This window comes from Pelophylax lessonae, assembly GCF_965119305.1.
Source record: "Pelophylax lessonae genome assembly, chromosome: 10".
NCBI lineage: Eukaryota > Metazoa > Chordata > Amphibia > Anura > Ranidae > Pelophylax > Pelophylax lessonae.
The window spans coordinates 157,030,480-157,102,568 of record NC_138777.1 but is presented as its reverse complement, the minus strand read 5'-3'; the positions used below and the strand labels follow the sequence as shown (position 1 = coordinate 157,102,568).

General features: G+C 44.6%; 1 protein-coding gene across 1 annotated transcript; it reads left to right on the top strand.

Annotated features, from left to right (window-relative positions):
• Window positions 1–44,787: 44,787 nt before the first annotated feature.
• On the top strand, window positions 44,788–61,657 carry ZDHHC24 (zDHHC palmitoyltransferase 24). Its single transcript, XM_082270177.1, has 4 exons — window positions 44,788–44,919; window positions 44,998–45,239; window positions 57,339–57,616; window positions 61,281–61,657. Exons 2-4 carry the CDS (start codon window positions 44,998–45,000, stop codon window positions 61,592–61,594), a joined length of 834 nt encoding a protein of 277 aa, XP_082126303.1. The 5' UTR covers window positions 44,788–44,919; the 3' UTR covers window positions 61,595–61,657.
• The last annotated feature ends 10,432 nt before the right edge of the window (window positions 61,658–72,089 follow it).

Sequence of the window (72,089 nt, the reverse complement as noted above, 5' to 3'; positions counted from 1 at the left end):
TCTGGTGTGGCTTGAGGTACAGGCAGTATTTTAGAGAAAACCATCTTGGAGGTCCTATTTCTCAATCTATTCCATAAGTCTCTGAAATCGTTCTTTAGGATCCTCCAACTTCCTCTTACTTGGTCATTGGTGCCCACATGCCCCATGACCGTTGGGTCCTCCCCAGCCCCACCCAATAATCTGTCTACCCGATCCCCCGAACTCGAGCGCCCCGTAAACAACATACTGTTCGGCTACCACAATCGTTTTGACAGATAGCCCTCTCTGTCCTCTTGATAATTGAGTCCCCCACTACCACAACCTGTCTAACCTTTCCTAAGTCTCGGCCCCCCTCCTTCTTGGAGCCGCCACTCCCCTGGAAGCTGGGGGAGGGCACCTACTCCAGCACTGCCACCCCTGAGCTGATAGCCCCATCGTCATGCAACTTGGCATATTCGTTGGGGTGTGCCAACTCAGAACTGGCCTCCCTAGCGCTCTTCCCTCTTCCCTCTTCCCCTCCTTCTAACTGTCACCCAACTGCCTACCTCTGTTGCCTGCATCTCCACTCCTTCTCCCTCCTCTATGCCGGTCACTGCCAGCACCTGCAGGGTAATGTCCAAGCTCCTTTCAAAGTTGTTGATGCTGCGCAGTGTTACCACTTTGTTTTCTAGATCCAGGATCTCAGCTTCCAGAGAAACAAGTCGCTCTCATCTTGCACAGCAGTATTCGCCCTCGATTGGTTCATCAAGGAACGCATACATGCAGCAAGAAGTGCACTGAGTGGCATCCCCAATCCTATCAGACATTATTACCCTCTATTCTATGGGGAAATATAGAATACAACCTGCTATTCGATACCTACACTACCTCTATCTCCCCTGATACTAAACCTGGGGTACTCACCAGTCGCTAAGGTACTCAACATTTGCTAAGGTACTCACAAGTCCCAATGTCACAATGTATTCCCCGTTGCTAAATGTTACTCCCAGTCGCTTACTCCCAGTCGCTAAAGGTAACTCCCAGTCGCTTACTCCCCAGTTACTCACTAGATATTGGAACCTCACAGCATAAAAGAGGTCAAAATGCATTTGTACAATTAGTGTAGCTGAAATACAGGGATCCTGGATCCTGGATTCTCCTCATCTAAAAACAGTAGAACACTCCTGGTCACAATTCATAAAAAGAAAGGAAGCTCCATTGGTATATTACCTTTTTGTTAAAACTATAACAGCAAAATCACTATTCATAAACAGTGGGCTTTAAATCAAAAAGTATAATCAAAAATAAAAATATATATTATATTAAAACAGAAATATGTGACGGGGTGGATGTATTACTCTGATGAGATCTCGGATGAACACACTCCTAATATTAGCGGCTGAACTCTAGGACTCCTACCTGGTCTTCTCCAGCCTGGGGCCCGCGCCCCCTGCCCGGACCTCCCTTTCCCTACCTGTTTTATCCTTCATGTTTGTCTTTTCCCCTATACTATCTCTCCCCCCCCTTTTTTTTTTTTTTTCTTGTCTCTCTCTCTTTCCCACCGTTTTTTTTTTTTCTTTCTGAGGCCAGTAGTCGATTCTGCGGCTGTATAAACTGTAACACGGACGTTAATGTGTACAGATGCTGGAACTGTGTGTGGTGTCTGTCGGGCTCTCCGGCCTCCTCTGCGGGGATCCCTTTTTTGGGCGGCACTGACAGACACAGCGCATCCTGGGGGTCCATAATTGTATTTGCTGTTTGGCCGATATTGGCACACGCTTTCACAATGACTGATTAATTGACCCCTATGGACTTTTTTTGTTTCACTAATGATGTCCGGACTGAACATAATGCCGATTGTGCCTTTTCTGTGTTCTTTTTCTCCTACATGCACTTATGCACTTCTTTGCTATTTTATATTTCTGTATGTTGTTTTGACTTTGTTAAATAAAGATTATTTAAAAAAAAAAAAAAACAGAAATATGTGTACATGTAAGTATTAGGGATGATCGAACTTTTCAAAAGTTCGGTTCGGCCAGAACATCCGAACTTCCCGAAAGTTCGGCCCGGATTTCAGAACCCCATTGAAATCAATGGGACCCGAACTTCGGTAATCAAAAAACACAATTTTGAAGCCCTAAAACCCAATAAATGCCCCTAAAAAGTGCCTAGGGTTCTGGGTCATGCCCCAGGGACTAATAATCACACAAAAAAAAGTTCTTAAAAATTGTAATTTTTGATAGAGAGACAATTATTGAAAAAAAAAAATAATAAAAAAAAAAAAAATTTCTTTGGATGTAGTGTCTGGGGGGTCTAAAAAGTGTACCTGTGAAGTTTCAGCTCTGTAGCATGTCCAGAACCATAAAAAAAAAATATTGTTTGTATTAGGTCACTTATAGAACAGGGATATGGCCCCGCTATTTTCACACCTTGCCGGTTTAATAGCAAGCGTTTTTTTGGGCATTTTTGGGGGGACTTTGGAGGCAGGTAAAACATCTGAACTTCTGTGTAGGGTTATATATACATACACACATGTCTGTATATACACACATACACATATATAGGTGTGAAAATAGCAGAAATCTATGCTTGCGCTAATTCACACTAATATGGCTTCTCTCCTATAACACCTATATATGTGTATGTGTAAAATACATATAAGTGTGTGTGTATATATAACCCTATACAGAAGTTCAGATGTTTTGCCTGCCTCCAAAGACCCCATAAAAATGCCCAAAAAAAACGCCTGCAAGAACACACCTGGGCATTTTTTTTTGGCGCAGGCATTTTTTTGGGTCTTTGGAGGCAGGCAAAACATCTGAACTTCTGTACAGGGTTATATATATATATATATATATATATACACACACACTTGTATATATTTATACACATACACACATATAGGTGTTATAGGAGAGGAGCCATATGCCTGTTAATTATTTAATTAGCGCAAGCATATGTTTCTTTCACACCTATATATGTGTATGTGTATATATACAGACATGGGTGTTTGTATATATATATATACCCCTACACAGAAGTTCAGATGTTTTGCCTGCCTCCAAAGACCCAAAAAAATGCCTGCGCCAAAAAAAAATGCCCAGGTGTGTTGTTGCGGGCGTTTTTTTTTTGGGCGTCTTTGGAGGCAGGCATAACATCTGAACTTCTGTGTAAGGGTATATACACCCATGTATGTATATATACACATACACATATATAGGTGTGAAAATAGCAGAAATCTATGCTTGCGCTAATTCACACTAATATGGCTCCGCTCCTATAACACCTATATGTGTGTATGTGTATAAATATATACAAGTGTGTGTGTATATATAACCCTATACAGAAGTTCAGATGTTTAGCCTCCCTCCAAAGACCCCCAAAAAATGCCCAAAAAAAACGCCTGCAAGAACACACCTGGGCATTTTTTTTTGGCGCAGGCATTTTTTTGGGCATTTTTTTGGGTCTTTGGAGGCAGGCAAAACATCTGAACTTCTGTATAGGGTTATATATATATACACACACACACTTGTATATATTTATACACATACACACATATAGGTGTTATAGGAGCGGAGCCATATTAATGTGAATTAGCGCAAGCATAGATTTCTGCTATTTTCACACCTATATATGTGTATGTGTATATATACATACATGGGTGTATATACCTCTACACAGAAGTTCAGATGTTATGCCTGCCTCCAAAGACGCCCAAAAAATGCCCAAAAAAAATGCCAGCTACAAAAACGCCCAGGTGTGTTTTTGCAGCTGGCTTTTTTTTTTGGGCATTTTTTTGGGGTCTTTGGAGGCAGGCAAAACATCTGAACTTCTGTGTAGGGGTATATACACCCATGTATGTATATATATATATATATATATATATACACATACACATATATAGGTGTGAAAATAGCAGAAATCTATGCTTGCGCTAATTCACACTAATATGGCTCCGCTCCTATAACACCTATATGTGTGTATGTGTATAAATATATACAAGTGTGTGTGTATATATAACCCTATACAGAAGTTCAGATGTTTAGTAGTGATGTCGCAAACCTAAAATTTGCCGTTCGCGAACGGCGAACGCGAACCTCCGCGAATGTTCGCGAACGGGCGAACCGGGCGAACCGCCATAGACTTCAATAGGCAGGCAAATTTTAAAATCCACAGGGACTCTTTCTGGCCACAATTGTGATGGAAAAGTTGTTTCAAGGGGACTAAGACCTGGACTGTGGCATGCCGGAGGGGGATCCATGGCAAAACTCCCATGGAAAATTACGTAGTTGACGCAGAGTCGGGTTTTATTCCATAAAGGGCATAAATCACCTAACATTCCTATATTGTTTGGAATAACGTGCTTTAAAACATCCAGTGTGTGTATACGATCAGGTATGATGTTGTATCAATCAGGTAATGTAAGGGTTACGCCCGCTTCACAGTGACAGACCAAACTCTGACAGACCAAACTCCCCGTTTAACAGTCAGTCAGTCAGTCAGCCCACTTGCACAACCGCAAACTCCCCATTTGCACAAGCTTGGATACCAAGCTAGCCATGTCCCGTTCCTTGTCCTCACTGACATCATTGAAGGTCTCTTCCTCCACCCAGCCACGTACAACACCAAGGGTCCCCGAAAGGTGACAACAAGCCCCCTGGGACGCCTGCTGTGGTTGGTCTTCCACCTCCTCAAAGCCACCTTCCTCCTCTGACTTCTCTTCTTCAGACTCCTCTCTCTGTGTTGCCACAGGTCCAGCAATCGACAACGACAAGGCTGCTTCTTGTGGTGATGGGGACCACAACTCTTCCTCTTCATGCTCATCTACGGCCTGACCCAGCACTCTTCGCAGGGCACGCTCCAGAAAAAATGCATATGGGATGAGGTTGATGATGTTGATCATAAAGAAAATTAATGTTTTTTCTATGAAAAATTATCCAGCGGATCGCTTTTGGTCTGTTCACAATGAAGCGACCTTATCATCTGGGGTGTGCCAACATTGCCAACACACTCCTAGAGGTGATTGCTTCATTGTGATATGCAAGCCCATTCACCACAACAAGGTAACGATCACGAAGGGGAATTGACACATGTATGTGCCTTTTTTTTGTGTTTTGTTTTTTGCAGCCACAGTGTAGCACCAGAGGCCAGAAAAATTAGGCATGTACACATGCCTGAAAAAGTTGGTATTGTTGCAGCCGCTGCTGTAGCAGCGGCCGGAAAAATTGAGGTTTTCCAGGCAGAAAGTGCACTAAAACATTGCGGCTTGAACCGTAGTTGGTGGCGGAGAAGTCACGTAAGTCATCCGGCATGCAGAGAATAAATACAGCAGCGTGTGGACCATTTTTAGCCGAAGGCATCTCATCAGGCCTTTTTTAGTCAAATGCATCCCCCACTGTCAGTCCCTTCGGGATCCATGCCTCATTCATCTTAATAAAGGTGAGGTAATCTAGACTTTTTTGACCTAGGCGACTTCTGACTTCTCTTCTCAGTGACAATACCTCCTGCTACGCTGAAGGTCCTTTCTGATAGGACACTTGAAGCGGGGCAGGCCAGGCCAGAAGTTCTATCGCAAATTGGGATAGCTCAGGCCACAGGTCAAGCCTGCACACCCAGTAGTCAAGGGGTTCATCGCTCCTCAGAGTGTCGATATCTGCAGTTAAGGCAAGGTAGTCTGCTACCTGTCGGTCGAGTCATTCTCTGAGGGTGGACCCCGAAGGGCTGTGGCGATGCGTAGGACTTAAAAAGCTCTGCATGTCCTCCATCAACAACACGTCTGTAAAGCGTCCTGTCCTTGCCGGCGTGGTTGTAGTAGGAGGAGAATTACTTTCACCTCTTCCCCTGTTAGATTCCCGTTGTGCTGTGACATCACCCTTATACGCTGTGTAAAGCATACTTTTTAACTTGTTTTGTAACTGCTGCATCCTTTGCGACTGCCGGTAATTCGGTAACCTAGCAGACACTTTCTCCTTATACCGGGGGTCTAGTAGCGTGGCCACCCAGTACAGGTCGTTCTCCTTCAGCCTTTTTATACGAGGGTCCCTAAACAGGCATGACAGCATGAAAGACCCCATTTGCACAAGGTTGGATGCCGAGCTACTCATGTCCAATTCCTCGTCCTCACTGATGTCATTGAAGGTGTGTTCTTCCCCCCAGCCACGTACAACACCACAGGTACCAGATAGGTGACAACGAGCACCCTGGGATGCCTGCTGTTGTTGGTGTTCCTCCTCCTCAAAGACACATTCCTCCTCTGACACCTCTTCCTCAGACTCCTCTTCCAGCGTTGCCGCAGGTCCAGCAACCGATGATAAGGCTGTTTCTGGTGGTGATGGTGACCACAACTCTTCCTCTTCACGCTCATCTATGGCCTGATCCAGCCCTCTTCGCAGGGCACGCTCCAGGAAGAAAACATATGGGATGATGTCGCTGATGGTGCATTCGGTGCGACTGACTAGGTTTGTTACCTCCTCAAAAGGACGCATGAGCCTACAGGCATTGCGCATGAGCGTCCAGTAACGTGGCAAAAAAATACCCAGCTCCGCAGAGGCTGTCCTAGCCCCCCGGTCATACAAATACTCGTTGACGGCTTTTTCTTGTTGGAGCAGGCGGTCGAACATTAGGAGTGTTGAATTCCAACGTGTCGGGCTGTCGCAAATCAAGCGCCTCACTGGCATGTTGTTTCGCCGATGAATATTTGAAAAGTGCGCCATGGCCGTGTAGGAACGCCTGAAATGGCCACACACCTTCCTGGCCTGCTTGAGGACGTCCTGTAAGCCTGGGTACTTATGCACAAAGCGTTGTACAATCAGATTCCACACATGTGCCATGCACGGCACATGTGTCAACTTGCCCAAATTCAATGCCGCCAACAAATTGCTTCCATTGTCACACACCACTTTGCCGATCTCCAGTTGGTGCGGGGTCAGCCACTGATCCACCTGTGCGTTCAGGGCGGACAGTAGTGCTGGTCTGGTGTGACTCTCTGCTTTCAGGCAAGTCAACCCCAAGACAGCGTGACACTGTCGTATCGGGCATGTGGAATAGCCCCTGGGGAGCTGAGGGGGTGCAGTTGATGTGGAGCAAGACGCAACTGCAGAAGAGGACTCAGCTGAGGAGGTTAGCAAAGAGGATGGAGTAGGAGGAGTAGAGGAGGTGGCAGCAGGCCTGCCTGCAAGTCGTGGCAGTGTCACCAACTCCTCTGCAGATTCCATGCTTGGCAGCCGCCAGCAGGTTTACCCAATGCGCAGTGTAAGTGATATACCTGCCCTGACCGTCCTTTGCAGACCAGCTATCAGTGGTCAGATGGACCCTTGCCCCAACACTGTGTGCCAGACATGACATGACTTCCTTTTCCACAATAGAGTACAGGCTGGGGATTTTCTTTTGTGAAAAAAAATTTCGGCCGGGTACCTTCCACTGTGGTGTCCCAATAGAGACAAATTTTTTGAAGGCCTCAGACTCCACCAGCTTGTATGGTAAAAGCTGGCGGGCTAAGAGTTTCGACAAGCCAGCTGTCAGACGCCAGGCAAGGGGGTGACTCTGTGACATTGGCTTCTTACGCTCAAACATTTTCTTGACAGACACCTGACTGTGGGCAGATGAGCAGGAACTGCTGAAGGTGAGAGGCGGAGTGGCGGGTTGTTGATAGGGGGCAAGGAGGACAGCAGTGGTTGACGTGGCTGAAGATGCTGGACCAGGAGGAGGATAGTGGCTTTGAGTTTGTGTGCTACTTTTACTCATGTGTTGATCCCATAGGCATTTGTGATGTGAGATCATGTGCCTTCGCAAAGCAGTTGTACCTAGGTGGGTGTTGGACTTCCCATGACTCAGTTTCTTTTGGCACAGGTTGCAAATGGCATCGCTGCTATCAGAGGCAGACACACAAAAAAAATGCCACACTGCTTAGCTTTGCAATGACGGCATTCTGGTGGTGGCAACAGCTTGCGTTGATTGGCGTGCTGTCTGGCTGACCCCGGGTGCCGATACATGCTGTCTGACTGTGCCACTAGCTCCTTGCGATGACCTCCCCCTGCTTCCAACTCGTCTCCCCCTCATCTCTGTCTCCCCATCTGAACTTTCCCCCTCTTCTTCTGCTCTTCGAGCAGGCACCCAGGTGACATCCACGGACACATCGTCATCATCAGCCGCTTCACTTCACAACTCAGCAAAGGCAGCATCAGCAGGTACAACATCATCATCATCACAATGTACGTCCATGTGTATAATGCTGCCTGACTGAGACATATCCCCGTTATCTACATCCTCTGGCACTAATGGTTGCGCATCACTTATTTCTTCCAACTGATGTGTAAATAACTCCTCTGACAGATCAAGTGAAGCGGCTGTGGTGCTAGTGTTGGTGGTGGTGCCGGCGGGCGGGCGAGTGGTAAATTGAGAGGTGCCCGAAGCTGAGCTGGAGGAGGATGGTGCATTAAGGTTTCCGAGCGGAAGCTGTAGAAGATTGGGTGTCCCGTGTAAGCCAGTCCACTATGTTCTCAGAATTTTTTGAGTTCAGGGTACGTGGCTTCTGAACACTGGGCATTATTCTAGACTCAAAGGAAATCACAGCACCACGACGGCCCCTGTGGGGTGGCCTGCCTCTGCCTGTCATTTTTTTTTAGATTTGTGGTACTATGCGTGCAAGGTGCTGTGCCACCCTATATGAGTGTTGGGCAGTGGGTACAGTACAGTCTGTGGACCTGACACTCACTGGCAGGCCAGGCAACTGCAATTATAAAAAATATATATTTTTTTAATTTGCAAGCTGCTGTGCCACCGTATATATGAGTGGTAGGCACTGCAGTTGGCACAGTACACTCTGTGGACCTGACACTCACTGGCAGGCCAGGCAACTGCAATTATAAAAAAATATATTTTTTTTTAATTTGCAAGCTGCTGTGCCACCGTATATATGAGTGGTGGGCACTGCAGTGGGCACAGTACACTCTGTGGACCTGACACTCACTGGCAGGCCAGGCAACTGCAATTATAAAAAAATATATATATTTTTAATTTGCAAGCTGCTGTACCACCGTATATATATGAGTGGTGGGCACTGCAGTGGGCACAGTACACTCTGTGGACCTGACACTCTCTGGCAGGCCAGGCAACTGCAATTATAAAAAAATATATATTTTTTTAATTTGCAAGCTGCTGTGCCACCGTATATATCAGTGGTGGGCACTGCAGTGGGCACAGTACACTCTGTGGACCTGACAGTCACTGGCAGGCCAGGCAACTGCAATTATAAAAAAAAAAATTTTCAATTTGCAAGCTGCTGTGCCACCGTATATATCAGTGGTGGGCACTGCAGTGGGCACAGTACACTCTGTGGACCTGACACTCACTGCAATTATGACAGAGGAAAAAATATATTTTTTTTAAACTGCAAGGTACTGTGCCACCCAATATGAGTGTGGTGTGCACACAGTACAGTCTGTGGTGGGTCTGTGGCCTCTCACACATGGCTGCACAATATATATATATATATATATATAAAATACTGAAATACCAGCCCTAAAAAGGGCTTTTTGGGGTGCTGTGAGGATGCTGTCGTTACAGCAGGAGTGGACCGAGAACACTATCTATAATCTAACAAGACTAACAACTGACCCTATTAACAGCAGCAGCAGCACTCTCCCTGCTCTCACTACTAACACTGCTTCAGAATGATCTAAGATGGATGCTACCCTTGCTTTTTTATAGGAGGTGGGAGGGTGTGGGAGGGAGGGTATGCTGATTGGCTGGAATGTGTCTGCTGACTGTGAGGTACAGTGTAAAAGTTTGCCTCAATGATGAAGTATAGGGGGCGGACCGAACATCGCATATGTTCGCCCACAGCGGCGGACACGAACAAGCGATGTTCGCCGGGAACTGTCCGCCGGCGAACAGTTCGGGACATCTCTAATGTTTAGCCTCCCTCCAAAGACCCCCAAAAAATGTCCAAAGAAAACGCCTGCAAGAACACACCTGGGCATTTTTTTTTGGCGCAGGCATTTTTGTTCATTTATTTTGGGTCTTTGGAGGCAGGCAAAACATCCGAACTTCTGTATAGGGTTATATATATATATATATATATACACACACTTGTATATATTTATACACATACACACATATAGGTGTTATAGGAGCGGAGCCATATGCCTGTTAATTATTTAATTAGAGCAAGCATATGTTTCTGCTACTTTCACACCTATATATGTGTATGCGTATATATACAGACATGGGTGTATGTATATCTACACCTACACAGATGTTCAGATGTCATGCCTGACTCCAAACATCTCCTCAAAAAAGCCCTATAAACGCCTGCAGCCAAAAAGCAAGCTGACCGGTGAGAAGCCATATCAGTGCTCTGAAAATGACATAAGAGAAACAATCTTTTCTCTATAGCGGTCACCCTGATATGGAAGGGTTTTGTCACCCTGCCATAGCAGTTAGAGTCGGTTAACCCTACACTACGGTCCCCTTACACTTAACACTTTCCCTACAGAAACGGAATAATTAAAGCTAACTATAGTGGAAAATAGCACCCTAACTACACTAGATATCCCTTTCCTCACACTAAATATTGCTAAATGACACTTTGAAGCAGAAGTAACAGAACTGCTTCCACTCTCTTCCATGTCCCTGTATAACAATGCTAGGAATTTGGCGGGGGCTATCTTATATACTGGGGGGCGTATTCACTAATGATTGCACTATGGACCCCCTAGTCACTCTAATCACATTCCTAGCATTCTCCTGCCCCCTCAATTGGCTTTTACTGATGGTTCTGGTCCAATCACTGGCTTTTAAAGCCCATTTCCTGAACCATTGCATTTTGGTCGGTTCTGGTTGCCCAATTCCAAACTTTTTCAGCAAAAAGTTCTAAATTCGGCCGAACCTCGAACAGCCAATGTTCGGGTCGAAACGATGGTCGACCCGAACCGTTCGATCATCCCTAGTAAGTATGTTAAGTGATATATATGGATTATTGCAGGAGGTGAAGTTATATGTACACATTCTGTTTGCTTTATATTTTTGTGCAGTTTACCTGATTTATGAAAAGTATATAATGTTTGGATGGTGAGTTTACGGTTTAATTTTAATAAAAGGGTAATACACCATTGGATCTTCCTCTCTTTTTATGGCTTACTGTGATCTGGAGTGTTTTACTGTTTTGAGACGAGGAGGGCCGAGGATCCAGTGCACCTGTACTTCAGCCATGCTTGTTGAACAAATGCGCATTCACTTTTATGCTGTGAGGGCCCACTATCTGGTCAGTTTTCACCCAAAGGTTGCAGTGGTGGTCCTGTCACAGTGATTGTTTGAGCCAATTCACAATATTGAAAGTTGCTTTGATCTTTTTTATTTTTGGTGGAAGTTATAGTCTTATGCTGGCCATACACTAGCCGAAAGATTGTTCGAAAATCTGTCATTTGGTCCGGTCATTCAGTTTTCATCCAGTTAATAGGCACAAATAGAAAATCGTTTTTAACTTTTCAGAGCCGAAAAATCGAAGGAACAGTTTTGAAAATCTGCCAACCGAACAATAAACGAACGATATATTGAAAGTTATTGTGTTTCTCGACCCACCTGTTTGCACTGGGCATATGTGACAAACTGAATGAAAAACTGATTAATTTATGTCCATTGAACGATTTATTGTTAGAAATTCGGTCATTACATGATGGCACAATCGTCTGCTCTCACGGCCGATTTTTCATTTTTCGAAAATTAGTTTGCCTGATATTTCACCTAGTGTATGGCCAGCTTTCCTCCTAGCACTGCAATTTCCTTTGAGACGTCTCAAATGTCTTTACACAAGAAAAATACTTTCTAAGACCCAGTCTGTATACAAAATATGGCAACTTGTACATATGACACGATCCACAGGCAGTTTTTACTTACCAGCAGGATACAAAAGTAGAATCGAAAGTAGTTTAATGCAGATAGACATAGACAGGAAACATTTTTTTTCAGCTGTGCTTTGTGCAATGCTGCCCTTTCTCTGAAAGCTACCACTCATTTCTCTGTACAGAACCCCTTACATCAGGTGCCCCATCAGAGAAACCCCTTAATTTGGTGCCCCTTACAGTGTCCCTCCTTAATCTGGTGTCCCCATCACAGTAATTCCCTAATCTTGTCCACCATCAGTGTGCCTCCTTAGCTGGGTCCCCATCAGGGTAACGCCTTAATCTGGTGTTCTTAATCTAGTGTCCCCGTCAGAGTGCCTCCTTAATTTGGTCCCCATCAGAGTGCCTCCTTTATGTGGTCCCCATCAGTGTGCCCCCTAATGTGGTTCCCATCAGAGTGCCTTCTTAATGTGGTCCCCATCAGATTGCCTTCCTACTGTGGTCCCCATCAGAGTGCCTCCTTAATGTGGTCCCTATCATAGTGCCCTCTTATTCTGGTGTCCCCATCAGAGTAACTCCTTAATCTTGCCCCCAATCCGTGCGCCTCCTTTGCTGGATCCCCATCAAATCAACCCCTTAGTCGGGTGTCCCCATCAAAATAAACCCCTTAATCAGGTATCTCAATCAGAGTGCATTCTTAAACCTGTGTCCCCATCGCAGTGCCTCCTAATGTGGTCCCCCCAGGACCAGACTTGTATAAAGTATTCAAAATTTCGACTTGAGTAAAAGTACAAGTGCTCGATCAAAAAGTGACTTGAGTAGAAGTGGAAGTGCTCGCAGAAAAAGTTACTTAAGTAGAAGTACTAAAGTATTCAACATTTTTTTTACTTAAGTATTGCAAGTAGTTTTTTCAAAAAATTTGCTACTTAAGTACTAAAAGTAAAAAGTACCAGTAGTTTTGAAAAAAAATTTCTACTCAAGTACTGAAAGTAGAAGTACAAGTACTGTGTTATGTAGTTATTAAAGAAAGAAGTCAAAAGTTTGATCATATTGTTTTTTATTATTTCAAATGATTTATTCAAATGATTAACCTAAAGGACAATCACAATTCCTTAGGCTGTAACTTTTTGTAAACAAAAAAACAGATAAAGTATGTCCCTCCCTTCCCCTTTTAAAGCATCCACCTTTTAAAGCCAGGGGTGGTCTCGTTCCTGAGCTTCCTCACTCTCACAGCCAGGCAGATCACTTGAAGTTGAAGGGCCAGGGGTGGAAGGTAGTGTTTTTGGTTCGTCCATCTTTTCAGCTGATCAAAAGGCAGAACAGGAGCATGCGCAGTCTTCTTAATCGCGGTTTGATTTGATTTGCTCAATTGATGATGATGTGCCAGGCCAGCTTCATCAAACCTACAACGCTTAAAGTGAAAAATGCATCAAAAACTACTAACAAAGTGGCTGTGCTAAAAATGCTAATAAAGTGCCTGCAATTATATATATTCTTCTTGTATTCAAAATCATCGCCCACAGTATCAAAAATAAAGTGACATGTCTATGCTAAATGCAGTGCAAATTATTCCCACAATGTAAATTTAATTTATATAAAATATATATGACAATACCACAATAAAATAAGTTGTGATTGTGAATAAGTTAGGTGCAAGTTTAAGTGTGTAAACTAAACTTTATAACGAAAAGTCCATAACTGAATTCCAGTGTGCAATCTAAGAAGTGCTTGTCACTTGCTGTCAGATGCTTCCACCTTTCTTCTGTGATCTGCTCAAGTAAAGTGGTGGACTGGATAGCCCCTCTCTCTGCCTCTCACCTTAGTAGCACTGGCACTGCACTGGTTCAAAAAGCTGTCTATATTATTTTCATTATAAGAACTTGTCAGAACATGCTTCCACCACCTGTCCTTCACACTAGTAGTGCTCATTTGCTTTGCTCTAGTCAAGTGTCACTGCCAGTGGCCACTGCAGTGCAGGCACAGCCGCACAGGCAGAGGCAGGCCGCAGGAAGCACAGGCACCACAACACAACACTTATGGTCCATGGACCATGGATGGTCGGATAATCATCATAGCCGTCAGTCTCACTCTTCTTGGTTCAAAAAAGCCACCCATGACCCATGTGTATATAATATATTAATATTTTATATTGATTATTTGATTCTCAAATGGCACATTTGCCATGGCAAGGATTAGGCCCTCTCTCCACTGTCCACCTCACTCACCTCATAGAGAAGTAGATGAGATAACGAAGAAAATGCTCCGAGTCCCGCCGCCCGTGTCACAACTCCTCTCAGTAAGGGCCCTAAGGGGTGGAGTCTGAGTGACACACAACACGTCTAGAGGCGGAGACCTCGAGCGGGAAGACGGCAGCACGGCTCCTCCAGTGCGGTCTTAACTTTATGATCATGACAGTGATTCCGCGGACCGCGGCGCGAGCGAGGCTGTGGGATTGATTGAATTGAGTTGTGCTGCCTACTGCTACACACTACCTACTACTAAATTGTGTATCAGTATATTTTATTTCATTTTTATATATAAAAGCGGTATTGTTGAGCACTACTAGCCACTAGATCTCCTGGCTGTCACTTTGTCACATGTTGGGGAATCACAGCGGCTCGGCTCCAGAAGTGGCGGGTGTCCCCGTCATCCTGCCAGGGCCGCCAAGAAGTTAATCACCTAATCTTAAGTTATTAATATCTTATGAGGAGAGGACCTATGAGATTGAGAATTGAAATAATTAAATATATATGGCTTTTTGAACCAGTGCAGTCAGTGCCAGTGCCACAGTGCCACCCAGACGCTATCCACCAGTGCCACCACCATTAAGTGTGTTGGTCGGTCACTCGAGCACTGAAGGAGGTGGAAGCATCTGACAAGTGAAGTGACACTTTAGATTTGCACACTGGAATTCATTTATGGACTTTTCGTTATAGATAGGTTTACACACTTCAACTTGTTGCACGCACCTGACCTAACTTATTTCATAACTTATTTTATTGTGATTTATTGTCATATTTTATATGAATTGAATTTACTGTTACATTGTGGGAATAATTATTTTCACTGCATTTAGGCTTTAGCACATTCATGTCACTTTATTTTTGATACTGTGTGGAGTGTGGGCAGGGCACTGGGGGCAACAATGATATTATATCGATTGCACAGGCACTTTATTCGCACAGCCAAGTTGTGTTTGTTAGTAGTTTCTTGGTGCACTTTAAGCGCTGTAGCACAATTTATTTGTTTGTTTCATATTTTCTTTTTATTGTAAAGATTTGGTATAGCAGCTTTTATTATACACAGCCTTTATTTTCGTATGCGCTGATTTACAAATGACATTATACACATTTTTTTGAGCTTTATGTAACCTGCCATCTACTGTTCTGGCAGTGGTAACTATGCAGCACAAAAAAAAAAATACTTGAGTAGAAGTATCGAAATTTTTGAAAAAATGTAGTGAAGTAAAAGTAGAAGTAGGAGAAAAAAATTCTACTCTAGGAAAGTACAGATACCGCATTTCGGTACTTAAGTACAGTACTTAAGTAGTTCTACTTCGTTACTATACATCTCTGCCCAGGACTGGCCCAAGACATTGTGCTGCCTGGGTCCAAGAATGAAATGCCGCCCCCCCCACCCCAAAAAAAATCACGCCCATCAAAAGGCCCTGTAACGCTCCTGCGTTTTACGTATGATGTGGATTTTCAGCTGCAGAAATATTCCACTTCAGTAGTCATGTAGAGAAACGCTGAGACACCAATCCCAACTCTCAATGACTCATCATGTGTGGATGATCTCAATTCAGCAAGTAAATACACACACTCAATAAGATGTTTCCTAGAGTGACTTATGTATATAGTAACACAGTGATGATAGGCTGAAGAGACAGGTTGGGTAGAGATGGTAGATGACAGACACTTGAAAGGAAATGTTCTTGAAAGTAAGATAGTAGCAGATGGGATGCAGATAGGTTTAGCAATCATGTATGGTAGCAGATGACAGAGTAGCAGGTGGACATACAAGAGAGATCAACCCAGTGCAAGAACAGGTGGTAGTAGGCTCAAGAGCTAGCAATCTTAGATAATGCAGATGTAGTAATAGTCCTTAGTATGCAGAGCTAGATAGTGTAAGCTTTAGTATAAAGGTTATAGAGGTTTCCCCTGTGGGGTACTTATTACTAATAGCAATGTAGCAGAGGAGAGGTTCGGCAAGAGCGGATGATCCGGTAGGGGGATACAGGGATCAGCGCATCGTGGTTCTGACAGCGAGGTATGCTTGCAAGCATGAGAGCTTCAAGACAGGTTAGCATCAAGGCAAAAAGCAGTTTGAACGAACACATGTGAGTGAGAGCCGGCGATCTAAATAGCCATCCAGTCCGGCGCTCAGTGATGACAGCATCAGTCTTAAAGGTGTATGCGCACCTTACCAAAAGAGAATGGTGGGGCGCATACACTTATGAAAGAGTAATTAGGGTACCCAAAGGTACCAGAACATTACAGTACCCCCCCCCCTTAAGGCCGGCTCCTGAAGGCCTCTGGAGCTGGTTTGTCTGGGTACTTCGCATGAAAATTGCGGATTAATCTAGAGGCATGTATGTCAGAGGTGTTTAGCCAGGTGTCGTCTTGGGGCCCATAGTTCTTCCATCGAACCAAGTACTGAAGTCTTCCTCTGTGGATACGAGAATCCAGAATCTCTTTTATCTCATATTCTTCTCCACCTTCAACTTGTACAGGAGGAGGAGGTGGGATAGTAGGCCTTATTCCTTGGTCAGGAACATGGGGCTTCAGTAGCGACACATGGAAAATGGGATGTATTTTGAGGTCTATTGGCAATGTAAGCTGTACTGCAGTTTCTTGATTGGGAAAGGTCCCAAGAACAAAGGTCCAAGCTTTTTGCTAGGGATTTTCAGTCTTAAATTTTTTGTTGAGAGCCAAACGAGGTCCCCGATAGCGTACTGAGAAGGTCTTCTGCGAAGATCATAGTACTTCTTTTGTTGACTATGAGCGTGTGCAATGGTAGTATTAAGCAAACCCAGAGAGTCCTTTATTTGGGTAAGATAGTCTGAGGCTACTGGGTTATTTGAAGGAAGGATGCGTGGTGGAAGAATAGAGGGATGAAACCCATAGTTCAAGTAGAACGGACTCTGCTTGGTCGTACTGTGGGTTGCGTTGTTGTAGGCAAATTCTGCCAGAGGGAGAAGATCCACCCAATCATCCTGTTGGTAAGAAGTGTAACAATGTAAATATTGCTCGATGCATTGGTTGACTCTTTCAGTCTGTCCGTTGGTCTGCGGATGGTAAGGAGAAGTGAGCTTCCGCTCGATCCGTAGTATGTGACATAGTTCTTGCCAGAACTTGGAAATAAATTGTGATCCACGGTCAGACAGAAGAGTTTTTGGGATACCATGTAACTTAAAGACATGTTTCATCAGGAGTTCTGCCGTTTGTTTGGACGAAGGTAGTCTGCGAATAGCAATGAAATGTGCCATTTTTGTCAGATGGTCCACTGACACTAAGATGGTATTAAATCCTTTGGAAGGAGGCAATTCCACTATAAAGTCCAAGGACACAACTTCCCATGGAGTTTGGGGTATTGGTAGACTGCATAGTAGACCGGATGGTCTCGTAGTGTCAATTTTGGACCTGGCACAGACATTGCATGAAGAGACGAATTTTTGTATAGATGTTTTCATGTCAGGCCACCAGAATTGCCTGGTAATCAGATTAAGAGTCTTTGTCATACCCATATGTCCTGCCATAGGCACATCATGCGATAATTCCAAGATCTTGGTGCGTATGGTAGGTGGTATGTAAAGTTTGTCGTTGTAGTAGAGGAAGCCTTCTGCATCAGTATTTAGTTGTGGTGGGGGTGTATCCAAACTTATACCATGCAAAACCTCTTCCTTCAAGGAACGGACAACTCCAATAATGCGTTTGTGAGGTATTATAGGAACGGAAGGGATTTCGAAGTAGTTTTCTTCAGTTAATCGTGATAGTGCATCCGCCTTTTTGTTCTTATTTGCAGGTGTGTAGGTCACTAGGAAGTTAAACCTTAGAAAGAATAGTGACCATCGTACCTGTCGGTGCGAGAGAGTTTTGTTAGTCTGAAGATATTGGAGATTTTTATGGTCCGTGTATATAAGTATTGGTAATTGGGTGCCTTCGAGTAGATGTCGCCAATTCTCCAGAGCCAATTTTATAGCAAGCAGTTCCTTTTCACCCACGGGGTAATTTATCTCTGGACTGCTTAGGGATTTAGAAAAAAAGGCGACTGGATGAAGTGGTGAAGTGTGAGTTGGTCGTTGGGAGAGTATTGCTCCTACTGCCATGTTTGACGCATCTACTTCCAGAATGTATTGGAGGGATGGGTCTGGATGGCGTAGTATGGGAGCAGAAGTAAACCTTGTCTTTAACAGGTGAAAAGCTTTATTTGCTTCATCTGACCATTTGAATGGTTTTTAATGCTAGTGAGCTGTGTGAGGGGTCTCACAATGGCAGAGAAGTTTCTAATGAACTTCCTGTAGAAATTCGAAAATCCAAGGAATCGCTGTAGCGCCTTGCGTGTGGTTGGTGTAGGCCAATCCTGAATGCAGGATATCTTACTCATGTCCATCTCGATTCCTGTTTTGGATATGATGTAGCCTAGAAACAGTACCTCTTCTTTATGAAACAAGCATTTTTTCAGTTTCACATAAAGGTTGTGTGCAAGCAATCTCGATAATACTAGTCTTACATGTCTTATGTGTTCAGACAGGGATCGTGAATATATAAGTATATCGTCCAGATATACCACAACACAGACATCTAGTAAGTCTCTGAAAATATCGTTTATAAATCGTTGAAAAACTGCAGGGGCGTTGCATAGCCCGAATGGCATTACAAGATATTCGAACAATCCGTATCTGGTTCTGAATGCAGTCTTCCACTCGTGTCCATCACGGATTCGAATGAGATTGTATGCTCCTTTCAGGTCCAATTTTGAAAAATAGGTAGCTCCACGCACCTGCTCAATGAGCTCAGGGATAAGCGGTAGAGGATAGCGATCTTTTATTGTAATAGCATTCAATTGCCTATAGTGGATGATAGGCCTGAGACTTGAGTCCTTATTGCGGACAAAAAAGAGTCCTGCTGCTGTGGAAGAAGTGGAAGGTCTAATAAAACCTTTTTCCAAATTCTCATCCAAATAGTCTTTGAGATGGGAAAGTTCATCCTGTGAAAGAGGATAAACATGACCGAACGGCAATTTGCTATTTGGGAGTAGATCAATGCTACAATCATAGTCTCGATGGGGAGGTAGTGCTTGAGCATTTTTCTCAAGAAAAACCTCAGAGAGATCCTGATAACATAGTGGTGCAATCTCATCTGTCACCACAGACAGGATCTTCCCGAAAGACGGGAGGTTACACGTACCCTCGCAATAGCAAGAGAGGAAGGTCAGGGTCCGTTCCTTCCAATCTATGGTTGGTTGATATGTGTGCAACCAGGGAAGTTCCAAAACAATGGGAAAGTGGGGTGAAGGTATTAGATCGAAGGTAGTGGTTTCCATATGAGACCCGTTAGTAGTGACTAGGAGTGCCTGTGTCTGATCAGTGATTGGACCAGAGGATAAAGGAACACCGTTAATAAGACTCACTGAGACAGGTTTAAGTTTAGAAATAATAGGAACTTTATTTAAAGCAGCAAAACGTATGTCAATATAATTTCCACAAGATCCTGTGTCAATCATGGCCTTAGTAGTAATCCTGTTCTGGTCCCACTGTAATGTTAAGCAAACAGAAAGGTAAGGGTTAGTGATTGAAGTTGTCAATCCCCCTAGGAGGACATGTGAACACTCACCCTTCTTTTTGTAGACTAGGGGACAGACGTTTATCTTGTGATCCGGGGATGCACAGTACAAGCAGAGATTACCAGATCGTCTTCTGGCTCTTTCCATAGTTGATAGAGGTGGGCGTATGGTTCCTACCTCCATAGGAACGGGGTCAACGGCCGAGATCCGAGAAGAACTGGATAATGGCTTTCCCATTTTCTCAGCCTTTCTTTCTCGTAGTCTTCTATCTATGGTGATACTGAGTTGTATCAATGCATCCAGGGTTTTTGGCAGATCCGCTCGGGCGAGCTCGTCTTTAACGGCCTCTGATAGGCCAAGCCTAAATTGGGATTTCAGAGATGCATCATTCCATTCTGAATCAAGGGTCCATCTCTTGAATTCTGCGACAAAGTCTTCTACAGGTCTCCCACCTTGTTTCAAGGATCTTAATTGAAGATCGGCAGTACTCTGCCTATTGGGATCATCATAAAGGCTAGTGAGTTCTGCTAGGAACAAGGCATAGGAGTTGAGAAGCTGGTCGCTTTTCTCAAAAAGAGAGTCTGCCCAGGCCCGAGGATCGCCTGTTAGGTAAGAAATAATAGTACAAACCTTAATGTGATCAGTAAGGTAGGTACGGGGTTTTAGCAAGAAAAGTAACTCACATGCGTTTTTAAATTCGCAAAATTTTTTGCGATCGCCTGTAAATACCAAAGGAGGATTTATTTTGGGTTCAGGGGACTGGGCAGTGGTAAGTTGTGTCAGTCTAATTACCTGCTGCGACAGAGCCTGATTGTCTTCTTTTAATTCAGCAAGTGCGTGTATTAACGCAGTTACTTGCTGTTTTAATTGTGTCATCTGAGTGGTTATTTCTGCTGAATCCATTTGTGGTTCGTTCAATCTGTAATGCTCCTGCGTTTTACGTATTTTTTTGAGCTTTATGTAACCTGCCATCTACTGTTCTGGCAGTGGTAACTATGCAGCACAAAAAAAAAAATACTTGAGTAGAAGTATCGAAATTTTTGAAAAAATGTAGTGAAGTAAAAGTAGAAGTAGGAGAAAAAAATTCTACTCTAGGAAAGTACAGATACCGCATTTCGGTACTTAAGTACAGTACTTAAGTAGTTCTACTTCGTTACTATACATCTCTGCCCAGGACTGGCCCAAGACATTGTGCTGCCTGGGTCCAAGAATGAAATGCCGCCCCCCCCACCCCAAAAAAAATCACGCCCATCAAAAGGCCCTGTAACGCTCCTGCGTTTTACGTATGATGTGGATTTTCAGCTGCAGAAATATTCCACTTCAGTAGTCATGTAGAGAAACGCTGAGACACCAATCCCAACTCTCAATGACTCATCATGTGTGGATGATCTCAATTCAGCAAGTAAATACACACACTCAATAAGATGTTTCCTAGAGTGACTTATGTATATAGTAACACAGTGATGATAGGCTGAAGAGACAGGTTGGGTAGAGATGGTAGATGACAGACACTTGAAAGGAAATGTTCTTGAAAGTAAGATAGTAGCAGATGGGATGCAGATAGGTTTAGCAATCATGTATGGTAGCAGATGACAGAGTAGCAGGTGGACATACAAGAGAGATCAACCCAGTGCAAGAACAGGTGGTAGTAGGCTCAAGAGCTAGCAATCTTAGATAATGCAGATGTAGTAATAGTCCTTAGTATGCAGAGCTAGATAGTGTAAGCTTTAGTATAAAGGTTATAGAGGTTTCCCCTGTGGGGTACTTATCACTAATAGCAATGTAGCAGAGGAGAGGTTCGGCAAGAGCGGATGATCCGGTAGCGGGATACAGGGATCAGCGCAGCGTGGTTCCGACAGCGAGGTATGCTTGCAAGCATGAGAGCTTCAAGACAGGTTAGCATCAAGGCACAAAGCAGTTTGAACGAACACATGTGAGTGAGAGCCGGCGATCTAAATAGCCATCCAGTCCGGCGCTCAGTGATGACAGCATCAGTCTTAAAGGTGTATGCGCACCTTACCAAAAGAGAATGGTGGGGCGCATACACTTATGAAAGAGTAATTAGGGTACCCAAAGGTACCAGAACATTACAGGCCCCCACATCCATTATTTTACATAAATATAAGCATTTAGAAAATATTATATATACTGTTATCTTCTTTCATAACTCACCACCGGACTGGTCCACCAAAAACCCACTGTCTGTCCCCAGTCCTCCTGTCTGCCGTGCCCACCTCCCTAGAAGATCCAGCCAGCCCTGTGTGAGATGCAGTGCGCTGATGTCAATGCGCACACCACAGTCACATGATGGACGTTCTCAGGAGGAGACCCTCCGCCTCCTCACACTCATTAGTTTGCACTATGGGTGGCAGTATGAGATGGGGAATGCGTCGCAAACGTATGGCACACAAAACTGCTGGACAAAAAAGGCTTGAGAGTCAATTTGCCACCCCTCTCAAAGTGCTGCCTGGGTCCAATGGACCCAGCGGGACCCATGGTAGGGCCGGCCCTGGGTCCCCCATCAGTGTGCCTCCTTAATGTGGTTCTCATCAAAGTGCCACTTCAATCTTTCAATCTGGTCCCCATCAGAATACCTTTAATCTGGTGTCCCTCCACACATCAGAAGTCACTGTCTCCCCTCTTCCCCATGTACTCACAGATCATCATCATCATTACACACGGCATAAAAATCAGCTTCTTCTGACTCTCTTCAGTTATGTGATAAGTGAGGGGAGAGAGAGGAAGGAGGACAGACTGTCTTAATTCTTTAGCAGTCTCAAACTATCAGTCTCAGTGTTGGCTATCTATCACTACCTGCAGGCTGGAGGGAGGAGAATACCTGATCCTCTCTCAAGCTTTAGGAGCCACAGTCCAGTCTGAATAATGTGTCCGGTTTTCAGATGGGCTCATGATTCAAAACCCCAACTGTCTGGGTGAATCCCGGACAAGTGGCAACCCTAGTGCACCCGGCTGTTAAGCCGCAAGCTGTCACACAGTTGTGTGCCCACAGTTGTGTGCCCACAGTTGTAATGCATACGCCGGGGAAAGAAAAGGGAGAGAATCGAGGGTATGAGCGGCTACATCGCTGGATCCTGGGACAGGCGAGTGTGTGTTTATTAAAGCGTTCCGGCCTCGGGAGTCAAATTTAGATAAAAATACCCCCGGGACAGTCAGGGCTAGTACATTCCACAATGGATAGCCTCTTAACTGTCCCGGGTCGCACTTACCTTTTACCTTCTCCAGCGCTGCCATCTCAGGTGTGGGCAGCTGAAGCCAGCGCGTCCTCTTCTGCGTCCTCTTCGGAGTCCCAGAATGCCCTGCACCGACCCCGCTCGTCACTTCCGGTGCAGGCGCAGCATCCCTGCACAGCTTCTGGCGCAGGGACTCCTGGGAGCGATGACGTTCAGCTCCCAGGAGTCATCGCAAGCCGGAAGTGACGGCACGGCCCGCGGCCGCAGAGGGAGGAAGTGGAAGGAAGGTGAGTATATTTTCTTCTATTACAAGGTAAGTGAACAAAAAAAAAAAATCGGGAGCATCCATTTCTTTTTCAGGTGACACTCAGCAAGCGGATGGCCCAAAATCGATTTTTTCGATTTTGAGGCTGGAACTCCGCTTTAAGAGTCAGCAGCTACACTTTTTTTAATAACACAAAAATGACTGTAGCTCCTCTTTAACCACTTCCTGCCCGCTCTATAAGTAATTGACGGCGGAAAAGTGGTTGCATTATCCTGACCGGACATCATATGACAGGGGGCGCGCAGGGCGGTGATCGGTGATGCGGCGTGTCACACTGACACACCACATCTCCGATCTCGGTAAAGAGCCTACTGACGTATACTCTTTACCATGTGACCAGCTGTGTCCAATCACAGCTGGTCACATAGTACACAGGAAGAGCCGTTGATCGGCTTTCCTCAGTACGTGCCTGACAGGCACGAGTAAAGGAGAGCCGATCTGCGGCTCTCCTGACAGGGGGGGGTGTGCACTGGTTATCAGATCATTGATTACCAGTGCAGACCCTCAGGGGGTGCCACTAGAACCACCAGGGATGCCCACCCATGACCCCAGGGATGCCCACCCATGACCCCAGGGATGCCCACCAATGACCCCAGGGATGCCCACTATGGCCACCAGGGATGGCAATCAGGGCTCAGGGAGCCCACCAGTGCCCTCCCCATCAGTGCTGCTGGCCAGTGCCCTCCCCATCAGTGCTGCCCACCAGTGCCCATCATTGCCATCTATCAGTACCGCCCACCAGTGCCCTTTATTGCCCATCAGTGCCACCTATCAGTGCCCATCAGAGCCACCCATCAGTGCCGCCTAGCAGTGCCCATCAGTGCCGCCTATAATTGCCCACCAGTGCCACCTATCAGTGCCCATTAGTGCCCATCAGTGCCATCTATCAGTGCCCATCAGTGCCACCTATCAGTGCCCATCAATGCCGCCTATCAGTGTCCAGCAGTGCCACCTATCAGTGCCCACCTATTCTGCATATCAGTGCTACCTATCAGTGCCACATATCAGTGCCCATCAGTGCCGCCTATCAGTGCTGCAAATCAGTGCCACCTCATCAGTGCCACCCCATCAGTGCTTCCTCATCAGTGCCTGTCAGTGCGGCCTCATCAGTGCTCATCAGTGCAGGAAAAACATATTTATTTACAAAATTGTATAACATAAACAAACTTTTTTTTTTCAAACTTTTCAGTCTTTTTTTTATTTGTTTAACAAAAAAGAAAAAAACTTGCAGTGATCAAATACCACCAAAAGAAAGCTCTATTTGTGGGGGGGGAAATGACATAATTTGGTGTAGGTACAGTTTTGCATGACTGCGCAATTGTCATTCAAAATGCAACAGCGCTAAAAGCTGAAAATTGGCCTGGGCAGGAAGGGGGTGAAAGTGCCCTGTATTGAAGTGGTTAAAGTACATAAACCATACACATTAGGTTCACATTACAGTTTGTGTCTTAAAAGCTCATCTTCTTTTAGCTGTCAGTTTGTAAAACATTTTGGTGCAACCTACGTACGTGTAATGTACAGTGGTAAATGTCATCTCCATCTAGCAGCTGACATGCACACTACTTACTTTAATGTTATCCCACTAGAGCAGGGGTACTCAAATATAAAATTGAAAGGTCCACTTACCAATTTTCCATTCAGTCCGAGGTCCAAAAAAGTTACCATCTGGCTGCTGGTCCTGGCTTCTGGGGCTGGGCTGCTGGTCTCTGTGGTGCCGAGCTCTGTGGTGCTGGGCTCTGTGGTGCTGGCTGGTGTTGGCTCTGTGGTGCTGGCTGGTGTTGGCTCTGTGGTGTTGGCTCTGTGGTGTTGGCTCTGTGGTGCTGGGCTCCTGTGCGATATCCCGCGGGCTGCGGCTGTCACTGAAAATGGCGCTTCTAATTCCTCCATAGTCCCAGCTCACAGGTGGAGTGCTATCGAATGCACTCCACCTGTGAGAGGAGGAGCTGTACAGAGAAAGCAGGCGGCTGCAGTAGAGAGCAAAGCCGCATTTGATATCACTCCACCTGTGAGCCGGAACTATAAAGGATGTAGTGGCTCCGTTCTCTCACTGCAGCCACCCAGGATCGGCCCTGGGCGGGCATGTGACGTCACTGGTTGCTAGACGCCGGGCGGCCGGTGATCTAGCAACCAGTGATAAAAGGAATAGGCAGCGAATTGCCACGGTCCAGATCTAAGGATGTCGGGGTCCGGACGCAGCCCGGAGTCCGCCTATTGAGGACCTGGGTACTAGAGCATGTGCACAAGAAGCCTGCTCTGGCACTGCTTGTTGCTCCTGTTTTTTAAAACAGAATGCCAGTGCAATTTGGAAGTCCTCTACATCAGGGATATCCTGGTTGATCTCTTGAATTTGTTTGATCAGACCTGGTTCACACTGAATGAGGCTCTGAAATCGAGCTACTTCAAAGTGATTTCAAAGCCATCGGTCAGTACAAATTCATGTGCAGCTTGCCCACATTTGTGCGACTTCCTTTAAAGATGTCTATGCAAGTCACATATGAAAGACACCAAAAATAGTGCAAGAACATTTTTCAAAATCGGAGCAAGTCGAAGTTGCACCGATTTGAATGGTTCCTTGGGCACAAATAGGGTGCAACTTGTCATGCGACTTTAAACTGTCCAATTGCATGACAAGTCGCACCGGTGTGAATTGGGGCAAAATGAACTGTGAAAGTGAAAGAGGCATTTTAAGGAGTTAAACGGTTAATAAAATGGAGCAAGGTCAACTGTGTGGTGCCACCTAGCGATGAAAATAAGGTATCACAGTTGGTGTTTTACAACGCATAATGAAAACTATGCTGAGTAGCAAGATATTAAAAAGTAACAGTACATATTTATAATGCAATTTGCTAAAGTACATTTTTGCAGAAAAAGAGGGCAGAAGTCCAATAAATCGCTTGAAAACACACTTGTGCTGTTCAATTTTCAAGCAGAATAACAGTACTAGGGAGATGCTTACTTACAAATATCTTTAATCATTTTATACCTATATACACTGTGTTGCTTCTTAATAAGCAGATGCATAGAAGTATCATGAATCAAAGAAATAAGGAAACGTTTCTTAAAGGATGTGAACTCAAAAAAGTAAAAATGTTGCTTTATTAAAGGAAACATTTATAAATGGTAATGTTCTCAAGCAGTACCCTACTAAAGTTACCTTGTTAATTAATTCCTACTGAAAAATAGCACTACTGATATGTGAGGGTGCCTATGAACTCCAATTCTGACATCTTCAAGGCTATAATTATGAGATTAAAGTCACTGCTGCCTCAGACTGCTAGTCTGAGATTTGTAGTAACATTTGGTGATGTCACTACTGTGCTGCTCACTGTTTACTTTGCTGCAAGCTCTACCATAAGGGAGCAAAGCCCTGCATCAATCATAATGGCCACCTCCACACAGAAACACATTGTGGAACAAAGCCTATAGTAGTAATAGGGGAAAGATTAGATGCAGAGAGATCACAAGCAATACTAGTAACAAGTCCCTTCAGCACTGTATTGATATCCAGTGACAAGAAACTGTCACTACAAATGTCTCAAAAGTGAAAATCTTGTCTAGAATTCAGGGTTAATTCTTGCAGAGGATATCCCTGCCTCTTGTCCCTACTGATAATATGATAGTTTAACCACTTAAGCCCCGGAAGATTTTACCCCCTTCCTGACCAGGGTCTATTTTGCGATTCGGCATTGCGTGACTTTAACGGACAATTGCGCGGTCATGCGACACTGTACCTAAACAAATTTTACTTCCTTTTTTTCCCACAAACAGGGCTTTCTTTTGGTGGTATTTGATCACCTGTGTGATTTTTTTATCATGCGCTATAAACAAATAAAGAGCGTCAATTTTGCAAAAATAACAATATTTTTCAAATTTTTTTATATGAAATTCCCCCAAAAAAATTAAAAAATCAAAATTTTTTAACATTTTAGGCAAATTTGTTTTCATGCTACCTATGTTTGGTAAAAAAAAGCGTATTTTGATTGGTTTGCGCAAAAGTTATTGCGTTTACTAATTAAGGGAAAGATTTTTGTCATTTTTATTGTTTTTTTTTAACGAGTAACAGCGGCGATCTGCGATTTTTTTGCGGGACTGCGACATTGCGGCGGACAGATCGGACCCTTGACTGACATTTTTGACACTTTTGGGGTTACCAGTGACATTACTACAGTAATCAGTGCTATACATATACACTGTTACTGTAAAAATTACACTGGCAGGGAAAGAGTTAACTTTATTTGAGAGGGAGGGGTTAAGTATGTCCCCAGGGGCGTGATTCTTACTGTGATTGGATGTGGCTACTGGTGTAAGAACAGAGATCAATGGTCCTACATAGTAGAACTGTGTGATCTCCATTCTTACACAGGGGAGAATGACAGGCGGCTGTGTTTTCATTAGCCGCCTGCCTTTCTCCCGCTCTAACGGACGATCGTGAGTGCGGGGGGTTCGTGAGCGAGCGGGAGCTACGTCGCTTTGCCTGTGAGGGGCTGACTGCCGACGTAAATTGTCATTAGATTAACAACGCTCAGCATTTGCCCCATTCCCCACTACTTCACGCTTCTTAAACTAAACTCTCTCAATCAACTTGAACTATTTTTAATCCTTTTTCTTGCTAACATTAGTAAATAAATAGAAAGCTATATTATATTTACTTGTTTAAACCTTTTTTTTACATTTCTTCAGGTGTTTCCTGGTTTCTGACCCAGGCTGTCATGCTCACCCCTAACACGGGTGCTCAGACACTAAAGCTGGCTTCTGTGTTCTTCACCTATCCCATAAGGCAAGCAGGCCTACCACTACTCGGTTGCCCTCGGGTCTTATCCACAATGTTATAAGTGCCTGGCCACCATGCCTGGGCAGGCGCAAACTGAGCAAAACAAACAGGTACTTGCAATTGGCAGACAGGTAGAGTAGTTCAATGACAAACCAGGTACAAGGCAGGCAAGGTTCAGAGTAGTCAGGGTCCAATACATAGTCAAAAGGCATGCAGAGTTCAGAGAATAGTCAATATCTGATCTGAGGTCATAAACAGGGAAATCCAAACAGCAGAGCAGGACGGACAGACAAAGGGGTTGATTTGCTAAAGGAAAATCCACTGTGCACTACAAGTACGCTGCAAGTGCACTTGGAAGTGCAGTCTATGTAGATCTGAGCGGAAGATTTGAAATGAGGGGAAGCGTTGCTGATTTCTATCATCCAATCATGTGCAAGCAAATTTGCTGTTTTTTATTTTGCTTGCATGTCCCCCTCAGATCTACAGTGACTGCACTTCCAAGTGCACTTGCAGTTGACTTGTAAGTGCACAGTGGATTTGCCTTTGGTAAATAAACCCCAAAGAATTTAAGCATGTATTACACATGCTATCACAAGCATGAGACTACAGGCTTGGCTGACTTAAATCAGGTTTGGTCTCCACCCAGAGACTGGCCACATCAATCACCTAGCAGGTGGACAAACAGACAGGGAGAATGCATCATAGTCAAAACCAGGATGCTGGTATGAGATCAGCAGCTGTGATGGGGCAAGAACAGCACACACTCTTGACATAGTCCAAAATGATGTCCCACATGCCAGGAGTTACATAGTTACATAGTTACATAGTAGGTGAGGTTGAATAAAGACAATAGTCCATCCAGTTCAACCTGTGTAGGTGTGCGTGACTGTAATCATCTAACATAGCCCTCAATCTCCTGATCCTTGAGATGTAAGTCTAAGAGTCTTTTGAAAGTCACCATACTACCCGCAGAAACCACCTCTTGTGGTAGACAATTCCACAATCTTGTAGCCCTAACAGTAAAGAACCCCCCACGTTGCCTGAGGTTAAAACGCTTCTCCTCTAATCGCATTGTATGTCCTCGAGTCCTCATGCAATTCCTTCGAATGAACAGCTTTTCTTCTAAGCTGAGATCCCCATTAAGATATTTATAAATTGCTATCATGTCCCCTCTCAGACGTCTTTTCTCCAGGGAAAATAAATTGAGCGATTGCAGCCGCTCTTCATAGGTAAGGTCCTCCAACCCCCTAATCAGTTTAGTTGCCCTTCTCTGGACTTTCTCCAGCTCCAACACATCCCTCCTGAGGACTGGCGACCAGAACTGGACAGAATACTCCAGATGCGGTCGGACCAGAGTTTTATAAAGTGGAAGGATTATAGTCTTATCTCTGGAATACATCCCTTTCTTTATGCATGCTAATATTCTGTTGGCTTTGGAAGCTGCCGCTTGGCATTGCATGCTGTTGCCTAATCTATCATCAACTAAGACTCCCAGATCTTTCTCCATTTTTGATTCCCCCAAGGGTTCCCCTCCTAACGTGTATTGTGTTTTTATGTTTTTGGTCCCCAAGTGCAAAACCTTACACTTCTCCACATTAAACCTCATTTGCCATGTCGTTGAGTCTTCATGAGCATTTTATTTCCTTTCATCTGAGCAGAGGAGGGGCTTTATCAGCTAAGCACACACTCCTGCTTGCATGCCTGGTAGGGTTGCCACCCCATCCCTTTAACCACTTCAGCCCCGGAAGGTTTTACCCCCTTAATCACCAGGCCGTTTTTGCGATTCAGCACTGCGTTACTTTACACGGTCGTGTGATGCTGTACCCAAATACAATTCATGTCCTTTTTTTCCCACAAATAGAGCTTTCTTTTGGTGGTATTTGATCACCTCTGCTGTTTTTAGATTTTGCACTATAAACAAAAAAAAGAGCGACAATTTTGAAAAAAACGCCATATTTTTTACTTTCTGCTATAAAACATTCCCAATAAAAAATTTTTAAAAAATGTTTTTTTTTTATCAGTTTAGGCCAATTTGTATTCTGTTACATATTTTTGGTAAAAAAAATTCCAAAAAGCGTATTTTAATTGGCTTGCGCAAAAGTTTTAGTGTTTACAAACTACTGCATAGATTTTTGGACTTTTTATTTATCTATTTTTTATTAGTAATGGCGGCGATCTGCGATTTTTAGCGGGACTGTGACATTGCGGCGGACAGATCAGACCCCTAACTGACATTTGTGACACTTTTTGGGGACCAGTGATCTTACTACAGCAATAAGTGCTAAATAATATGCACTGTTACTGTATAAATAACACTGGCAGGGAAGGGGTTAATACTGGGGGTGATCAAAGGGGTTAAATGTATGCGCCTGTATGCTTACTGAATGTGTTGGGGGGGGGGGTTCTGTGACAGGCACAGACAGATCGCAGTTTCAGCTAATTTGTCGCTGCCTGTCTGACAGAAGATCCACCTGCTTTGTTTACATAAGCAGGCGGGTCTTCTCTTGGTTTTTCGGACGATCGCGGGAGGGCAGTGGCAATCGCCGCAGCTCCTCCAGCGGTCCGCCTCCCGCTGTGTCTAAACACAGCGGGAGCGCAACTCCAGCAGCGCGCGCGCCGCCAAAACCACATGCACTCCAGTCATGTAGTACTACGTGACTGGATGCAGCTGAGCCACCCTGCCGCAGTAAAAAGGCGGCGGGTGGTCGGCAAGTGGTTAAACCTGAACACATATTAAAGTGGAGGTCCACCCAAAACAGGAAGCTCCGCTAGCCTGCTTCCTCCCCCCTGCGCTGCCACATTTGGCATCTTTTGGGGGGGAGCGGATATCTGTCAAACCAGATACTCACTTCCACTTCCGGGTAACAATGTTGCAATCATTGTGCGACGATCTACGAAATTTCCAGCCCCTTCTACTCCCCCCCCCCCCCCCGCTGCCTTCTGGGAGACACACATGTCCCGGAAGACAACGGGACCATTCATAAAGTGTGACACGACTCACGCATGCGCCGTGAAGATGTTAGCGCCTGCACCCGGAGACGGTGGACGATTCGGCTTGGGGGTGTCGACATCACGGGATCCCTGGACATATAAGTGTCCTTATATTAAAAGTCAGCAGCTACAGTATTTTTAGCTGCTGACTTTTAGTTTTTTTTTTTTTTTTCAGGCTGGAACTCCTCTTTAAATTACACTGGTTCTGTGGCTAATTTAACGCAGATTAGGCACTAAGTGAGTTTAATTACCACCTTATTAAGGCATAGAACCTCTGTAATTAATATGTGCTTGGGTTTAAAGGGATGAGGTGCCAACCCTAATGCCTGAGCTAAGGGCAGATGGATTCTGGGAAGTAAATGCTACATGAATTATCTGCCTTTACTCAGGGTGACTGCAGCTACAAACACTAGGAGGGTGTTTTTCAAGGTGATTGCTCAATAAAATAAAGCATGGAGACATGGACGGTTGGTTGAGTTTGCTTTAGATATTACAAATTAATAAATAGAATTTTCAGTTTGTGGTGCTCAGATACAGTGCCTTTGCGAAAGTATTCAGCCCCCTTAAACTTTGCGACCTTTTGCCACATTTCAGGCTTCAAACATAAAGATATAAAACTGTAATTTTTTGTGAAGAATTAACAACAAGTGGGACACAATGATAAAGTGGAACGAAATTTATTGGATATTTCAAACTTTGTTAACAAATAAAAAACAGGAAAATTGGGCGTGCAAAATTATTCAGCCCCCTTAAGTTAATACTTTGTAGCGCCACCTTTTGCTGCGATTACAGCTGTAAGTCGCTTGGGGTATATCTCTATCAGTTTTGCACATCGAGAGACTGAAATTTTTGCCCATTCCTCCTTGCAAAACAGCTCGAGCTCAGTGAGGTTGGATGGAGAGTGTTTGTGAACAGCAGTTTTCAGTTCTTTCCACAGATTCTCGATTGGATTCAGGTCTGGACTTTGACTTGGCCATTCTAACACCTGGATATGTTTATTTGTGAACCATTCCATTGTAGATTTTGCTTTATGTTTTGGATCATTGTCTTGTTGGAAGACTCAGGTCTTTTGCAGACTCCATCAGGTTTTCTTCCAGAATGGTCCTGTATTTGGCTCCATCCATCTTCCCATCAATTTTAACCATCTTCCCTGTCCCTGCTGAAGAAAAGCAGGCCCAAACCATGATGCTGCCACCACCATGTTTGACAGTGGGGATGGTGTGTTCAGGGTGATGAGCTGTGTTGCTTTTACGCCAAACATAACGTTTTGCATTGTTGCCAAAAAGTTTGATTTTGGTTTCATCTGACCAGAGCACCTTCTTCCACATGTTTGGTGTGTCTCCCAGGTGGCTTGTGGCAAACTTTAAATGACACTTTTTATGGATATTTTTAAGAAATGGCTTTCTTCTTGCCACTCTTCCATAAAGGCCAGATTTGTGCAGTATACGACTGATTGTTGTCCTATGAACAGAGTCTCCCACCTCAGCTGTAGATCTCTGCAGTTCATCCAGAGTGATCATGGGCCTCTTGGCTGCATCTCTGATCAGTCTTCTCCTTGTATGAGCTGAAAGTTTAGCGGGAAGGCCAGGTCTTCGTAGATTTGCAGTGGTCTGATACTCCTTCCATTTCAATATTATTGCTTGCACATTGCTCCTTGGGATGTTTAAAGCTTGGGAAATCTTTTTGTATTCAAATCCAGCTTTAAACTTCTCCACAACAGTATCTCGGACCTGCCTGGTGTGTTCCTTGTTCTTCATGATGCTCTCTGCGCTTGCACAGTGCTCCTTGGGATGTTTAAAGCTTGGGAAATCTTTTTGTATTCAAATCCGGCTTTAAACTTCTCCACAACAGTATCTCGGACCTGCCTGGTGTGTTCCTTGTTCTTCATGATGGTCTCTGCGCTTTAAACGGACCTCTGAGACTATCACAGTGCAGGTGCATTTATACGGAGACTTGATTACACACAGGTGGATTCTATTTATCATCATTAGTCATTTAGTTCAACATTGGATCATTCAGAGATCCTCACTGAACTTCTGGAGAGAGTTTGCTGCACTGAAGGTAAAGGGGCTGAATTATTTTGCACGCCCAATTTTTCAGTTTTTTATTTGTTAACAAAGCTTGAAATATCCAATAAATTTTGTTCCACTTCATGATTGTGTCCCACTTGTTGTTGATTCTTCACAAAAAATTACAGTTTTATATGTTTATGTTTGAAGCCTGAAATGTGGCAAAAGGTCGCAAAGTTCAAGGGGGCCGAATACTTTTGCAAGGCACTGTACAGGTAAGTTCTGCGTAAATGTAAAACTGCATACGCTGCTAGGCTGATGCTCGGGTCAGCAAGTGGCTCAGAGGGGTAGGGCAGGCTGTCTGTACCACTTCCCTGTCATCTAATTAGGTTAGGTTTATTCTCTGATGGCTGGTGTACTGAAAAGGATATCCTGCAAATCGAATGCATACTTCTCAACTGTTCTCAACCATCCCAGATTCCCGGGACAGAAGATTTCAAGTAAGTGCTGGGGACCCGCGGATCTGGGCTGGAGTCCCAGGGTTCCGTAACAATTTCAGCACTGGGCTTCACTCAGTGGTGGTATCCTCAACGGGCTCAATATGTGCTCTCACACATTGAACTGAGCGAGGATTCCCGTGAGCAGAACATGCTGGCAATCTCTGCTTCTCGCCCCCCCCCCCCCCCTCAATCTTCAATATAGTCATTGGTTCACAAAAGGCCACAAATGTGGAGGACACAAAAGGCCAAAGGATCTGCATCAAGAACCAACATCCGAAGTTTTTCCATCTGTCGAAGAGATAAGGAGTCTGCAATGAGATTGGAAACACCTAGAACAAATTTAGCCTTAAGCCAGATATTAAGATCCAAACATTAAAAAACTAGATGAGGAGGAATAGCAATAACTTGCAGAGATTTGGAAACCAAACTATTTATAACAAAAACAACAGCTTTATTATTTGAATGCAAGAGAATTCTCGAAACGAAATTGTGAACCCCACAATTCCAGGGCCACAAGAGCAGGAAATAACTCTAGAAGGACAATATGAGCCGTAAAACCTTTTCTTATGCAAGATGGATGCCATTCACTTGCAGACCAATGTCCTTGCCAGAATGCCCCTTATCCACAAGATCCTGAAGCATCAGTAAACAGATTTAAAGCAGAAGAAACACAAAAGGGGGCTTGCCATAAAAAGCAACAAATATAAGAGGACAATAACCTATGCCAAACTTTTAGGTCTTCACGAATGTCAGAAGTTAGCCTAATAAAATGAAAAGGGGAATAAATTCCAGATATAGCCCAGTATAGGCCTTTAGAGAAAACTTGACCCATAGGCAAAAGCCAATAATCCTAAAAAGGTCTGAATCGTCCGCAATTGAACCTTCCGTTTTGATCAAATCAAATCTAATAACAGTATGATTTTAACAATTTTTTTTCCATCGGAAGACAAAATTCCATAGCTACAGTGTCAATATGTACACCCAAAAATTCTAAACAAAATGTCCGATATACTGATTTTTTCAGGCGCTAAAGGAGCCACGAACAAATGACAAATTATTTTAAATTCAGTGAACAGGTATAAACAATCCGAAGAGTTGCTTTTCCTATAAATAGGGAATTATTCAAATAGCGCAAACAACTGAAAGAACCCAATCGCTAACAGACCACCCATTCCAGAAAAGTCGAAAATAGTTAAAAATAATGACAAGAAATAGAACAACTCATTGGGTGACACTTGTCGAAGAAATATTCACCTTGAAAAACAAAAACTAAAGAATTGAAGGCTGAGGGATGTATAGGTAATAAACAAAAAGCGGTTTTAAATCTGCTTTATCTAACAGAGCAAATTTGTCAACTTCTCGAATTTTAAGCAATGCATCATCAAAGGATGAGTAAGAAACTGAACACATATAAGGATCAATTTTATCATTCAAGGTAAAACCGTCAAGATAAGACAAATGGCGAATCAGTCTAAATGTGTTAGGTTCTTTCTTTGGAAAGACCCCAATTGGAGAAACCTGGAAATTCGGAAAAGGAGGAATAAAAAAGGGGCCGGCAATTCTTCCTTCTTTAAGCTCTTACAAAATCTTAACTCCAACTATATTTTTGTGAACCTTAACTGATGATAAATTTTCAAAAACCCACACAACCTATACCCAAAAAGGAAGGCAATTGGAAATCATATCTAAAACATTCAATTAGCATGGCTGCCTTCTTGTGATCTGGATAAAGTTGGAGCCACAGTAACTCGTTTTCCAAGTTCATCTGTGTTACCGCTTTTGAGAAAAAAGTCCTTAGATGAAGGCACAGTATTCGGAGCCAATTTTTTAAAACAACATACAGCAGGGTGTGCACCGGTACAATGAGCACATTTGTGCTTGTACTTGCAGTTGTTTGGCCACTTACACTGACCTTCATTGAGGTTAAAACATAAACCTCTGCGGTATTGTCCAACCGTAGGTATGGGTGGTTTAGAAAATTGCTTTTGTGGCAATAGCAGATTTAACCACAAGCCAATGTCTTACATGTCCAATTTTAAGGAATGGTGCACTGAAAGTTTTTGACTAAATGATTCGTCATAAAAAAAAAATCAGGAAAATTCCGGAAAATTCTTGTAAGCTTCCAGAAACGTGCTGGAAGAGTCCACTACATAGTTCCAGGCGTCGTTCATGCATGATACTAGAAAAAAAACAGAAAGCTTGCAATCAGTTGTTGAAACTACGCATCTATCATCATCAAATTTTTCCCCTTCTTTCTTATCTATCCTATTCTCTTTTGTAGAAGGAAGTAACGATAAGATATCTATATATTCTCCTCTCCATATTTTTTCTTTAATCACAGCACTGAGGTGAAACCCCAACGGCAAAAGCTCACAGGAAAGGACTTCCTTCATACAAGTTTCTGGAACAAGTCCAGAGTGTTAGTAGGTAGTGTCATATTTGAAGCAGAAGGCAATCATTTTGACATTAAAGAAGAAATAGAAACAGCCAATTCTTTTAATAAAGAGGCATCAAATGACTCACCTCCTGTCACTTGTGTAGCAGACACCAAAGGGTCCGCTTGCCTTGTGGAACCAGTTCTGCTGTATTAGCATCAGACGTTGTAGAAGTGTGAGCGGTGTTGGTAACCACAGCAACCACTTTGTTGTCAGGCAGTTCAGGGGTCTGTTTTTCAGGCAGCCAGTTTTTATCTGTACTATTAGTTAAACAAATTAAATTGTCATCAGAATATATTATTTATTTGTTGATCAACCATTCTTTTACCTTTCCCTCTGTAGGTTGATCGTCCTCTATGCCCCCCATCTCTTGTCCAGGACGGGGATTCGAACCTGCACGGCCACTTGGAAGCTCTTTCAGTGTCATAGGTTGTTCTTCACATTTCCCGGCTACTGATGCAGGAGGAATGACGTGATTACCTAGCCCATCATCGCGGGGAGTGTCCGATGACACACCGAAGGTAGGTGGATACCATTGAGAGGAAGTGGCCTCATGAGGTGAAAATCCTGGAAGTATTGGAGGATCAGTTCTTGTAGTACCAGGGAAGAATGCAGGGAGCCGGGACATATCAGAAACATTAGGAATAGCAGGGGCCGGTACTGATGAGACCAGGGGCAGTGACAGGCAATGTCGCATCCACTCCTCCCCGTCAGCCAATCCTGCCCGCTCCATCATCCGAAGTAATAAGGATTCCAACACCAGCAGCTGTAGACGTGCTTTTCTCTTTAAATGCCTGTCGACTGCATCACTGACGCATTTTTCTTTTTTTATACGGGTCAGCTCGTTTCAGGACTGTTGAACACAGCATGTGACTTTCACAACACTACTCACAGGTAAGTACAAAAACTGACAGTTTAGGTTCAACGTTTATAAAGTCTGCCACTTGTCCCATATGTAGGGGGGTGGGGACAATTTATGCCCCACCCTCCACTTCCATTCTTGCCTAGATGTAAAATGGAGGTGGGGATAGAGTAAGAGAGGGTTATTGCCTCTTCAGTTTTATTTATTTAGCCATCTGTGTCCCAATGTGGAGATTTCACTTGACTTTTTTGTCCCATACCCAAAACAGGAAGTGACAGGAAATCCCTCCACAGTGAGAGAATATCATACCTTCCAACTTTCTGAGATGGGAACAAGAAACACCTATTAGCAAAAGTATGTAGGCATAGGACACACCACTTACCATGCATCCCTTAAATTAGAATTAAACAAAAAAAAATGTTTGGTTAAACCCACAAGTACTTTTTTTTACCACTCAATGAAAAGGAAAGAGGCACAGAGGGACTTCGTTCGAAATGGGGGACAGTCCATCCAAATTAAGGACAGTTGGGAGCTATGGAATACCTTGTTGCTACCAGGTTCAACAAAACTAGTGTCCCCATTGGACGATCTGTGTAAACAAGGCAGAGCTTTGTTCTGTGAGCGGGCATATACTGGATTTTGATTCCCTGCAAAGCAGGGGAAAAAATCCAGCACATCCCTAGGAAAAACAGCACATAGTAAACACAAAAACACTGGTTAGGCACAGTGGTGGGATTCAAAAATTTTAGTAACCAGTTCCGACTTTCCCAGCAGAATGATCAGCGTGCCCCCTTTCAATGCACAGTGACCAGCGTGCCCCCTTTCAATGCACAGTGACCAGCGTGCCCCCTTTCAATGCACAGTGACCAGCGTGCCCCCTTTCAATGCACAGTGACCAGCGTGCCCCCCTTTCAATGCACAGTGACCAGCGTGTCCCCTTTCAATGCAGAGAGACCAGCGTGCCCCCTTTCAATGCACAGTGACCAGCGTGCCCCCCTTTCAATACACAGTGACCAGCATGCCTCCCTTTCAATGCACAGTGACCAGCGCTGCATGCCCCCCTTTCAATGAACAGTGACAGCGTGCCCCCCTTTCAATGCAGAGAGACCAGCGTGCCCCCTTTCAATGCACAGTGACCAGCATGCCCCCCTTTAAATGCACAGTGACCAGCGCTGCGTGCCCCCCTTTCAATGCACAGTGACCAGCGTGCCCCCCTTTCAATGCAGAGAGACCAGCGTGCCCCCCTTTCAATGCACAGTGACCAGCGTGCCCCCTTTCAATGCACAGTGACCAGCGTGCCCCCTTTCAATGCAGAGAGACTAGTGAACCCCCTTTCAATGCACAGTGACCACAGCATTGCCCCCAATCATTGCAGAGTGCCACAGCATTGCCCCCAATGATTGCAGATTGCCACAGCATTGCCCCCACTCATTGCAGAGTGCCACAGCATTGCCCCCAATCATTGCAAAGTGCCACAGCATTGCCCCCAATCATTGCAGAGTGCCCACAGCATTGCCCCCAATCATTGCAGAGTGCCCACAGCATTGCCCCCAACCAATCTTTGCAGAGTGCCACAGCATTGCTCCCAATCAATAATTGCAGAGTGCCACAGCATTGCCCCCAATTATTGCAGAGTGCCACAGCATTGCCCCCAATCATTGCAGAGTGCCACAGCATTGCCCCCAATCATTGCAGAGTGCCACAGCATTGCCCCCAATCATTGCAGAGTGCTAGCGTTCCCCCCGCGAGACCCGTGCACTTACCTCACGGACGGTCACGGCAGCTTCTCTTCAGTCCCCGGTTCCCCGCGTCTCCTCAGTCCTCCCGCCTCCTCGGCCAATGGCACAGGGTTTGCCTTTCGGCCAATCGGGAAGCAGGAGGACCCGCTCCCTGATTGGCCAGGAGGAGGATCCGTGTGACAATAGCGAATTTTCATTCGCTATTGTCACAGAATGGGCGGGCTCGGGGAGCACTGCTCTGCTCCCCGGCTGCCACATCTGCTGGTGCGCAGTCCGAATATGTAGCTTAGAGGCGCGCAGCTTAGAGGGAACAGCTGGTTCTGCGAACTTGCAGAAATTTAGTAACCGGTTCTGTGGAACCGGTGCGAACCGGCTGAATCCCTTGTTAGGCACACTTTTAATCCTTTGATTGCCCTAGATGTTTAACCCCTTCCCAGCCAGTGACATTAGTACAATGACAGTGCATATTTTTAGCACTGATCACTGTATTAGTGTCACTGTTTCCTATAAAGTGTCAAAAGTGTCAGTTAGTGTCAGATTGTCCACTGCAATATTGCAGTCCCATTATAAGTCGCTGATCGCCGCCATTACTAGTATTAAAATAAATAAATAAATAAAAATTCCAGTATATATACCATTGTTTGTAGATGCTATAACTTTTGCGCAAACCAATCAATATACTTTTATTATTTGTTTTTATTTTTTTTTTGTACCAAAGACATGTAGCAGAATACATATTCATTTAAATTTATGAAGAAATTAGATTTTTACATTTTTTTATTGCATATGTTTTATAGCAGAAAGTGCAAAATATTGTTTTTTTTTTCAAAGTTGTTGGTCTTTTTTTGTTTATAGCGCAAAAAATAATTAAAAAAACCCAGTGGTAATCAAATATCACCAAAGAAAGCTCTATTTGTGGGAAAATAAGGATATGCATTTAATTTATGTACACCGTAACATGACTGCGCAATTGTCAGTTAAAGCAACGTAATACCAAAAGGCAAAAAATGGCCTGGTCTGAAGGGGTGTAAATCTTCTGGAGGACAAATGGTTAAGCATGTTCACACATAAACATGCATTAAAATGCAAAAAAATGCTCAAAAGGTGAATGTGTATTGCCTTCCATTGATGTACGTTTTTATGCGCATTAAAATGCTGTGTACTTTGCAGGATATTTCCTGACATCACATCCTTTTCCTGTTTTTGGGTTGAGAGAAGGAATGAGGGAGAAATGAGGGGGACAGACAAATACATTTTTGTTTTGGAGAGGCATTGGCAAATGGGTTGTCTAGCATAACAGCCCTAATCATTTTGATTATAATGAGGAAGAGGAGGGGGCTTTCTATAAACTCTGCCAACCTAACTAGTCAGCTTGTAGGCAAGTGCAGTCTGTATCCTCCACTGCAGGTGGCGCTCACCCGTAGCAGCAATGTAGATGGGAAGGAAGTTGAGAGGGACTTGGTTCCTCTATGACTTCTTCAGTCCCAGGGGGGGCGCTATCCGATTGGATGTTGGTGCCCCATGTAACTTTGGCAGACATCTTTTTACTCTGGCTCCCGGGCTTGGCGTGCTTTTTGTGAGTGGTTGGTGCAGCCAGGCTGCATTTCACTCCTTGTGGCAGATGCTGTTGGCATCTTCCATTCTTCAAACTGCTGTGACCTCAAAGACCTTATAGTGCCGCTCCAAGCCCAAACTTATTTTCTAATGGCTGTTCCACCACTGTCAGAGTTGTAAGTGACTCCGGACAGGTATGTTTCCCTGTTGGGCCTGTTTGTACTTGCTAAACCTTTTGCCAAACTTGGAGGTGTGTTCACTGCCCGCTGCACCTAGGCCACAAGCTTCCCACTGCACACTCAAAAGACTTGCATTACGTTGATGTGCATTTATGTGCATTGCGCTGCCTCAAAATTCATACATGGAGCATTATAAAGAGGAGCTTCAGTCAGGTGTGTGAAAATAAAAAAACACTTTTATCCCAGATTCACACTGAGGGCGGGTTTAAAACCGTGCGAGTTTAGCTGAACTCACACAATTTAAAACCGGCATTTCAGTCCGACCTCTGGGGCAATTTGACAGACATCTGTGCAGGTTCCTGCACAGATGTCTATTGAAATTGTCCCTGAGGTCACCAAAAGTAGTGCAGAAACTACTTTTGGGAATCGGTTTGGCGTCGCACCAATTTAGACAGTGCCATTGCCGGCAATAGGCTCCAATTTGGCATGCAATTTGACATGTCAAATGGGCCCAATGTGAACGTGGGCCTAATAAAGAGACACTCACCTCTCCAGGGATCCAGTGCTGTCCTCACCTGAGCTGGTTTCTTCACCAGTCTTTTCGGGTCCCTGGTGCCGACATGTTAACTGTGGGCAGCCAGCTGTGACTCCTTGTGGCTTTACAGCCTGCTGCACACTGCGCATGTGTGACCCGCACTGCGCTTTGTGAATGGTCTGGCAGAGTTCTGGGATCTGTGATGTGTCTCAGAAGGCTGCGGGCAGAGACAGGGGATTGGAGAACAACTGCTCGGATCACATAGGCAATCTGAATAGAAATGGGAGTGGGTTTCTGTCATTAATAGGTACCCCCTCCCATAAAAATATCATCCAAATGTGACAGAGGAGGGGGAGCAGAAAAAAGAGTGGAACTTCCCCTTTTGGAAAAAGTTCAGCTTTAATGCACCACACATGACACAAACATTGTGGTGGGAACAGGACACATTGGAGACATTTTGTCCTTGCAGTGACTAGAGATGGGCTCGGGCGTGTTCGAGTTCCCACGTGCCCAATCCCGCCAGGAAGCTGACACTGCACACTGCTAATCACAGGCAGTAAGACATTTACTGATCCGCAGCTGCGCAGATTGGGGAATGTCTCACTGCCTGTGGTTAGCGGAGTGCAGTGTCGGCTTCCTGACAGGTTCAGGCACCTGGGAACTCGAACACGCCCGAGCCCATCTTTAAGAGTGACCTGTATTTTTTCCAGAGTGGTAAAACCATTGTCACAGCAGTATGTGGGAACAGAGCCTTATAAACTTTACTGGGAATTTTTTCTTGTGCCACATATAGACATTCTTCACAGCTGCTTTCTAATACAGGACATGTGAAATGTTTCCATAAACTTGCCAAATGACCAATTCTAAGTCCTACATTCCACCTAACACACCAGCGCCAGTGTTCTATCGAATAATGCCTCCCGTTGAAAAATGCATCCAACAAACCGCATGCGCGGTACGTACCGTCACTCCAGCTGACATCCCGATCAGCTGGTGTGACGATGACTTTGCGCATGCGGTTTGTCGGAGGCATTATCCAACGAGAGAGTGTGGAGGGTGTGGAATGTAAATGTTAGATTCTGCTCTCTGCGCATGCGCTCAACGGAAAACTATTCTTATTAGGCGTAATATTCTTTTTTGATATTCTTATTGGAAATTGCGGGAATATGGTCTTGAGTACAGTACATGTACAGACAGCTCTGAGGAGAACAAATAGAAGTATATCTAAACACCGGATGTTAAGGGGCACTCTGATGGGGACACTGATGTAAAGGGGCACTCTGATGGGGACACCTGATGTAAAAGAACACTCTGATTGGGACATCTGATGTAAAGGGGCACTGATGGGGACTCTGATGTAAAGGAGCACTCTGATGGGCACTCTGGTGTAAAGGAGCACTCTGATGGGGACACTGATGTAAAAGAGCACTTTGATGGGGACACCTGATGTAAAGGGGCACTCTGATGGGGACACCTGGGGACACCTATGATGGAGCGTGAGTTACACAGAGATTATGAGGAAGGGAAACAGACGCACTCTGCGTCATGCACAGTGTCATTTCACTAACACACTCTCTGTGATACAGAGTGTGAGTGAAATGGAGCCACAGTGTTATGCACTTACTGTCACAGGGATAGACAGAGTGTGACTCCACTGTCTCTATCTCTAACTGACTCTATCTCTGTCACTCTCTCTAACACTCTGTCACCCAGAAATTGAGAGAGAGACACACAGTGGGAGAGAATAAGTGACAGCATGAGAGAGAGTGTGATAGAGGGACAGTGATAGGGAGTTGGATCCTTATCTTTACGATATTGTAGCCAGGTTCCAGGGGCTAAAGCAGATTCCTTCTTAGGCCTGAGATGATCACCAAGATTCCTCATAATCCCCACAGTGGATCCTGCAAAAGAAATGTATGCGTAAGACTGCTAATCAATGCATATAAACAAAAAAACATTTAAATTGCAAGTTTAATTAAACCGACAAGAATCTCCATATTTACCTGGACTACAACTCTCAGCGAGTTCCTGACAGGATGTACAGCTGCCTGAGCCCCCAGGTCCAACCCCCATCATGCTTGTAGACATAAAGGACAAAATAATTAAATTTCATTCAAATTAAATGTCATTAGTCTGCTGGTACAGATTCATGGTCTAGATCGCAAAAATACGATTTTTTAATAAACACTTAGCAAATTTCTGACTGTCGCCTTTTTACTTGTTAAATATCACACAGGGTGTTTACATCAGTGTCCCCATCAGAGTGCCCCTTTACATCAGGTGTTCCCATCAGAGTGATCCTTTACATCAGTGTCCCTATCAGAGTGCCCCTTTAATTAGTGTCCCCATCAGAGTGCCCCTTACATCAGTGTCCCCATCAGAGTGCCCCTTTACATCAGTGTTCCCATCAGAGTGCCCCTTTAATCATTGTCCACATCAGAGTGCCCCTTTACATCAGAGTCCCCCTTACATCAGTGTCCCCATCAGAGTGCCCCTTTACATCAGAGTCCCCATCAGAGTGCCCCTTTACACCAGTGTCCCCATCAAAGTGCCCCTTTACATCAGTGTCCCCATCAGAGTGCCCCTTTACATCAGTGTCCCCATCAGAGTGTCCCTTTAATCATTGTCCACATCAGAGTGCCCCTTTACATCAGAGTCCCCCTTACATCAGTGTCCCCATCAGAGTGCCCCTTTACATCAGTGTCCCCATCAAAGTGCCCCTTTACATCAGTGTCCCCATCAGAGTGCCCCTTTAATCAGTGTCCCATTCAGAGTGCCCCCTTACATCAGTGTCCCCATCAGAGTGCCCCTTTACATCAGGTGTCCCTATCAGAGTGCCCATTTACATCAGTGTCCTCATCAGAGTGCCCATTTACATCATTGTCCCCATCAGAGTGCCCCTTTACATCAGTGTCCCCATCAGAGTGCCCCTTTAATTAGTGTCCCCATCAGAGTGCCCCTTGACATCAGAGTCCCCCTTACATCAGTGTCCCCATCATAGTGCCCCTTTACATCAGTATCCCCATCAGAGTGCCCCTTTAATCATTGTCCACATCAGAGTGCCCCTTTACATCAGAGTCCCCCTTACATCAGTGTCCCCATCAGAGTGCCCCTTTACATCAGTGTCTCCATCAGAGTGCCCCTTTACATCGGGTGTCCCCATCAGAGTGCCCCTTTAATCATTGTCCACATCAGAGTGCCCCTTTACATCAGAGTCCCCCTTACATCAGTGTCCCCATCAAAGTGCCCCTTTACATCAGTGTCTCCATCAGAGTGCCCCTTTACATCAGTGTCCCCATCAAAGTGCCCCTTTACATCAGTGTCCCCATCAGAGTGCCCATTTATATCATTATCCCCATCAGAGTGCCCATTTACATCAGTGTCCCCATCAGAGTGCCCATTTACATCAGTGTCCCCATCAGAGTGCCCCTTTACATCAGGTGTTCCCATCAGAGTGCCCCTTTACATCAGGTGTCCCCATCAGAGTGCCCCTTTACATCAGGTGTCCCCATCAGAGTGCCCCTTTACACCAGGTGCCCAGATATACTTCTATGTGTCCTCCTCAGAGCTGTCTGTACATCTACTGTATTCATGACCACAGTCCCAATTTATTGTATATTTTACAATAAGAAAAATCCGCCCAATAAAAATATTTTTTTCCGTCGCACATGCGCAGAGAGCGAGGCAGAATCAGACTTGTAGATCTACACTCCCTGCGCTCTCCGCTGTTTGCCTCTTGTCGGATAACGCCTCAGAGAAACTGCGCATTCCCAGTGTCATCGTCACGCCAGCTAATATCAGCTGGATAGACGTTACGTATTGTGCATGCGCAGTTCGTCCGAAGCATTTTTCGACGGGAGGCAATATTGGTGCACACACCCAGTGTCTATGTGCAGCTATAGAGGTTGCTGCAACGCCAGCAGGTTACCATGGCTAGGCATGTTACAAATTACGGAAACACCCCAGCTCTTACCGCCCATTTCCAATTACCGCTCTCTCTGTGATTGGCAGAGGCGCACTGACCGTGCACATGCAGGGCGGGCTAAAAGGGTTGACAAAAGCGATTGGTTGGCTATACCGTGTATGGGCAAAACAAAAAAAGGGGGTGTTATTGTCCAATGGAGGGAGAGTAGGCGTGGCCGCGTCTGTATTTCCTAGCAATGACTTCCTGCTTTGTGAGGCTGCCTCCTGACAGACTTGTATCGTGCTTCCTGTCATACAATCTTCATAGTGGGGGTTGTCAAGGTAATTGGTGTGCGCTCTGTTACATTGTGCGGGGACATGAGAGGAGAGATTATTAATCATGGTGACTGTGTTTTGCAGATGAGCCGCTGGGACCCGGCCGTGGTGGTCCCTGTGTGTGGGACGGGGGTCCTCATGTCTTCTGTGACGCTGGAGGTGTTGTATGTCCTCCTGTCCAATCAGAGCGCTGCTCAGTTCCCTCTGCTGCTCTTTACCTTCTATCTCCTCTTCAATGTGATAGGGAACATGCTGAAGTTTGTGCGGACTAATTCCACTATCGCAGGGGTCTTCCTGCAACATGACAATGTGGGCCAAGGATGGCTGTGAGTATCCTCCTTACTGTCTATATTTTCAGTAGTGATCGACCCATATCGTTTTTTTTATTGCCGATATTTTGGTCATCGCATATCGGTATCTGCCGATATTTTCGGACCTTTAAAAAAAACTTTTTTTACAGGTACTCTTGTGGAGGGATCTGGGGTCTAAAAGACCCCAAACCCCTCCTCTGCACTTAAAAGTTTGGCTGTTTTGAATGCTGTCATTTTTTTTTTTAATTTGGTGCCGAGTACCCAGAAGTGATATCATGACATCACTTCCGTTTTTTTTTTTTTTTTTTTTACATGGAGACTCGATCAGAGCCGAATGCGGCTTTGATCGGGTCTTTTCTTGGGCAGCCGTGTGGGTAGGATGCCCGGATCTCCTGGTGGGACGGGAGACCCGGCGAGCCATGGAGGGAGGGGGGGCAACGTCCCCTCCCGCTCCTTGTAATGACAACCGAGTGGCTTCTCAGCCGCATTGGTTGTCATTACAAGACAGCCAAACGTCGGCTATGGATGCCGGTACCGGAGTGATGCCTCTAGCTGTAGACCCCACTCTGGTACAAGCACTTTCTGCAATATCGGTAACCTCCAGGGCCGATTCCGATGTATCAGGGTAAGTGCAGATCGGCCCTTGATATATCGGCTTTGCCGATCTCCCTAATTTTCAGCATGCTGAATTCACTTTACACCGTCTCCTCTGCATTACTAACCTCTTCCTGATAGCCACACACTGCCATTCATTTCCTGACTAGCACCTTGATAGTGTCACTAAAGGTAAACCCCTCCCCCCCCCTTATATAGCTTGATAGTGTCACTAAAGGTAAACCCCTCCCCCCCTTATATAGCTTGATAGTGTCACTAAAGGTAAACCCCTCCCCCTTATATAGCTTGATAGTGTCACTAAAGGTAAACCCCTCCCCCCCTCATATAGCTTGATAGTGTCACTAAAGGTAAACCCCTCCCCCCCTTATATAGCTTGATAGTGTCACTAAAGGTAAACCCCTCCCCCCTTATATAGCTTTGGATGCAGTGGAGAGGATTAGAACTTCTGTCAGGTTTTTATTACTGTCTGTACACTTTGTTAGAGAGCGTCACCCTCTCTTTGTCCTGTTTACCGTTCTCCTCAAAAGTGAAATTAATGGGAAATCCCAAATTTTCAGTTGTCTCCAGAGCAGGAATAGAGGGGGAATCCACTAGTTCTCACTTCCTGTTTTGGCTCTGGGACAGGAATCGAAGGGAAATCTCTCCTATGGGACACAGATTGCTAAAGGAAAACAAAAATTGATGGGTTATAACCCTGCTTAAAGAGGAAGTAAACGCAAAGGCATAATGAGCTAGTATGCATCGCATACTAGCTCATTCTGAAATACTTGCCTTAAAACGAAGCCCCCGCAGTGCCGCCTGCTCAGCGACAGGGCGGCCGACATATCCGGCTGTCCTGCTTCCTTGTTCACGTCCTCCGGCCATCTGATTGGCCGGAGGCGCGATTACATCACTCCCGCGCATGTGCGTGGGAGCCGCCGTTCACGGCACAGGACTCAGAAGGAACGGCACGGATGGCCGTTTCCTTCAGAGCGATTGCGTTGATGACGTCATCGGCCGCATGCACTGTAAATATCTCCTAAACTGTGCATGTTTAGGTTATATTTATAGCACCTATAGGTAAGCCCTAATATAAGCTTACCTATAGGCAAAAGACTTTAAAGTGGGTTTGCAACCACTTTACTATGTCTTGCCATACAAATGACGGCCACAATGCAGGTTCTCTAGTTCTGGGAGGGTGTCCATGGATGTCCTTCTAGAACACACCTGCCGCCCGTCCCCTTGGGGCATGCTCTGTGACCGCTGTGTCCTTTGGACACAGATTGAGGTAAAGGGCCAATCACAGTGCCCCTTCACCACGTAATCAGCTGTGCCCAGTCACTGCTGATCACATGTAAACAGACTTGCTGTTTATTGGCATTCCTTTCCTCATGCGCTGTCACTGTGTGAGGAAAGGAGAGCTGATAACCGGCAAGGCTGGCAGATCACATTTACACTGATAATCAAGGCACTGGTCATCTGTGTCCTGATTATTGGCACAGCCTCACCACTGCCCATCAGTGCAGCTGCATCAGTGAAGAAGAAAAATTACTTATTTGCAAAATTTTATTACAGAAACTAAGCAACAACATTTTATTTTTAATTTTTGGTCTTTTTTTCGTTTTGTTTAAACATAGTGGTGATTTAATACCGCCAAAGAAGGCTCTATCTGTCTCACAAAAAAAAAATAACCTTTTAATTTGGGTACCGTGTGGCATGACTGTGCAAATGTCATTCAAAGTGCGACAGCGCTGACAGCTAATTGGCCTGGGCAGGAAGGGGGTGAAAGTGGCCAGTATTGAAGTGGTTAAGGTGGTCCTAAATGAATCGAGATTCAGATGGTTCAGTAGGGACCAGCCGAATTTTAAGCCATGTATGGATAGGCTGGTTGTACAGCAGTCAATCTAGCAATTGTCTTCTGTGCAACCAGCCTGTTGGGCTTTTCCCAAAGGATGAGTTCCACTGGCTATAGATAACACTGATTAGTGTGTTCTGACAGCGGGAAAGTGATTCCCCCATCCATATCAAATGTGTCGATAGGGGAATCGTGTGGGTTTTTTTTTTTTTTTTTTTTTTTACAGCTCTGTTTGAACAAAGAAAAAAAAAAGACTATGTATGGCCAGCCTTGCTCTATCCAAAATATAGTTTAAAAAAATAGTTTTGCCTGAAGTTCTACTTTAACCACTTGCCGACTGCCCTATATGCCTACAGGGCATCAGCTGTGTGCAGGATCATGTATATCTTGATCCACCACTTCCTGGTAGGAGGCGTGAATGTGTGCTGTCGTCATCTCGCTCCCGCTGATCATCAGGCAGAGAGACAGAACTGCGATCTGCCTATGTAAAGAAGGCAAATCACGGTTCTGACAGGGGGGAGGGATGGAATTTGTGTTCCTGCAAAACAGAGAATAAATTCTATCTCTTCTCCTAGTAAAGGCACATCACACAGTGTAGTAAAACGCTGGCTAGGCACACAGTTAACCCTTTGATTGCCCCCAATGTCCTTCAGCACCTGCCGATCGTTAGTATAACACAGAGAACTGAGATATGTCTATGTAAACAAGGCATATCTCAGTTCTGACTGGGGAAAGGAACCGATTCTGTGTCTTTGCAAAGCAGGGATTAAAATCGGTCTCTTTGCTTAGTAAAAGCAGAACACTTTGCACACAGTAAACCCTTTGACCGCCCTAGATGTTGACTCCTTACCAGCCCGTGTCATTGGTACAATGACAGTGCATATTTTTAGCATTGATCACTGTATTGGTGTCACTGGTTCCGAAAAAAGTCAGTGTCAGAATGTCCGCCCCAATATCGCAGTCCCACTTCAAGTCACTGATCTCTGCCATTACTAATAAAAATAAATCAATAAATCCCAAAGTTTCTAGACACTTTATCTTTTGCAAAAACCAATCAATATACCCTTATTGGGATTTTTTTTTTTAACCCAAAATATGTAGCAGAATACGTAAAGGCCTAAATATTTTTTTTTATTGGATGTGTTTTTTTTAAGCATAAAAAAAAAAAATAATATATGTAAATTTTTTTTTTTTTTCCAATATGGTCAGTGTATTTTTGTTTATAGCGCAAAAAAAATAAATAAACCCAGAGGTGATCAAATACCGCCAAAAGAAAGCTCTATTTGTGGGGGAAAAAGGACACCTTTTTTTTTTTTTTTTTGGTACAGTGTCGCACGACAACGCAATTGCCAGTTAAAGTAATGCAGTGCTGTGTTACAAAAAATGGCCTTGTCAGGCCAGGGGGGGTAAACCTTCCAGAGGTCAGGTGGTTAAGATGTACTGCATGTATAGCCAAAACCTCCCAGTTTTGAATTGAGTAGGGAAGAGTTAAAACTGCTATTTTTTTTTTTTTCTATCGTTGTAGTTAAAGTTTTCCCTCACTTCCTATCCCGAAGACACACAAGAATTTAAAGGAAATTTCCTGACCTCAGGATTAGTCACAGCACAAGCCAATCAGCATGTGTCAGCCAATCGATGACCACCGGCACCCGCTGAATGGCAAGGAAGAATACAGGACAGAGCTCTGTCCTGTCAGCAGGGATGTGCCAGTCTTTGTTTCCCTGAAAGGCAGGCAATAAAAACCAGCACATCCCCTAGTAAAAGCAACACACACACACACACACACACGTTAGGGACACATTTAACCCTTTGATCGCCCTTCCCAGTCAGTGTCATTAGTACAGTGACAGTGTATATTTTTAGCACTGATGACTATATTCGTGTCACTGGTTCCTACAAAGTGTTAAAAGTGTCAGTGTCTGATTGCCTGCCATACTATCACAGACCTCCTATAAGTCACTGATTGCCACCATTACAAGTATAAAACAATAAAAATTCCAGTATCTATACCATAGTGTGTAGACGCTCGAACATTCGGGCAAACTAATCAATATACGCTTATTGGGATTTGCTCTGCCAAAAAATATGTAGCAGAATACATATTGGCCTAAATTTATGAAGATTTTTTTTTTTATATATTACTGGATGTGTTTTATAGCAGAAAGTAAAAAAAAAAAAAAAAATATTGTGGTGTGTTTTTGTTTATAGTGTACAGGATGCCAAGGTTGGGTCCTGGACAGTCGCTATATATCTCCTGTGTTTTGGGTTGTGGTCTCTTTAAGGGAAGTTGGGAAATGTTCAGGGGGTCACCCAAGACGGGTGAGAAATTCCTGGAAATAGCTAAAATCAGGAGGACTGAATCGCAGTTCTCTCTGGGTTGAATAGAGAGATATTTGGGACCTGGAATTTGGGGGGCTCTGTAGTGATATTCGGGTGGGAAAGAGCCCCCACCCCTGACCATAAGGGATTCCAGCACACACAGGGTTAAGACCCACGAGAAGCAGTCCTTAAGAGACAGGAAGCAGCAATAGGCGAGTGTGGGGGAGGAGTAGTTTGGTGGTTGCACCTGTCTGAAGGAGCTGCAAGTTTGCTGGAAGCTGCTGAGAGGTCTATTAAGGACTGTTACAAACCTTGGGGTGAAGACCCATCCACAAAACCGTATGTGCCTTTTTTCTTGCTTTATTCCTTTGTGCTGAAGAAAAGCGGACTTTATTTTGTGTTTGATTTATGCACTGCTGGAAGCCTGTTTAAGTTTGCTGAAATAAAGCCTTTTTGTTTATGTTTTGAACGGTTGTGCACTCAATCCGGTGGAGCTAGAACCCCCAAACTTTACAACTGGTGTCTCGGATGCGGGCAGAGTGCATTTTGCAGCCGCAAAAGCAGTTTAAAACCAAAAACTGACATTTAAAGAGACAGTATACCTATGGCATGTCTTGGGTGAAAACAGCTCAGACACTGCAAACAGCAGGCATGGAGGAGGTTATTAAAGCACTGGTGCAAGCCACTGTGACCCAGCAGCAAGCCTCAGTAGAGGCAAACCGTCGCCATGAGGAAGCAATGGCTCAGCAGCAGCAAGCCCTGGCACAGGCTGTAAAGGCACAACAGGAAAGCACACGGTTGCTAGCTGCTCAGTTTACTGCCCAGCAGGAGTCCACTCAAGCACAGGTGGCTGCCTTGCAGGAGGCAGTACAGCGTTTGGCTCAGGGAAGAGAGCAAGCAGTCATTGCCGATGGCAACCCAGTATCTGTGAGAGCCAGCCATTACTTGCAAAAACTGACCCCCAGTGATGATGTGGAGGCTTTTCTCACAACTTTTGAGAGGATAGCGGAGAGAGAGGGGTGGCCCCGTGACCAATGGGCTGGCATTATCTCCCCTTTCCTTACTGGTGACCCGCAAAAAGCCTACTTTGACCTTCCAACTGAGCACATTAGCGACTATGAGCGTCTGAAGGCAGAGATCTTGGCCCGCCTGGGGGTGACCACAGCTGTCCGGGCTCAGAGGGTGCACCGCTGGAGGTACAAACCTAATCGGCCACCCAGGTCCCAGATGCACGAACTGGTACAGCTGGTGAAAAAATGGCTGCAACCAGAGAAGCTGACAGGCCCGCAAATGGTGGAACGGGTAGTGATGGACTGGTACCTGCGGTCCCTACCAGATGACCTACAGAGCTGGGTAAGCCATGGCGACCCTACAACCGCTGACCAGCTGGTAGAGTTGGTCGAAAGATACACTGTGGTGGAAGACCTGCTCGGGCCTGCCAAGCATCGGGAACCCACACATAGGGCAACCAGGCCAGCCACAGCACCTAGGAGAGAAGCTCTGCCAGACGTTGTCACCCACAAACCGGTATCTTCTTCAGCAGAACCACGGAGGTTGGTTCCTGTCCCAAGGATGGGAGACATACAGTGCTGGCGATGTCGGTCCTGGGGGCATACCCGGGCACAATGCCCACTTCAGGAGGAGCCTATGGAGTGCGGGACTGTTCGGAGAAGCTCTTTTTATGTGCAAAGAGCATGTGCCACCCATCTTGATATAGCGGCAGGACAGTTTGAATGTGAACTATGGGTGAACCACCTTCCTGCCAAGGCTCTGCTGGACTCTGGTAGCATGGTAACGCTGGTACATACTGGGCCGAGTCTTCCGATCACCCTGGTAAGTAAGACTCTACGGGTAGTATGTATCCATGGGGACACCAGAGAGTACCCCCTGGTGCCAGTGACAGTTGCCTATGGTGGTACCTCCGTGACACAAGAAGTCGGGGTGGTAAGAAATTTGATACATGATGTCATAGTGGGGCGGGACTGCCCACTGTTTTTTGAACTATGGAACCAGGTACAGTGTGAACAGCCTGGACAACCAAGGGGACTGGGGACCCTCGGCCTCGAAGGAAGAGAGTCTGAGGGGTCCGGGCCTGAAATCCCCACAACACAACCCCCTGATGGGGAGGTACCTGTCACTAACAATGACATTGCAGAAAATGTTAAAGTGGACGATATTGTTTCTGTTTCAGGTCGCAAGACCGAGCTGACCTCTGAGGGGGGGGGGGGGAAGTCTCCCCGTTACAGGTTATGCTGGGAGAGGATGATGAGGAACTCTCCCCACCACAGTCCCAGGTTGAGGAGAGTGAAGGGGAAACCTCCTCAAGGCCAGTGCATCCAGACCTGGACGTATCCAGGGGTGCGTTTGGCACCGCTCAATTGCAGGATCTTACCTTGGTCAATGCTAGAGAGCAGGTTTCTGTTATTGATGGGATCCCACAAATACCAGGTGCAGACCAGAGGTTTCCTCATTTTGCATTGAAAGATAACTTGGTTTATCGAGTGGCTGAAAGCCGAGGGGAAACTGTTGAGCAGTTGCTGGTTCCCCAGCCTTATAGGCGGATGCTTCTCGATCTAGCCCACAATGATGCACTGGGAGGACACCTGGGGGCAGAAAAAACAGAGGCCAGGGTAACTGACCGGTTTTACTGGCCAGGGGTAAAGACCGAGGTTAAAAGGTATTGTGCGTCCTGTCCGACTTGCCAGTTAACTGCCCCGGTGTCCCATTACAGAAACCCCCTGGTACCCTTGCCAATTATCGAGGTACCATTTGAACGAATTGCAATGGATCTCGTAGGACCCCTGGTGAAGTCAGCAAGGGGGTACCAATATATACTAGTCATCCTAGACTATGCCACTAGATATCCAGAAGCAGTCCCTTTAAGGAAAACTTCCTCTAAGGCCATTGCCAGGGAACTATTTCAAATGTTTTCCCGAACGGGGTTCCCCAAAGAAATATTGACGGACCAGGGCACCCCTTTTATGTCCAAAGTGATGGCGGACTTGTGCAAACTGTTCCAGATTAAGCAGTTGCGGACGTCCGTCTATCACCCGCAGACTGATGGCCTAGTCGAGAGGTTCAATAAAACTTTAAAATGCATGTTAAAAAGAGTGGTCCAGAAAGATGGGAAGGATTGGGATATGTTACTCCCTGCCCTGTTGTTTGCCATCCGGGAGGTTCCACAAGCATCAACGGGTTTCTCACCGTTTGAGTTAGTGTATGGGCGAAGGCCCCGGGGGTTGCTAGATCTAGTAAAGGAGACATGGGAAAGTGAGTCTTCCCCATACAAAACTGTGGTAGAGCATATCTCCCAAATGCGAGAGAGAGTGGCTAAGGTAATGCCGTTGGTGAGGGAGCATCTGCAGAAGGCTCAAGATGCCCAAAGAAGGGTGTACAACCGGTCGGCTAAAATCAGACAATTTCAAATAGGAGACCGGGTGGCCGTCCTAATACCAACGGTGGAGAGCAAGTTCTTGGCCAAGTGGCAAGGTCCGTTTGAGATAGTGGAAAAAATGGGGGAAGTGAACTACAAGGTACACCAGCCTGGGAGAAGAAAGCCATACCAGATCTACCACATAAATTTGTTGAAACCCTGGAGAGACAGAGAACAGGTGTCTGCAGTGATAGGTGTCCAGTCAGGGGACCCTGCAGGGATTGATCTGGTGCAGGTTGCTGCTACCCTGTCTAGGCCCCAAACCCAACAGGCAAAAGAATTTCTGCAAAGAAATAGGGACATGTTTTCAGGGTTACCTGGTCTCACCAATGTCATCGAGCATGACATTGTAACCGAGCCCAATGAGAAAATCCGGTTAAAGCCGTATCGTATCCCAGAAGCTCATAGGGTGGCAGTGTCTGAGGAGGTAAAAAGAATGCTTGAGCTTGATGTCATTGAAGAGTCGCAGAGCGAGTGGTCGAGTCCAATTGTGTTGGTGCCTAAACCCAACGGCACTCTTCGCTTCTGCAATGACTTCAGAAAGCTTAATGAAATCTCCAAGTTCGATGCATATCCTATGCCCCGGATAGACGAGTTAATTGAGAGGTTGGGTCCAGCCAGGTATATCACCACGCTTGACCTCACAAAAGGGTACTGGCAGATTCCCCTAACCAAGGAGGCCAGGGAGAAAACAGCCTTCTCCACCCCGGAAGGCCACTTCCAGTACAAAAGGATGCCATTTGGTCTGCACTCTGCCCCTGCCACATTCCAACGGGCCATGGATAAAACTTTACGTCCACATCAAAGATATGCTTCCGTCTACCTGGATGACATAGTCGTCTTCAGCACTGATTGGGAGTCCCATCTTCCCCGGGTTCAGGCAGTCGTAGACTCCTTGAGAAGAGCAGGGTTCACCATCAATCCAGAGAAATGTGCAATTGGGATGGAGGAAGCCAAGTACCTAGGGTACATTGTGGGTAGAGGGCTGGTTAAACCCCAAATGAATAAGGTAGAAGCCATACAGGGCTGGCCCCGTCCCCTAACCAAAAAGCAGGTCAGAGCATTTTTGGGCATAGTTGGCTACTACCGGAGGTTTGTCCCCAACTTTGCCACCATTGCTGCACCATTGACTGACTTGACCAAAGGTAGAAAGTCAGTGATGATAAAGTGGAGCGCGAATGCCGAAGAAGCTTTTCAGAAGCTTAAGGCGGCATTATGCCAACATCCGGTGCTCGTAGCTCCCGATTTCTCCAAGGATTTTGTAGTGCAGACAGATGCTTCAAGTGAAGGATTAGGAGCGGTCCTCTCTCAAGTGGTCAATGGGGAAGAACACCCCGTGGTTTTTCTGAGTAGGAAGCTAACGACAGCAGAGAGAAACTACGCTGTGGTGGAGCGGGAGTGTCTTGCCATCAAGTGGGCTTTGGACTCCCTACGGTATTTTCTCCTAGGTAGGAGGTTTCGCCTGGTGTCAGACCATGCCCCATTGACCTGGATGAGACAGAACAAGTACACCAATGCCAGGGTGACAAGGTGGTTCCTTTCTCTCCAGGAGTTTAATTTTGTGGTAGAACACAGACCCGGGAGACAGCATCAGAATGCCGATGCCCTCTCCCGAGTCCACTGTATGCTGTCGAGTGGTGCCTCCAACACCTGCGCGTTGAGGCAGAGGGGGGGGATATGTACAGGATGCCAAGGTTGGGTCCTGGACAGTCGCTATATATCTCCTGTGTTTGGGTTGTGGTCTCTTTAAGGGAAGTTGGGAAATGTTCAGGGGGTCACCCAAGACGGGTGAGAAATTCCTGGAAATAGCTAAAATCAGGAGGACTGAATCGCAGTTCTCTCTGGGTTGAATAGAGAGATATTTGGGACCCGGAATTTGGGGGGCTCTGTAGTGATATTCGGGTGGGAAAGAGCCCCCACCCCTGACCATAAGGGATTCCAGCACACACAGGGTTAAGACCCACGAGAAGCAGTCCTTAAGAGACAGGAAGCAGCAATAGGTGAGTGTGGGGGAGGAGTAGTTTGGTCGTTGCACCTGTCTGAAGGAGCTGCAAGTTTGCTGGAAGCTGCTGAGAGGTCTATTAAGGACTGTTACAAACCTTGGGGTGAAGACCCATCCACAAAACCGTATGTGCCTTTTTTCTTGCTTTATTCCTTTGTGCTGAAGAAAAGCGGACTTTATTTTGTGTTTGATTTATGCACTGGTGGAAGCCTGTTTAAGTTTGCTGAAATAAAGCCTTTTTGTTTATGTTTTGAACGGTTGTGCACTCAATCCGGTGGAGCTAGAACCCCCAAACTTTACAATAGCACAAAAAAATATAAAACCCACTGATCAAACACCACCAAAAAGAAAGGGCTATTTGTGTGAAAAAATGATATCCATTTAATTTATGTACAGCGTTGCATGACTGCACAATTGTCAGTTAAAGTAACACAGTGCCAAAAAGCAAAAAATGGCCAGGACAGGAAGAGGGGTAAATCTTCTGGAGCTGAAGTGGTAAGGCTTCATGCACACAATCGTACATCATGCAACGTCTGCGTACTGATATTCCTTGGACCTGCTACCTTTGCGTACAGCTGTCTATTAAGATGTATTAGAAGTGGAAGTTGTAGGTGAAGTATGAAGCAGATGCACATTTCCTGCATTTGGAGCACGCTCCAGTGCTTTATGCAACCCCTGGTGCACAACTACATACAGCCACCTGTTTTAATGCATCTCAATGAACAGCTATAGGCAATGGTTGCGGGACAGGACTGTCAGTAACAGGCTCTACATGTTTTACAGCCCCTGTAGTATAGGGCTGTGTACATAAAGCCTAAAGAGAGTTAATTCATGGTAAAAAAAAACTCTATGCACTATATCACTATGTGCAATCGCATCAGCCTAAGCTAATTGATTTTAAAACTATGCCTTCTTCTGCTTTCGTACCTGTAGATCATTTTCCAAAAAACAGAGGGCTGGTAGTGAAGAAGGGAAGACTGTCCCTTTCCTGAGGGCTGCACTCTCTCTTCTATCCACTTGGATTAGCTCAGCAGCTGAAACAGAGAAGCGCACTATGTGACTTTGAAAGAGAGATTTGTATAGCGTCAGTGTGAAGGTCACTATTTCTGATCTCTCCTTCTGAAAATGCTAGTGCCCTGGATGTTGAGTTCATCCAGCGGTTGCAGTACATTCTAAGTCAATATTTGGCAAGTATGAAATTTGGCTTTCTTATTTTCCTACTCTTCATGCTTATGTTAGGTCTCAAAGTACTGAGGCCAGAGAGAGCCAGACAACTGGCCTTTTCTAAAGAAGGTCCGCAATGGAAACCCCAAATTTCTTTTAGTGTAGGTTTCCAGTAATCGAACCAATTGCAAAAGAAGACCAGTCAAAGACAAGCTCTTTATTAAAGCGGTAGTATCCCGCTTTTTGACACTTTTACCTACAGGTAAGCCTATAATAAGGCTTACCTGTAGGTACAATTAATATCTCCTAAACCAGCACAGTTTAGGAGATATTTGCAGTGCATGCAGCCGCTCACACGAGCGGCGCATGCGCTCTGAAGGTCCGGGGGGACCTTCAGTTTTCCTTGCCGGGAGCTTGCCGGAAAATGCGGGAGTGACGTCATCGCGGCTCTGGCCAATCACAGCGCCGGAGCCGCCGAACCCGGAAGAGATGCCCAGGGATCATGGCATTGCCCGCAGCGATGTCCGGGGGTCTGTGTCTGGGCTTCGTTCTAAGGTAAGTAATACATAATGAGCTAGTATGCGATGCATACTAGCTCATTATGCCTTTTTGTCTTGCAGGGTTTTTTCTTTTTTTTTTTTTTTTTTTTTTTTTTTTTTCGGGTTTACAACCGCTTTAAACTGTTGTTTATACATATAACACAGTAATGTTTCTGACTTTTTCTTTTTTTTTTTCTTCATATTTTAGATACTGCTATACCTGCCAGACGCACATTCCACCGAGATGTCATCACTGCTATACCTGCAATGTGTGCGTTCTTCGGCGTGATCACCATTGTACATTACTTGGAAAGTGTGTTGGCTTTTCCAGCTACAGATATTTCCTCTGTACTCTGTTCCATGGGTGGTTGGCACTACTTCTTGCCACTATACTTAACGCAGATATATTTATAGGCCTTCTTCATGAGGGATTCACCCTTCACAGCTTCTTTCTCCTTCTAATGCCTTGGATGATGTTGATTTTAGGTAAATATGACCTTTTCTTTATTTATTTTTTAAATTATTTTATTCATATATTGTTTAGTCATTTTTCTTTATTTATAATTGACTAAAGAGTAAACATTTTGGCTGAAACCCATAGGCCTCACATGGATGGCCAGGGAGGGTGGTAAAAACAGGCAGTTGAGCTGCAGTTTACCTCCTACCTACAAGTTTACATACAGCTTATATTCCAAGTTGCAATCGACGGGCAGTATAGTCACCACATACAACTCTCTCTAGAATGGGGCCACACTGCAACTGCAAGCCAAACACTTGGCTCATGGTCACTGCACATTATTTACATAGAAAATCCCTGTTCAGCTATCAAGAAAAAAAAAAAGGGGGGGGGGGCACTAAGGAGAAGGCAACTAATATACTAAATGCCTTGACAGTAGCTGCTCTACTGCCCTCTGAAAAGTGATCCATTGCAGATTGTATTTCTGAGGCTGCCATAGGTGTCAACAAGCCCTACGTAATGATAATAAAAGCACAAAGGGTGTTTTTTTTTTTTTTTTTTTTTTTTCTTTCTGTTCAAACTTGTTCACAACTTTCAGTGAGCTTTCAATCAATTTTGGAGGCAAAGAGCCTTCTCTTAACATACATTTCAGTGTCTTCTTGCCGTGTGGGGCAGATTGTGGACAGTTAATGTTTGTATTTTTCCTGTTGTAGGTTCCCAGGTAGTGAGCCTAGGAACCCACCTCTGGGGCATCCTGGAGGTTCTGTATAGAAAACAGGGATGTGTCCAGAATAGATCTGGAGATGCTTAATAGTGGTAATGAAGTTCCTTCTCTTTACTTCTACCTACAGGTAAGCTTGCAGTCAGGCTTACCGGTAGATGCAATGAATATCTCCTAAAGGTGCACGATTTAGGTGATCTTAACATCGGCAATAGCCGATGAGGTCACTCACGCAATGACGTTCTGCATTCAGGGCACACAGTATGCCGCACTGGCCGTTCAAACAGCTGGAGCCCGCTTACCCAGAAGGAAGACCGGGTGAAGATGGAAGTGACGGGAGATTTGTGACAGCGCTGCGCTGCAAGTGACGGGAGAATTGTGACAGCGCTGCGCTGGAGGGCTTTATGTACAGTAATTGTGTCATAATGTGCTAGTATGCAGTGCATATTAGCACATTGGGTCCCCTGCAGGCCTAAGCCATAATTTTTTATTTTCTTTTTTTCACTTTTTGGGTGTTTTACTAGTTCTTTGCTTTTTTTTTTTTTTTTTTTTTTTTTTTTTTTAAATTTTTGTTCCTGTGAGAACTACAATCAAGTGCTGGACTGGACGACTGGATATTCTAGATCCTTAAGGTCTCCCCAGTCTGGCCAGTGAGTGCACGCAGGCCTCAGCTCTGCGCTAGGTCGGCCGTGACATAGCCCGACTGGCCGAGGGCTGGCCTGTGAGTTAATCATCTTGCGAGGGGGCATACGTCCTGGCCTGAGTCGCAGCATGCCTCTTGTCCCACAGCACTCCTATTCTGATGGTGCAGTGGTCTGCCTGGAGCAGTGCCCACCCAGTTTCATGGTGTGCCCACCCAGTTTCATGGTCTGTTAACCACTTAAGCCCCAACCCTATTTCGGACACTTTTTGTTTACAAGTTAAAACCAGTATTTTTTCCTAGAAAACTACTTAGAACCCCGAAACATTATATATATTTTTTTAGCAAAGACTCTGAAGAATAAAATGTCGGTCATTTCAATATTTTTTGAATAATAATAAGAGTCCCATCAGAGTCCCTAAGCTGAACCACAACCGGAGGTTTAGTATCCAGATGGTCTAGATATGCCAAAAGTCTACCTGCCCGCTCTCCCTGTTCAAAAACCCTTTGTTTACTAAAAAACAACTTCTGTTTAGCTTTCTCATATAACATCTGGTCTACTAATCTTGTCTGAGTTTTCAATGCAGAAACATTACTTTCCATCTTTATTAAAATATTGCTCCAAAAAATATAAGGATTCCACGCAATCACAATAAAAGATATTTAAAAAAGCTGGTGCCTTTAATTGTGCTCCCGTATAGACTCAATAACTTTTATTGTGATTGCGTGAAATCCTTATATTTTTTTTGGAGCAATATTTTAATAAAGATGGAAAGTTTTAAACCTACGGCACTATGAGGAGCCTTCTTCCTTTCTATTCCCACGAGTGCAAATAGGTGAAAACCGCAGACATCCATCCATCCATCCCTAGGAGATCTGAGCTGCCAGTGTGAGAATACACTAAAGCCTTAATTGATCCTTTGCTGGCGTATGCTAGCTAGGATCAATAGCATCTGGTAAGTGTGCCATCTTACCATAACTTGTTGGCGGTGAAGCGGAGAGTCACACCATCATTACTGTTTATGTGCATGCACTACTACCTGACCCAATTGAACCAACTTTTATAAAGGACTCCCTTTTTTCCTTGCACCTTTGTTTGCAAAGTATATATTTGCACATTATTTTTAGCACTATTAATAACGAACTCCAATTAAATAATCACTTATGTATTAGTATGTAAGCACATTCTTTTTGCTGTTTCACATTGCACTTTATGGCATTTTTGCACATGTGGTTGTGTTTGTAATCATTCCTATGTTATTGATGCTAACCATTGGCAAACATCGCACTTTTGCAATCTAAAAAACATTAACTGACTGTGTGCAGTCAGTAACACTTTAAGCACTTTAGGTTATAAGGTAGCAATACCAATAGCACTATATATTGTTTTTTTTTTTTTTATTTGCATTCAAAACAATTTTTTACAGACACTTATTATTAGTAGGGAGTCAATGCCCTTTAGTACAGGGTTTAGCGCAGTTTTTACATATCTTCCAATTTTATATTTACCTTTTTTTGAGGTACTTTTTGAAACTAGCTGCTCACCCTCCCATTGCAATTAAGTACAAACTCCAGTGGCGCGAGTGGTGCACTAATATCACAAAATCAAGTGGGGCTGAGCTCTGCTAAAGAATTTTACAGGAAGTTTTTTCTTTTTTTTTTTTTTTTTTTTTTGGGTGGATGAGGTCACATGTCAATCCATAAAAAATACAACGTTTCCTGTGAATGGCTGAGCATTGCTGGCTGATGTCATATACCGTTTATACAGCACCGCCAGGGAACGCATTTCTTAGTAATAGAAACAGGTTTTTTTTTTGCCAACTTGGCAACTGATTGATTTTAAATTGAAATGAAAGCTGGAGTTGGGCTTTAGGAGCAGTCCTACATAGTGAGCTCTGTTTTGTTGCTGCTAAAGTTGAGAAACCATGCAAGCTTTAGGCATACTCTGTACTCTTCCTCACTCCTTGCAAAGGACATGCTAACATTTAACCTCCTTTTCTTTTTATTCCTTATATTGTGAGCTTATTGTGTAGGACAGCCATTGCTGACCACTCCTTTTGGAATTTTTAGTTTCTTGGCTGTCATATTGATGATGGTTTTTAAGCAAATCAGGGATGGAATATCTTTAATTGGATTGGAGAACTGAAGTAATAATCAGTGACCGTGTTCTATCTTTTGTGGCCATTGCAGTTAAATGCTTCTTGTGATGTCTGTGTTACTACATTGCCTCAAGACTTATAGATTTGCTTTTCATGTGTCTCAAAACTATTTGTCCTAATATCATACTGGTGTTTATGCAGTTGTATTTTCAAATGGCTCTTCTCTTCTGCAGGTCAAGTCAAAGCGTCCACCTTTATATTTGCCTTTGTGGCTGACACTTGTATTGTGGGATTCCTATTCTGCTTTGCATTCCTTATTTTTCATCTCATTCTTCTAAGCCGTGGAGCTACTACGAAAGAGTGGTTTGGTGGTCATGCAACAGAATATGACAATGGCTGGAAGAAAAATTTTAAGAACTTCCTGGGCGAGAGATGGTACCTAGTTTGGTTTTCACCTTGGATACAATCAAGATTGCCTGGAGATGGTATCAATTTTGAACTTGGAAATCTCTCTACTACTGTACCATCCATGAAGTCTACCCAGTAGTTTGTGTGTAACCCCAGCTCTGCCATTGTTGGGTATGTGATTAATTCAAGTCTTCTAACTTTAAAACTTAGTTTCCCACGGGCAATGTAAATATTTTTTTATTAAATAAAAAGAACCACTTCTTGAAGTGCTTTGTAGGAATTATTAAAAGCAACGTTTTACCTTTTTTAGTAAAAAAAAAATAATTAATGCACATGATTTTGCAGGTAAAAAAAATGTGCACCTATGCATTCATTTTATTATTATTAAAGCGGAGTTCCACCCCCAAAATTAACTTTTTTCCCCGTCCGCTTGCTCTAAATTACCTGAAAAACAATTGGATAATTACTTTTTTTTTTTTTTTTTTTTTTTTTTTTTTTTTTTTTTTTTGAGATTCACTTACCTTGCTTTTAAAGAAAATATACTTACCTTCCTTCCTCTTCCTCCCTCTGCGGACACGACCGCCGACGTCACTTCCTCCTTGCATTGACTCCTGGGAGATGAGCGTCATCGATCCCAGGAATCAATGCGCCTGCACTGGGTCTGCTCGTCAGTTCCAGTGCAGGTGAATCATCCCTGCACCGCTTCTGGGCATGCCCAGAAGCTGTTCAGCAGGGAATGACACGCCTGCACCGGAAGTGATGAGCAGGGCATTCTGGACTCCGACGTCACCGAAGGGTGCGCTCCGGCTTCAGCTGCCCTCACCTGAGATGGCAGCGCTGGACAAGACATTTGCAAGGTAAGTATTTCTTCTAAAAAGTAAGTGAAACGGGACAGTTCATAGGCGATCGTTGCTTAAATGCACTAGCCCTGACTGTCCCTGGGGTATTTTTATCTAAAAAAATGTTTTCAGGGTGGAACTCCACTTTTATTATAATAATAATAATTATTTTTTTTTTTTCTTTACACAGGAGCCTGTAAAGCATTGCACCCGCAATCCGTGGATCACAGGTACAATGTCATGCTCCTGTAGACACTGACCAAAGCTCTCTGCTCATACTGCTGCGGGCAGACAGTTACTGAGCTGCAGGAAGTGTCAGTGACCTACAAAGGCACTGATCAGCATGCTTATAGTCAATTAGGAACTACAAGTCTGTGCTGCCGTTTGCAGATGGGACTTGGTTTTTTTTCATTAACCGATTCCTGTGAATGAATGATGCAGCTGTGTGGGCGGAGCCCCACACAGCCACTCTGCTTTCAAAATGTGAAAGCTGGCACGGGAGCCTTTCTGGGAAAGGTACTCTGAGGGTGAGGGGGATGCAATTACCAACCTATTACACCTGTATTTATCATGTAAAATGTTGGTAAAGGTGAATCTATCCTTTATTAACCACGCAACCAAGGAGATGATGGCATATAACCATATGCCATCACAGATAATTTGGCAGATAACATTCTCAGACAGAGTAAAGCAAGCAGACAGTCACCCTATCCTGTCTTCATAGTTGTCTCTATAAAAACCTGAGTTTTCAGGTATGAGGAGTTTGCCTCCCACAGTGCAGTGCTAGGTGCCCAGAGCAACCTTCTGCATGTCCTCCTGCCTAGGGATAGGCAACTACCTAATTTTAGTGTTATATTCATCTAGTAACGTCAAAGGCCGACTGAGATGCAGCAGCTGTATTGAACAAAGTAAGCAGGTAAAAAAAAATACATATACCAGCGGGTGAGGGATACAGCATATGTTGCCATTAGGTAGTATAAGGCTGACTTCACACTATTGTGCTGCGAAAAAGCATGTTTTGCTCATTGGTCTGCTGCAGTGCCATTCATTGTTAATGACACCCCAATATACCTTACCAGTGCACTATAATACACTATTATATGTTGTGGTTTTCTGCGTTACAAAAAAAAGTCTATGCACGTTGTGGTGTTGTGTTTTTTTTTTTTTTTTTTTTTTTGCGTTCGCCAGCCCATTCCAGTGAATGGGCTGTCTTACTGCAGTGCATGTTAATAAGTGGAAAACGCAGTAACGCACTGTAGAAATGTGCACACAGCCGAATTACCATATTTTACTGGAGGGTTTTACAATTTTGCATTTTACTCTTGCACCTGCATGAGCATAGTATTGTGTGACCTTTTGGTGGACCAAAAGTTCACATCCTGACATGGAAGGAGTGACCACAGAGACATGAAAGTTTATCACTGCACCAAACCAAATGTTCAGGGCTGAAAATGGCTCATACACTTTATACGGTTTTTGTGTGCTCCGAGCAAAGCAATCAGTATTCCCCCGTAGTTGAGTTTGAAAATGGGAAAAATTTTAAAAATGCTCTGTGTTGTATCAGGCTGCTGCACACCATCAGAATTCCAAAAGACTTTCGCCATCACTTTTTCCGCTGATAGAACATTCTGAGCTGCTGTCTTTTAATTTGTCCACCTTGCTATTTTTCCCTTCTTTGATAAGCAGTCCTACTGTGTGGCAGATATCTTGTTTTTGCATCAGTAGTAAGCTGAGAACATTCAGGTGTGTGTGTTTGTGTATATGTATCATATTTAAATCTCTAGGTCCTGTTCACACCATTATAACACATGTTGTGCAGTGATGTGGTTACCATTCTGAATGGCACCCCAACACACCTTGCCTTCATGTGGTGCACTGCCAAAAATGTTACATGCACCTTTTTTGTAAGGTGGCTTTTGGTGCGTTGGGTAGCTACATTTAAAAAAGCAGAACTAACCCACTCTGGCAGTATGATGCCTGCAAGTTCCCTTGCTAGTGCCGACATCTGCCTGACTTCATCTGGGTTTGACGTACTCAGCCATGTTGATTGGCTAGACTGCTGAGATGATCATTCTTTTTAGCATAAAGATCCACTGAGAATGTACACTGAGCTGTGCATGCACAGTTCTGCACCTTCTAAAGCATCTTGTAGGAGGAAGGTAAGAAGCCCTATTGGAGAAAAAGACATACTATTTCTTCTACAGTAAAAATCATTCTTGCGTTCTTTTTTCTAAGTTTTTAGAGTGGTTGTAAAGGCAAAAGTTTTTTTCATCTTAATGCATTCGATGCAATAAGATAAAAAAAAAAAAAAAAAACCTTTAGTGTGCAGAACCACCCCCCCAAAGAGCAGGTGTGTAATAACATGTTTGATATTTTTAAAGAAAATAAAAGACTTTAGTATCACTTTAAATTTAGGGCTAATTTCCACTTTAATGCAGTGTGCATTAATGCAGCCTAGTAGTGTGAATGGGCCCTATGTTTATGAGTAATTAACATCTTGCTCATTAATCAGGGTTGGACATAAGCCAACGGCAGAGTTAACCAATGTGCTAATACCTACTGGCAGTATGATCACAAAATTTTTCTTGACTTTTTAACTTGTCTGACTGCCCTCTAAATTCTACTTTTACTTTGTCCACCTGGGCTCCATCATACAGTAAAATGTTAACTCAAATAACTTGAAACATAACTCCAATATCTTCCAGGGCGACTTACAGAGAGACTCTTCCCACCTAGCACAGGACACATGATCCACATTATAAAAAGGCTACCACAGCCCCTCAGTATAGGTGTTTCCTCCAGCCAAGATCGGAACTCAGGACATGTTTGCTAATTTTCTGTACGGCCTTCGTGCTAGGGGGCAGGGGCCTCCCAGCGGTTATAGCCTAGTAACAGGAGCAGTGACCCTAGGGATGCAAGTGGCTAGGTTCATCCAGGTTCCTCCTGCACTGAGGGATGGCCCAGATGCTGGGCACCCCCCCCCTTCGTATAATCTCTATCTAGAACTATCTATATAATATTTATATATATATATATAGATAGATAGATTGTGTGGTGATGCTCAGACTGCAAAGGGGTTAAGACTCATGTAAGCCTTCCTGGGTGCAGTGTCCCATCTCCTGCTCCAGGAACTATCATCTTGTGTGGTCAGAGTCCCGGTGGACACGCAGTGATGATGTCTCTTTCCGGTACTGCGGGCGGAAAATACGACCTGCACACCAGATTAGGAGCCCACGCTGCACATTTAAAGACGCTGTAAAGCAGTGTGGCGCCTTTTACTCTGGGAGCTGGCAGGTCAACATAAAGGCAGCTATTAGCAGGGAAGCAGGTCTGGAGGGACCATCAGGCTCTGGCCCTAAGGTAATAAAGAAGGGGGCAGTGGGACTCCGGGTTTTTTTTTTTTTTTTTCCTTCGAGGAAGGGGCTGTTTGGGCCTTTGGGCCTTGCTACCTTCCAGGTGTAGGGTGACGTCAGCAAGACATTAAAGGTCACCTGGTGATGGGAAACTGATATTTCTAGCGTATGGTGTGTAAGAGACCACTGGGTGTTTTTTGCACTCATCCGCAGGAGTAATGCCTGTCCTCTGTCTCCTGTTGTTGTGTGTTTGTTTTTTTTGTTGGGACAAAGGTAGAGATCTAAAGAACAGCAAGGGGAAAGATGTGCAGTCTATAGTAAGAAGTTATCTTAAAATTGGAAGAAAAGTCTATGCCAGGACTGTCTAGACAATCTTTTCAAAAATGAGACTGGTCTGCTCTTCAAATGATTTTTTGGGAAATCATGAAGAAAGAAATGACACAAACATTGCACTCATTTAAATCCATTGTGCAAGAAACCTCCGGTCTAGGGTCTTTCCTAACACATCCAGTCCTGGCATCAGTACAGCGACTATTGCCCCAATACCGACTCAGGGGACACAGGAACAGGGTACTCTTGAGATAACGGAAGAAAGCTATGGTTCAGCTTCACAAGAGGAACTTAAGGGGGAAAATAAACAAAGTCCAGAGATTTTTATTCCCATCAGAAGAGACGGAAGAGTTGCTAGACACTTTGGAAATGGAAGAGGAAAGCAAAGAATTGGCCGTCCATGACCAGTTCTATGCGGGTCTACAAAATAAACAGGCTAGGACCTTTCCCAATCATTCATTCTTAATGGAGGTGGCTCTTTAAGAGTGGAAAGAACCAAGAATCTAAAAAGGAGGTTCCCATTCAAGGAAGAAGACCCGGATCTTTGGGAAAAGAGCCCCAAGTTGGATGCTTCCTTATCAAGAGTTTAAAAAAAATGTCAACTTTCCTATTGATGACGCAGGCTAACTAAGACCCGATGGATAGGAAGGCAGAAGGATATAGAAGGCAAGTCTGGGAAGCCTGTTCCACGAATTTCAAACCAGCTCTGGCTACTCTGTGTTGCATGTACCCTAGATCTTCGGCTTAAACAGCTAAGCACTCTTTATCGCGGGGGACACTCCAAAGGAGGAAAACTTGGACGACCTACAAACATTAAACAAACCAGTGGCTTACATTGCCGATGCCTTAGTCGGTAAAATTCAACGCCAGGGCCACAGCTCTTATTAACAAAGCAAGGAGACCAATCTGGCTGAAATCATGGAATGGGGACCCTGCTTCGAAATCCAAACTTTTGTGCTCTCCTTTACGGGAGAATTTATTTTTGGAAAAGCACTTAAGTCAGTGCTAGAGAGATCTGAAGATAGAATCCCTAGGAAACAACAACAGTTGAGGAATTTTTATCCCTTCAGGCACCAGCAGAACAGATTCTGACAAACCAGTTCAGAAGAGATGGCATTACAGCAAAGGGAGGCTTTCTCTTTAAACCCTCCCAGTCAAAAGAAAATCCTCAATGACTCAGTCAGCCAGGTGGGCGGTAGGATGGGGTCCTTCCTTTCACAATGGCAGGCCATCACCAACAACAATTTTATCCTGGACCTAATCAAATCAGGATATAGGATAGAGTTGGATGACAGACCACCAGAAAAATTTGTGATAACAGACCTACCAAGGGACGAAGAAAAAGGGACTGTCAACTCTCCTTCACGATATGCTGGACCAAAATGTGATAAGTTACATTTCTCATCTCCCTTTCCAGGACGACAACACATGAGATGACGCTCTACCCTACAGGAAACACAATCAGTTCACAGCTGTTAAAAGGCCCCACTCTTCCCCTTGTCCTACAGCAAACTTTTTTTTTTTTTTCCTCTGACAAGAAGACCTAGAGAGTTGGATTGTACTCCTGTGAGGCAAGTTCAGGAACGCCAGTGAGGGCCGCATTCTACCTACATGCCTTTTTAGGCTTCTCACAGGTAGCCTCTTGTGGCACAGGCAAGTCGGACACAGCGTGGTGGTTTCTCCGCTTGTTGCCGCACTCAGCAGCTCGGGTCTCCTCCTGTCCTCCCCTGCAAACAGTGGGCACCATGCTGTAAAAGGCCAGCCGCATAACCTCAGCAGTGATGAGGGAGGACCCAGTACGCTCCAAGCCACGTTCTGAAACTGGAACTTTCCGTCTGAACAGGGAAGACACCGAACGCGTACAGCGTGACCCGGGAGTGGGTGTAATGCGCAGAGGAGACGCCGGACCCGCATAGCGGCACAAAAGTAACAGGCTCTTCAGCTACGCAGAGCCAGAAGGCTGCTAAGAGTGTGAACCCCGTCTGGACCACCTCATGGAGAAGGAGGAGGGAAAGACGGTACAGTTGGCTGCAGGCAAAGCAAATTGGGGGCCAGGTAAGTGCCTTTTCTAAAGGTGAGTCCAGAAAATGGCAGAATGCCTTAGGACAGCAGAAAAGGAGAAAGGCTGTCTGCTAGCCCCCCACCCCCCCCCCCTTTTCAAATAAGGTGGGATACCAGAAAGTGTGTATGCTGCTGCTGTTGCAGTGTGAAGCACACAGCCTAACTTTGCAGATCCCCAGTCGGGACAGCAACTTGCGAAGGGGTGACTTTTGCCGCCATCCTCCTTGTGATTATGAGGATAGAAAAGCAGTGGTGTGTACTTCCCTTTGCCTTGGGAGCTTAGCAGCTGTATCCCTTATAGCATCCAGGTGGTTTCTTGGGCTTTGTCATAGTACTCCCTCCCTTAATGAGGGTACTACTATCCTTTTCCCTTAGGCCTGGGACCAAGTAACCCAGAAGCTTCAGCTAGACCAATGTCCACCATTTCCTTTTAATTCAGGAGATGCTGTGGTTATTGCAACATTAAGTTGCCAGTCTCTCACTATAAACCCTATTGCACATCAATAAGGGTAAATCTAGTGAAGGATGGACACCTATTAGACACGGAGTCTCTTACAGACTATTTCTGCCACTGAACAAGTTAGACATTCCTAAAGGGTTAATCGATTAGAATGTAAGGTGTTAATACCACAGATTTTTTCCCTGGTCAGCAATGCACACCAGATAAGCTGAATATATTAGGCCAGCTGCTATGATTCTGGCACGTATCTCCAAGATGGTTAATTTAGAGTCTTCTTGCTCTTTTAAAGCCTGCATCCTAAAATTTCTCCACTTATAGTGGAAAGACACAGTAAGGCGTACCCTTGGAACTTTTTCTTGTAGAGCTGCTTGCTATGTTTAAGCATGCTATGTGTAACAACTTAACAAGCTCCAATCTATTGTTTCCTCCTTACACTGCTGTTAAAGCGGTTGGTGTGTAAGAGTTAATTGGGACCACTGGTGGTTTGGGCTACTGCCTACCCCTTGATGAACTAGAATCATTGTTTTCTGCAACTCTGATGGTTTTCTGGGTACAAAAACCTCTATACAAGAGCTACATATATTAACCTGTATTAAATGTTTGCTTGTTAAGCCCTTCAGGTGTCTGATTGCCTCCAAGCTAAAATTGTGTCAATCTCTTCCTGAGGCTGACTTAATTGGTCTCCAGGTCTGTGCTCGTTAAGACCTTAGATGCTGGTAGACTTGGATTCCCACCTGTGTGTAGGTTAACTACACCTACTCATACAATGGTAGGGTAACAGCTACTACTACTGTGGGTATGCACCACCTTAGACTTCCATTATTTGGTACTACCCTGGTTCTCCTCTGATGGAGGAAGGTTTAGTATATAGAGTCCAAGCTATGCCTATATAAAGCTTGCCCTCTGCTGGCTATTTTTTAGTTGAATTCCCCATGACTCTGACTTTATGCCTGGTCTGGCTGCATCTCAGAAATACACAATGTGGAATTTTTATTTGTGCAAGGACTCAAATCATCCCTTATCTAGATGATCTGTTATTGTTCGGGGACTTGATGGACGAAGTGGAACAAAAACTGGACAGGCCGATCAAGCGACTTCAAATCTTAGTGTGGCTGATCAATTACCAGACGTCCCATTTTGTCCCGCTGCAAAGAGTAGTCTTCTTGGGATGCATTCGATTCTTCACTAACCCAAATCTTGACGGAGGAAAAGATTCTGACCCTAACCTCAGTGGTGACTGACCTCCTGCCTAAAGCTTAGAAATTTAAATTCAAAATCTATTGAGGATACTGGGTCTGATGACTGCAGCCGTCCCTGGAGTCCTTTTAGGCTCAGTTTTCATATGAGAGCTCTCCAATCATTCATGTTTTCAGTCTGGGATGGGCAGAAGGAATCTCTTCCAATTCCAAAACTAGTAAAGCTCCCTCAGGAAGAGAAACTTATCAATTGAGTGGTTGTTGAGACAGGAAAATCTCTTGAGGGTGGCTCTGGTTGCAACAGCACTCTGTGACAGTCAATACGGATGCAAGCTCACGGGGTTGGGGTTTCCACATGAGCAGACAAATTATTCAGGGTGTCTGAGACAGTCAATGGACCAGCCAGTTATCCAATGAGAGAGAACTAAGCCGTGCTGGAAGCCCAGGTGGCCTTTGGTCCAGCTCTAAAAGAGAAGCATGTGCAAGTTCTATCGGAGAACGTAACAGCGGTGAGTTACATCAACAAGCAGGGTGGAACGAGAGCAGCAGGGCTTATGAAGATCACGGCAGATGTTCTAAATTGGGCAGAAAAATACCTGGAGTCCTCATCTGCAGTTCATCTGAAGGGCAAACGAAACACTCTGGCAGAGAAACGTTTTCCCAGACAAAATGGTATCTAAATCGTACCATATTCGAACAATTCACGTTAAAAAAGGGAAACCTCGGTTAGACCTATTCACTACAAGAAAAAACAGAAAGGTGGATCAATTCAGAGGGACCTGCTCAGTATGGGTCTGGACGTATCTCGTATACCCCTTTCCCATGTATGCGCTCATCCCAAAAATCAAGAAGATACGGTTAGCCCCTTACTGGCCAAAGAGGTCTTGGTTCATGGGGTTGCTAAATCTCAGCATAACAGACCCTTGGGGACTGCCATGCTTGCCAGCTTTTATCCACCAGGGGGCAGTGAGACATCCTACAGTGGACCAACTTTCCCGATGGCCTGGCTTCTGAAAATGGTTTGTTAGTGCGGAAAGGTCTGTCAGAAAAAGCTAAAGACACCATTCTCAGCAGCGGGAAGACTTCCATTAAAACTGTATACAACATAATTTGGAAGAAATTCTAGGGTTGAAGAGAAGATAACAGATTTACAATTTTTCCAGCAGTTCTAGTGTCTAAGATTCGTGGAAGAGCCATTGATCAAGGACAAAGAATAACTCTGAAAATCAGGAGCTTCCCTTCTTGGGATTTGTCCACAAGTATAGCAAAGTTTTTGTAAAGAGCCTTTTGGGCCACTCGAGGCCTGTTAAAAACAGTACAGTACTCCTGATGGCGCTAGGAGAGTGCGTGAAATTCAGGCTCTCTATTGCTAAACCATTTTGTATTCTTTCACATGACAAGATTATACTCTCACTGGATCCAGCCTTCCTTCCTAAGGTGGCATTAAACCTTCGTCAGGCAAGGAAATAATTCCTTTGTTCTATGGAGACCCGAAAAAAAAAACAAAAGAATCAGAATTCAATAAACTGGATGCTAGAAGGTGTATGACTGCATACGCTGAATGCACAAAAGACTGGAGATCTCCATTATTTTATTTGTACTCCTCTCCGGGCCCAATAAGGGCACAACCGCATCAAAAAATCCTATCACCAGGAGGATGAACTCAGCGATCAGTGAAGCATATCAAGCATCTTCTTTGACACCACCTTCAAAAATCAAAGCTCATTCTAAAGAATCTTCAACTTAGTCAGAAACTCCAAATCTGCAAGGCCGCAAGCTGAACCAGTTTCCAGATGTCTGTGAAACACTACAGGTTGGACTTGCTCGCAAACCAAGACCAGACCTTCGGGAGGAAGGTGCTGCAAGCCGTTGCCCCGCCCTAAATCGGTTCGTTTTCTTTTGTCCTCTCTTTAAGCCTTACTGGAAGATGACTTGGGAGTTATTACATGGTAACTTTCCAGGAATCTTCAAGGACCATGCCAGTTCCCTCTGGGGACATTTATTTTTATGCATTAATTTTGCTGATTTGTTTTACAACTGTTATAATTTTATGTGCCATTTTTTTTTTTTGTCAGGGCCTTCGGTTATGGTATTACGGAGGGGCTTTCAGCTTTGGCAGCCTTTTTATAATGAGGATCATGTGTTTCTTGTGCTAGATGGGAGGGGACCCTCTCTCTCTCTCTCTCTCTCTCTGTAAGCTGGCAATGAAGATTCCTGTAATGTGAGTAAACAGGTAATAACTGTTTTTCTGTCATTCCTTGCACATTTATGTGGTAGCACCATTCTATTTGAATGGTCTTCCCTCCACTCTAAAAACATGTCAAGGAAGCTCATGTACGAAATTTCAGCACTACACCAGGTGCGTTTTTTTTTTTTTTTTCCACCTGCATTTTAC

Bases quoted from the DNA above. Each gene is read 5' to 3' on its own strand.
- ZDHHC24 (XM_082270177.1), top strand. From the start codon at position 44,998: ATGAGCCGCTGGGACCCGGCCGTGGTGGTCCCTGTGTGTGGGACGGGG. The intron at 45,240-57,338 runs GTGAGTATCCTC...TTCATATTTTAG, and splicing joins AATGTGGGCCAAGGATGGCT to ATACTGCTATACCTGCCAGA. The intron at 57,617-61,280 runs GTAAATATGACC...TCTCTTCTGCAG, and splicing joins TTGGATGATGTTGATTTTAG to GTCAAGTCAAAGCGTCCACC.